The sequence below is a fragment of the Carcharodon carcharias genome, chromosome 23 (genome assembly GCF_017639515.1).
Source record: "Carcharodon carcharias isolate sCarCar2 chromosome 23, sCarCar2.pri, whole genome shotgun sequence".
Classification (NCBI taxonomy): domain Eukaryota; kingdom Metazoa; phylum Chordata; class Chondrichthyes; order Lamniformes; family Lamnidae; genus Carcharodon; species Carcharodon carcharias.
Genome location: NC_054489.1, coordinates 52,981,320 through 53,053,408, shown reverse-complemented (window position 1 = coordinate 53,053,408; position 72,089 = coordinate 52,981,320). Strand labels below are relative to the sequence as shown.

The 72,089-nt window shown below is 45.4% G+C and overlaps 1 protein-coding gene across 1 annotated transcript; it reads right to left on the bottom strand.

Moving 5' to 3' along the window:
- Window positions 1-24,467: 24,467 nt before the first annotated feature.
- On the bottom strand, window positions 24,468-48,445 carry LOC121268978 (aquaporin-2-like). Its single transcript, XM_041173280.1, has 4 exons — window positions 48,074-48,445; window positions 43,985-44,146; window positions 26,235-26,315; window positions 24,468-24,605 (listed from the first exon to the last, which is right to left on the bottom strand). Exons 1-4 carry the CDS (start codon window positions 48,443-48,445, stop codon window positions 24,468-24,470), a joined length of 753 nt encoding a protein of 250 aa, XP_041029214.1.
- Window positions 48,446-72,089: the final 23,644 nt, after the last annotated feature.

Sequence of the window (72,089 nt, the reverse complement as noted above, 5' to 3'; positions counted from 1 at the left end):
ACGATGGAGGGTATCCTCAATGTGAAGGCGGGATTTCGTCTCCACAATGACTGTGCGGTGGTTGCTCCTACCCATACTGTCATGGACAGATGCATCTGCAGAAGGCAGGTTGGTGAGAATGAGGTCAACTATGTTTTTTCTTCTTGTTGGTTCCCTCACCACTAGCCTAGCAGCTATGTCAGTGAGGACTTGGCCAGCTCGGTCAGTAGTGGCGCTACCGAGCCATCCTTGATAATGGACATTGAAGTCCCCCACCCAGAGTACATTCAGCACCCTTGCCACCCTCAGTGCTTCCTCCAAGTGGTGTTCAACATGGAGCAGTACTGATTCATCAGCTGAGGGAAGGTGATACGTGGTAATCAGCAGGAGGTTTCCTTGCCCATGTTTGACCTGATGCCATGAGACTTCATGGGGTCTGGAGCTGATGTTGAGGACTCCCAGGGCAACTCCCTCCCAACTGTATGCCGCTGTGCCTCCACCTCTGCTGGGCCTGTCCTGCCGGTGGGACAGGACATACCCAGGGATGGTGATGGTGGTGTCTGGTACGTTATCCGTAAGGTATGGTTCCCTGAGGATGACTATGTCAGGCTATTGCTTGACTAGTCTGTGAGACAGCTCTCCCAATTTTGGCAATAGCCACCAGATTTTAGTAAGGAGAACTCTGAGGAACTCCTGCAGTGATGTCCTGGAGCTGAGATGACTGACCTCCAGCAACCACAATCATCTTCATTTGTGCCCGGTATGACTCCACCCAGTGGAGTTTTCCCCGATTCCCATTCAAGTCATACGGACTTGAAACGTTAACTCTGTTTCTCTCTCCACAGATGTTGCCAGACCTGCTGAGTTTTCCCAGCGTTTTCTGTTTTTTTTCCCAGATTTCCAATATCTGTAGTGTTTTGCTTTTACTCTGATGAAACCTTGGTTGAATTATTGACACAACTGGATTCCTAGATTTGATTTTATTACATGGTACAGGGAAATGTCAGAATGTTACCACAATGTCTCTTTCTATTTGTTCAGCACAGTGGCAGAAATGTCAAATACTCAAATACGTTTTAAATGAAATGTATGACATAGAAAGTCAAAGACCTGGTGTTTATTTACAAAGTTGACCAATTTTAACAACATAATTATGTAAAAAAGCATTATATGTGACACTGCCTCATTTCCAGCCACATGATTATTTTACAGTTCAGCAACTGCAGGAACAACATTTAAGTTGAGGGCTGTGATTCCATGTTGAATTCTACTTTGTGATCAGTCTTCAATGTGTTCAGACAGTCTCTGCACCCAATCCTCTTTGGCCTCAACAATAAATTGTACACAATTGCAGCCAAGACTCCTCCGAGCAAGGGCCCCACCCAAAAAATCTGCAACAACACAACAGATGTAATGTAAATTCTAAAGGCACAGCCTGTGCTCTGAGCCAGGGGATGATCAAAGATAAAATTAAACATTTGAGGTTAACAATTCTCTGTATACAGAGCTGTCACTATTGTTCAGTAGGAGGTCTATAATCACCAGTAAGTCTCAAAGGGATAATTTTAAACTAATCCACCCATGAGAAACTGAAGAAATCGAGGGAAATCTTGTCCCCGCTTTTGGCTAATGGAAACTGTGTGGGGGCAGTTACTCCAGCCAATCCCACTCGCTCCCAGTGTGCCCCGATATTAACCTGCACTTTTAGCAGGTGAGCAGGACACTCAGTGTAAGGAGTGGAGTGTGACTTTAAATATGCAGATCGAGTCTGAGGTCATCAGAGATGAGGTCAGCTCTCTGACATGGATGGAGTCAGCTCCCCTACAGAGGCAGAGTTAATGACACATGAATCCAAACCTAGAGTTAGATCTTGGGCAAGAAGAGGCCAAGCAGGTAAGTTTGACATTTTGGGCCAGATTTTCATGTTGGAGACAAGAGTTGAGAGACTGTGATCCTACTTTTGTGTCGAGACTGCCAACAGGCAGGATCTCCTAGGGTGCAGGCCCTAAGTGGTTTGGGGCTTACCAGTGGCAGGCTTGAGGTGGGAGTGGAGGTGGATTGATTTCAGATCAGACAGATCAAAAGGCCCACCTCCATTCCCAAAAAAACCCAGGCATGTCCAAGGCAACCAGTGGCTCATCTATATACAGTTAAACCTTCTGAGAACTTTAAACCCAATTTCATTCTATCCCCTCAAACCCCCTCACCCCACCTCGCAGATGTACAAACAAAGTTGATGGTAAATGAATTATCAGAGACAGAGCAACAGGACAAATGAGAGGGAAAAGAAACCAAAACATCCATATGCTGGGAGATGACGATGAGCTTGAGGAACTGTTCACCTACATGAAATGGATGTGACAGTTCCCAGAGAATAGAAATTCACACAACCGTTCAGATCAAGGAGAGGGTGAGAGATGATAAATCTGAAGCTGAAGGGAGAAACCTGTCACTCTGCAAATCGATGCTTCTACAAAAAGGACTGTATGTGACCCTTGTACAAGAGGGAAAACTGATAGCATTCACTTCCAAAGCCTTAACATCAGCTGAGACCAGATATGCCAACATAGAAAGAGAACTCTTGGCAGTCGTGTACGGATGTGAGAAATTCTACACATAACTCAACAGGAGAAAGTTCATAGTGAAGAGTGATCATCATCCACTGGAGCAGATCTACAAGAAAAATCTGTGTAAAGCACCATCAAGACTACTGAGGTTACTCTTATAGCTTCATAGTTACAATTTCACTCTGAGATACAGGCCAGAAAGAGAAATGGTGCTGGCAGATACTCTATCTCAGTTGTCGTCACAGTAGAAACACAAGAAATAAAAATCCATCACCTAATGAATGTAACACCACCAAACCTGAGTCAACTTAGAGATGAGACCAGCAAAGAGGAAGAGTTACAGATGTTTTCACAACGAGTGGTAAAAACATAGAAAATAGGAGCAGGTATAGGTCATTCGGCCCTTTGAGCCTGTTCCGGCATTTAATATGATCAAGCCTGATCCTCTAGCTTAACGCCACACTCCCGCTTGCTCCCTAAACCCCTTCACACCTTTAGAGTCTAGGATTTATTTCCTTCTTGAATACATTCAATGACTTGGCCTCCACAGCCTTTTGTGGTGGAGAGTTCCACAGGTTCACCACCCTCTGAGTGAAGAAATTTCTCCTCATCTCAGCCATAAATGGTCTACCCCGACTCCTGAGACTGTGAGCCCTCAGTCTAGGCCCCCACAGCCAGAGGAAACATCATCCCTGCATCCAGTCTGTCCAGCCCTAACAGAATTTTATACATTTCAATTAGATCCTTTCCCATTCTTCCAAACCCCAGTAATTACAGGCCTTGTCAATCTCTCCTCATACAGCAATCCCAGGAATCAGTCTGGTGAACCTTTGCTGCACTCCATCTATGGCAAGTATATCCTTTCTTAGGTAAGGAGACCAAAATTACACACAACTCTAGGTGTGGTCTCACCAAGGCCCTGTACTGCTGCAGTAAGACATCCTTGTTCCTGTACTCAAGTCCTCTCACAATGAAGGCCAACATACCATTTGCCTTCTTAACTGCTTGCTGCACCTGCATGCTTGCTTTCAGTGATTGGTGTACAAGGACACCCAGGTCCCTCTGTACATCAACATTTCCCAATCCATCACCATTTAAATAATACTCTGCCATCTTGTTTTTCCAACTGAAGTGGGTAAATTCAAACTTATCCACATAGTACTGCATCTGCCATGTATTTGCCCACTCAACTTGTATAAATCGCCTTGTAACTTCTTAACATCCTCCTCACTACTCACATTCCCACCGAGTTTCATGTCATCAGCAAACTTGGAAATATTACATTTGGTTTCCTCACCCAAATCATTGATATATATTATGAATAACTGGGGCCCAAGCACTGACCCCTGCGGTAGCCCAATAGTCACCATCTGCCACTCCAAAACTGACCCATTGAGTCTTATTCTGTTTCCTGTCTGCTAACCAATTCTCAATCCATGCCAATATATTACCCCCAATCCCATGTGCTTTAATTTTACACACTAACCTCTTATGTGGGACTTTATCAAAACATTTTCTGAAAGACCCAGTACACCACATCCACTGACTCTCCCTAATCTATGCTGTTTTTATGTCCTCAAAAAACTCCAGTAGGTTTGTCAAACATGATTTCCCCTTTCATAAATCCATGTTCACTTTGTCTGATCCCATTGATATTTTCTAAATGTCCTGTTACCACACCCTTTATAATAGACTCTAGCATTTTCCTTACTACTGATGTTAAGGCTAACAGGTTTATAATTCCCTGTTTTCTTCCTCTTACCTTTTTTAAATAGTGGGGTTACATTTGTCACCCTCCAATTTACCAGCATTGTTCCAAAATCTACATAATTTTGGAAGATGACAACCAACACATCCACTATTTCCATGGCTGCCCCCTTTGGAACCCTGGGATGTAGATTATCAGACTCTGGGGATTTATTGGCTTTCAGTCCCATTAATTTCTCTAGCATTATTTCTTTAGTAATACTAATTTCTTTCAATTCCTCCTTCTCACTAAACTTTTGGTTCCCTAGTATTTCTGGGAGGTTATTTGTGTCTTCCTCCTTGAAGACAGAACTAAAGTAGTTGTTTAATTGCTCTGCCATTTCCTTGTTCTCTATTATAAATTCTCCCATTTTGGACTGTATGGGACCTACATTTGTCTTCACTAATCTTTTCTTATATTACATTTATTTGTTACATTTATTTATTACATTTATTTGTTACATTTACAGATTTTACAGTCCACTTTTATGTTCCTTGCAAGTTTACTCTCGTACTCTATTTTCCCCACTTAAATCAATCTCTTGGTCCTCCTTTGCCGAATTCTAAACTGCTCTCAATCCCCAGGCTTGCTACTTCTTCTAGCACCTTTATATGACTTCTCTTTGAATCTAATAATCTCCTTAATTTCTTTTGTTAGCCATGGCTGAATCACTTTTCCTGTTGTGTTTCTGCACCAGAAAGGAATGTATAATTGTTGCAATGCATACATTTGTTCCTTAAATATTAGCCATTGCCTATCCACCTCTTAACGAAGTTCCATAATCTATCTTAGCCAACTCACACCTCATAGCCTTATACAGTATAAATTCCATCACGTTTTCACTTCTCTTGAGCTCTGAAGAAGAGTTATATGGACTCAAAGTTCTCCCTGTTTCTCTCTCCGCAGATGCTGTCAGACCGGCTGAGTTTTTCCAGCATTTGCAGTACTTTGCTTTTATCACACCTCATACCTTCATAGTTTCCTTCATTTGGATTTAGGACCATTGTTTCAGATTAGATTACTTAACTTTCCATTCTAATGAAGAATTCTATCATGTTATGGTTACTGTACCCTATAGGACCACACACAATAATTAATTAACCCCTTCTCATTGCACAATACTTAATCTAGGATAGCCTGTTCCCTAGTTGGTTCCTTGATGTACTGGTCTAAAACTGTACACACTCCAGGAATTCATCCACCACAGTATTATTTCGAACTTGGTGTGTTCGGTCTATATGTAGATTAAATTCACCATGATTACAGTAGCAACCTTGTTACATGCATCTCTAATTTCCTGTTTAATGACATCCCCTTCCTTACCACTACTGTTTGGAGGCCTATAGACAATTCCCATTAATTGTTTTCCACCCCTTGTTGCTTCTTAGCTCCACCCAGACTGATTCTGCATCTAGATTTTCTGAGCCAGTAGCCTCTCTCACTATCGCACTGATTTCATCCTTAACTAACAGCGCCACCCTGCCTCCTTTTCCTTTTTGCCTGCCATCCTAAATATCGAATGCCCTTGGATATTCAGTTCCCAGCCTCGGTTACCATTCAGCTATGTCTTCATAAGCGCAATCCTATCATACCCGTTTACATCTATTCGCATTGTTAATTTGTCTACCTTATTGCGAATGCTCCGTGCATTCAGATGCAGTGCCTTTAGACTTGTCTTTTGAACATTTTTACACTTTTTTTTGTACTATGGCCCTATTTGCTGCTAGCCCTGGTTTCCTCTGCCTTCCACTTTTGCTTTCTACTTTTCCACCTTTCATTCTTATCTTCATTTCCCTTTCTTGTGCCTCCCCGCTCAGGTTCCCATCCCCCTGCCAGTCTAGTTTAAACCCTCTCTCACAGTACTAGTGAATACCCCTGTGAGGATATTGGCCCCGATCCTGCTGGGGTGTGACCCGTCCGGCTTGTGCAGGTCCCATCTTCCCCAGAATCGGTCCCAATGCCTCAGGAATCTAAATCCCTCCCTCCTACACCATCTCTCTAGCCATGCATCCATCTGGTCTATTCTCCTATTCCTGATCTCCCTAGCTTGTGGCACTGGGAGTAACCCTGAGTGAGTAAATCCTGGAAGTAAGTCCTGCTTTTCAATTTATTTCCTAGCTCCCTATATTCTGCTTGCAGGACCTCATCCCTCTTTTTACCAATGTCATTGGTACCGATATGCACCAGGACCTCTGGCTGTTCACCCTCCCCCTTCAGAATGTCCTGCAGCTGCTTGACCCTGGCACTAGGGAGGCAAAATATTCTGGTATCATGTCTACAGCTGCAGAAATATCTATCTGTTCCCCTTACGATGGAATCCCCTATCACTATTGTTCTCCCACTCTTTTTTCTCCTCCCTGTGCAGTTGAGCCACTCGTGGTGCCACGGACTTGCCTGTTGCTGCATTCCTGTGAGAAACCATCTCCCCCAGTAGTGTCCAAAATGGAAAATCTGTTAGAGAGAAAGATGGACCCAGCGGACTCCTGCACTACCTGCCAGCGCTTTTAGTCTGTCTGGCAGTCACCCATTCCCTTTCTGCCTGTGCACTCTTTACCTGCGGCATGACCACCCTACTGTATGTGCTATCCATAAAGATCTCATCCTTGCGGATGCTCCAGAGTGATTCCAGTCACAGCTCCAGCTCCAAAATGCAGATTTCGAGTAGCTGCAACTGGAGACACTTCCTATACACATGGTTGCCATGGACACTGGAAATGTCCCTGTCTTCCCACATCACACAGGAAGAACATTCAATGTGGCTGAGCTGCCCTACCATAACTTGTCCTTCAATTACTCATTTTACTTTTACTCCCTCTAGTTTAGAGAATATTAATGATTGAAATACTCACCAGGTCCTACTTACCAAGGCTGCCACTCCTCTTTTTGGGCAAAGGTAGAAAATTAAAATACCACCTCCTTCCCTCTTCACTGAACTCCCTCACTCACCAAACTCCAAATGTGTTTGCTATAATTTCTCAGGCCATCCAGAAAGGTCTGATAAGGTGTAGCAAATAGAGCCACAGTACTGGTCTATCAGAAATGACACCTCACTGGAATATTGTTTTCTGCTAGCCGGATCCAGAATAATTATACCCAAAATGATGCAGGAAGAACTCTCCAGAAGATATGTGAAGACCATATGGGAATGGAGAAGTATAAGCTCAGAGCCAGATCAGCTGTGTACTGGGTAGGCATATACAAAGACATTGAAAATATGGTGTATACATAGGATGTATGCCAGAAGTACAGAAAGACACAGGAGAAAGAGGAGATGATGGCTCCTAGAGTACCATCCAGACCATGGCGTACTGTGGGAGCCAATTTATTCATGTACAATCAAGAACAGTATCTCATAGTTGCAGACTCATACTCAAAGGGCCTCATCTTACAGCCACTGGTACTTAACCCTGATGGGTAGGTTTGGGGTTGCTCCTCCTTGTTGGGCACTCTGTACCCGATGGTCTCACCTGCCAGCTGGAACAGAGGGACCCGGAGTATGACCCTGGACTCTGCCTTTTCAATCAAAACCCATCCCCTACAGGATACAAACATAGGAACATAGGAGTTTGGAGCAGGAGTAGGCCATTTGGCTTTTCAAGCCTGCTCCGCCCTTCAATAAAATCATGGCTGATCTGTTGTGGTCTCAACTTTCATGTCTGCCCCCCCTTAATCCTTGATACCCTCGCCTATCAAAAATCTGTCTAACTCTGTCTTGAATGAATTTAATGGCCTAGTATCCATTGCTCGCTGAGGAAGAGAAGACTATAGACTAACGACCATCAGAGAAAAAAAAAGACCTCTTATTCTTAAATTGTGTGTCTTAGTTCCCATTTCCCCCATGAGAGGAAACATCCTCCCAGTCTCTACCCTGTCCACTTCCCCCAGGAATGTCTATGTTTCAATAAGATCACCTCTCATTATTCTAAACTCCAATGGGTATAGGCCCAACCTATTTGACCCTTCTTCCTAAGATAAGCCCTTCATCAAGTGAATGAGTCTGAACTGCTTCTAACATAATTATATATTTTTTCAAATAAAGAGACTACTGCTGTACTCAGTATTCCAGATGTGGTCTTGCCAAGGCCCTGTGCAGCTGCAGTAAAGTTTCCCCATTTTTATAATCTATTCCCCTTGCAATAAATGCCAACATTCCATCTGCCTTCCTATCACTTGCTGTAGGTGCATACCAACTTTTTATGATTCATGCACTGGGACACCCAGATCCCTCTGTGCTTCAGAGTTCTGCAGTTCCTCCCCATTTAAATAACATGCTGCTTTTCTATTCTTTCTGCCAAACTGGACAAGCTCATACTTTCCTCCATCTGCCAATTTTTCCCCACTCACTTACCCTGTCTATGTACCTGTCTATATCCCTTTGCGGACTCTCTACCTCCTCTTGACAACATACTTTCCTACCTATCTTGGTATCATTGGCAAATTTAGCTACTGTACATTTGATCCCTTTATCCAAATCATTGATGTAGAATGTAAATAGTTGAGGCCCAGAACTGATCCCTGTGGTACTCCACTGGTTATAGCTTGCATCCATCGGATAACTATGCTGTGAGTGGGTTCCCCTGTTCCCTAGTCCCCTGCCATGCACCAATTATCTCTCCTTGCTTTCGCAGGCACATCTGGGAAGCAGCCAAGGTGGTCCACAAACCAGGTCCTTGAATCAAGCCCTGAAGACACCTTGGAAGAAGAATCTGATGACACCCTAATTGAAGACTGGTCACAGCGCTCACCCTCACCCCCCACCAGCTCAGAGACACACACCTCGTTGGAACCTAGTTCTAGAGTAGCCTCAGGATAAAAGTCTGGTGAGCACGTCGAACTGTCTGATCCACAGTAGACGGCAGTAGTGACTTTCCAGGTCCCCAGCACTCGGAGGGCTTCTGGAGACCAGAAAGTTGCTGAATCTGAGTCAGATGATGAGCCTCTAGACTCTGTCATGTCACAGTTGCTGGAGCTGCAAAGTCAAGCTCAGGAACATCAGGAAGGGATGTCCGCTGCACTCCTCAGATTGCAAGGCACAATGGAGGAGTCTGAGGTGATAGCGCCGGCATGCCAATGTACCGAGGTCAACACTGGTAGGATGGTGGCTGCAATGGAGACTTGGTCCAGGACATCGGTCCTGCGCTGCTGCATGGGCTCAATTCCATTGCTAACACCATAGTTGGCCTCCAGCAGTTTCTATGTGAGAGGGGTGTAGGGCAACTCAATTTCACTCCAACTTCCTCTTCTCCTCACGGAGTCAGCTAGGGGCCCTCAGGCACCCATAGGGAGGAGGATAAGCAGGTGCACACTCAGGGGCCACCACTCTGGTAGTGTCTGGCCCACCCGAATCCCCCTCTTCCTGTGACACCAGCAGCTCCAGCTCCACAGGCCAAGGAAGGTGCCACTGCCACACAGCAGAACCTTGGAAGCAGGCCCGTGCCCTCCAGAGGACGCCCGCCAAGGTCATCACAGACAGTATGTCACAGTCAGCCGGCTGCCTCCATCTCTGCTGTGGATGTCCGGGGAGCACTAAGACGCAGCAGCAGGGTTAGGAAGGTTAAGAAGATGTAACTCTTTCAGAATCAAACAAAGAACAAGAGCAAAGAAAAGTACAGCACAGGAACAGGCCCTTCGGCCCTCCAAGCCTGAGCCGATCATATTGCCCGTCAACTAAAACATTTTGCACTTCCGGGGTCCCTATCCCTCTATTCCCATCCTATTCATGTATTTGTCAAGCTGCCTCTTAAACACCATTATCGTACCTGCTTCCACCACCTCCTCTGGCAGCGAATTCCAGACACTCACTACCCTCTGTGTAAAAAACTTGCCCTGCACATCTCCTCTAAAGTTTTCTCCTCTCACTTTAAATCTATGTCCCCTGGTAATTGACTCTTCCACCCTGGGAAAAAGCCTCTGACTCAGTCTATGCCACTCATAATTTTGTAAACTTCTATCAAGTCGCCCCTCAATCTCCGTCGCTCTAGTGAGACCAATCTGAGTTTCTCCAACCTCTCCTCATAGCTAATAACCTCCAGACCAGGCAGCATCCTGGTAAACCTCCTCTGCACCCTCTCCAACGCCTCCATATCCTTCTGGTAATGTGGCGACCACAATTGCACGCAATATTCCAAGTGTGGCCTAACCAAGGTTCTATACAGCTGCAGCATGACTTCCCAGATTTACTCAATACCCCTGCCAATGAAGGCAAGCATGCCATGTGCCTTCCTGACTACCTTATCCACCTGCGTTGCCACTTTCAGTGACCTATGGACCTGTCCACCCAGATCCCTCTGCCCGTCAATGCTCCCTCTCCGGGGACACCTGGCCATGAACGTAGCCGTAGCAGAGGGCTAAACAGTCAGGTGGGACCACCCCCTCGATCGCCTGCTGCCTGGACCTGTTAATGGCCAACATGGCCAGGCTCAGGAGCAGGTTCACAAGGAGGTCCTCCTCCCTCCCAGCCCCCCCTCAACGCCGGCTGGTTAAGAAGATGTAACTCTTTCGAGTTAAAACCAATTAAAATAAATTAACAAAATTGGGATAAATCAGGCACAGCCCCTAATTCAGGTCAGCTGTAAAACCAAGAACAAAGTTCAAAGGAAACTTACAAACTTTAAATCAAAATGTGATTAAAGGGGTCAACAAAACACCCCAGTCCCCGCGGTGCCCACCGAGCACGGAAGGCCTCGAGTGTGCCAGCAGACACTGCGTGCTCCCTCTCCAGGGACATCCGGCCGCGAACGTAGCCACGGAAGAGGGACAGACAATCGGGCGGGACTCCCTCGTCGATCACCCGGTGCCTGGACCTGTTAATGGCCAACTTGGCCAGGCTCAGGAGCAGGTTCACAAGGAGGTCCTCCTCCCTCCCAGCCCCCCCTCAGCGTCGGCTGGTTAAGAAGATGTTACTCTTTCGAGTACAAACACATTTCCATCTGTTCCTATTCAGATGAAGTTACATTGTTTCATAGTTTGCCGTTGTGAGATTTGAACTCTTGATCTTGGGGTTACAAGCCCAGTACCATAACCACTTGGCTATTTAGGCCAAGCATTAAGAAGATGTAACTCTTTCAAGTACAAACCTGTTTCCATCTGTTTCAGATGAAGGTACATTGTTTCATAGTTTGCCATTGTGAGATTTGAACTCTTGATAATCTTTTAAATGAAAACCAAATCAACAAAATTGGGATAAATCAGGCACAGCCCCTAATTCAGGTCAGCTGTAAAATCAAGGACAAAAATTTAAAGGAACCTTACAAACTTTAAATCAAAGTGTGATTAAAGGGGTCAACAAAACACCCCAGTCCCTGCGGTGCCCACCGAGCACGGAAGGCCTCGAGAGTGCCAGCAGACACCACGTGCTCCCTCTCCAGGGAAATCCGGCAGCGAACGTAGCCGTGGAAGAGGGACAAACAATCGGGCGGGACTCCCCCGTCGATCGCCCGCTGCCTGGACCTGTTAATGGCCAACTTGGCCAGGCCCAGGAGCAGGTTCACGAGGAGGTCCTCCTCCTTCCCGACCCCCTTCCGCACCGGGTGCCCATAGATCAGGAGCGTGGGGCTGAAGTGCAAACAAAACATCAATAAAAGGTTTTTCAAATAACTAAAAAGGGAGTGCAGCCTACAACACCCTATGTATACATCGTCCACGGACTCCACAAGACCGCAAAAAGGGCACGTGTCCTGAGAGTCCGTGAACCTATGCATCCTTTTATTATAGGGGACTGCTGCATGCAACACCCCCCAACCCAGGTCCCCGATAGAAAGGGGGAGGATACCTCCATAGAGGGCCTCCCATCGGGGGCCTCTGCCGCCGGACAGCAACAAAGCACGCCAGGGTGTGTCCGGTCGACGGACAAGGGCGAGAAAATGGAAGGTGTGCAGCAGCAGTCCATACAAAAAGCCCTTCTTTGCTGTGCCAAAAGGCACGGAGGGCATGTCCCCGAGGTGGCTCATATTGCGGGGCACCAGCACCCGAGGGAGTGTTCGGGGCTTGGGGCCAATGTGGAATTCTGTCCGAACAGGGGAACGCTCAGACGGAAGACCACCGCGCACCTGGGCCACCTCAAGACCCAAAATAACGTCGGGTCCGAGCACGACCGTTCTCAGGTCTTGGATGGCATCGGCTGCGACCTGGACACTCACAGACGCGCGTCGCGCCAACTCCTGCGGGAGCATCCAGCCCAGTCCTCCGCCTCCCAGCACGTCCCCGATCCTGGTCACCCCTGCGGCCACAGCCCTCCTCTCCGCCAACCACTGAAAAGGACAGAGGGGCGGATTCCTGAGCAGTGGCTCTCTGACGATAGCCGCTACTCCTGACGGGGGAGAGCTGCGTCGCGAGGCGACCACTTTCCAGACTTTGATCAGGTCCTGGTAAAAGACGGGCAACGCCTGCAAGGAGCCACCAAGGCCCCTCTGTTCTATAAACAGGAGCTGCACGTCATAATTCAGGCCGTGCACCTGACGGAAGAAAAGAAGATGTAACTCTTTCGAGTACAAACCCGTTTCCATCTGTTTCAGATGAAGTTATATTGTTTCATAGTTTGCCATTGTGAGATTTGAACTCTTGATACTCTTTTGAGTAAACCTGTTTCCATCTGTTTCAGATGAAGTTACATTGTTTCATAGTTTTGCCATTGTGAGATTTGAACTCTTGATCTGGGGGTTACAAACCCAGTACCATAACCACTTGGCTATTTAGGCCAAGCCTGGTTAAGAAGATGTAATTGCACAGCGTGGGCACGGGTGTTAATCACTTGTACATACTGTTCATTATTATCAATAAACTCCCAAGAATGTCTCCCTGCCTATGACTCCTTGTTCTGATGAGCAGTGTTCGTGTCACTCGGATGTGAAACCTTTCTGCACAAGATAAAGGCAGATGTCTCAGTCCAGGGCCTCTTCCCTGTGCTCTGTGCAGCCTTCAGACCACAGTGATAGTCCAGCCTCACACTCCCTGGAGACATTACAGATGCCTGCACCTCAGTGATGCTGGTCATTGATGCCAGAATGTAGTGGGCAGGTGTCACAGAGTTCCATCATTCTCTCTGTGTGCTCTCAGCACCTTTGACGTGAGGCTGACACTTCAGCATCTGTGAACAGTGACGCTGTGCACCAGCTCCTGAAGGGCTCAGGTGCTGAAGGCTGACAAAGGATCAGGTGTATTCAAAGTTTCATGGCTGCGTCTCCACGATATGACCCTGATCACAGAGCGCAAGCGAGCTGTCCTCAGCCAGACAGGAGTTAGACTTTCACACGGGTTATGTGAGGATCTTTGGAGTGTCCTCACTGAATGTTGTCATCATCCTCCTGGAATCTAGCGACTATTAAGGCCTCCACTGCATCCCCATGACAGGAGCCTTATCACGAAGAGTATATGCGCTGCCATAAGCCAACTGGTGACAAACATTCACAGATGCAATGTGAGGATCTATGGGATCTCCTCATGCATGTCATCAACATCCTCAATGAATCTGGTAACTGCGAGGGCCTCCCGAACGCGCCCGCCTTATCTGGCCAGTGCGATGGCCTCCTTGCTTTCGAGGACCTCCTCACCCTCATCCCTGTCGACGTCCTCCTCGGAGGAGACCTCCAGCTTCTCAATCTATCTCCTCCTCAGCCAGCTCCTCTCCCCGTTTCAGTGCCAGGTTGTAAACAGCGCAGCAGACGACGATGACGATGTGTGACACCCTCTGTGGACTATATTGCAGGGCTCCAACAGACCAGTCCAGACACTGGAACCTGATTTTCAACATCCTGATGCTTTGCTCCACCAAGTTGCAGCAAGAGCTTTGTTGTACCTTCTCTCTGCTGCAGCCCGAGGCTGCCGCACGGGTGTCATCAGCCACGCCTCTGTGGGTAACCCTTGACCCCGAGGAGCCAACCCTGCAGCCTCTATGGACCCCGGAAGATGTCAGCGATCTGAGACGTACTGAGAATGTGGTTGTGGTGGTCGTAAACCAGCTGAACATTCAGCGAGTGGAAGGCCTTGCAGTTGACCGCTTGGTGCCACGGAGATCAAAGTGCCACATGAGTGTAGTCGATTGCATCCTGCACCTGTGGGAAACCTGAGATCTGGGCAAATCCAATCGTTTTCGCATCCTGGCTGTCCTGGTCCCGGGCAAAATGCACAAAGTTGTGTGGCCCTCATGAAGATGGCATCCGTGACCACCTGGATACACTTGTACATGGAGGCTTGTGAGATCCCATAGAGGTCACCTGTGAAGCCCTGAAAGGAGCAACTGATGTAAAAATTGAGCGCCGCAGTTACTTTCACGGCCACTGGCAGTGGATGCCCTCCATGTGCCCGTGGCACCAAATCCTGCAACAGGTGGCAGATGTGATCGACCAGTTCCCTGGACATGCGCAGTCTTTGGCGACACTGTTTCTTGATCATATGCAGAAATGAAAGGCAGCGTCTATAGACCCTGGGTCTAGCCAGGCGCTAGGTGCCAACCAGTAACGGCTCACTGTGGCTCTTCAATGGCATGTGCAGGAGCCCCAGCTGCCCCTTCTTCCTTAGGGCGCTGCTCCTCCCTCACATATCCAGGTGCCCCATCATTCTCTTCATTGTCTCCCTCTCTGTAAGCAATGAGGCATACAGCTATGCCACCAGGCTCCTAGACTCCAATGTATTCCTCCTGCAGGATGAAAGAGAGAGATGCATGGGTTAGTTTGCATGTTCTAAGAATCTATATTGGTTATGTCCGAAGGCCCCTTTACCCATGCCAGAGAGTGCTGGCAACCACTTGGATGGCCAGAGTTTACTGTGCTGCATGGCTGCCTGAAACCCCACCCACCTCTGCCCCACTCCACCTGACCGATTGGCAGCAGCTTTGCCCACTGGACTGCAGGCTGTGCTCTCAGCTCAGGCACAGGCATTCTCCTAACCCACACTGCAAGGCTGCACTGTTAGCTTGAACCACCAGGATGATGACATTGCAAGGGGCTGTGATGTGCTCCACCAGTAACTGCTCCTTGGCCGGCTTTAGCAAGGAGTCTATACAATGTGCGCAGGTGTCCAACTGTTCTGCAGTCCACCGAAACACTCATTAATTTGCAGTCTGTGCCCGAGGGGTGAAAAGCTCTGGAGCACCTGGTGGCACGTTCATGCCTCTGCGTTGCTTGAGTGGACAGATAAGCCAGAGGCCCAACTCCAAGCTTGTCAATGTGGCTACATCTGAACTGCCTCAGCTGCGGAGGAAAGGTCACTTTATACAAGGTTTCCTGAATGTGTGGCTGCTTCCCTCCACCACCCACACCCCCTGCACATGCTTGTGCACTACCTTCAACTGAGGGGAAGTCCTTGCCCCGGCACTGCACTCTCAGCCAGACAGGAAAAAGTGACCTGCCTGTACCCTCGCCTGAATGCATGGCATCTCAACCTTGGGGTCCAACAGGCGACCCTCGTGAGCTCTGTGCGATATTACTGTGCACTCACCTCCAAGTTCCCCTCGAAGTGCAGCCTTATATATGCTGTTGTGAAACACGTCGCTGGGCAATCGCACCGATGTGCTTGGATGACCCAGCGTTGGGGGTTGATTCCAGTCAGCTGGGCTTATGATGATATGCAGCTGTGTTACAATGAAGTTCCTGATGTCCGACAGTGGGAAATGTGGCCCGCTATTGACTTGCAGAGTGGGCGATTGCAAACTGGTTTCACGACATCTTGAAACCAATTTTTGGCCTTCTCGTCATATTGTCGCCTCACACCACCAAACAAGCCCGATGCCAGTGGATGTGGAAAATTCCGCCCGATGTTTCTTTCAATTTGGCACAACCCTTAACTTCTTTATATAGCCATCGATGGTGCATCTTTCTCAAAGAGTCTTTCTTTCTCATTGAAATAAATCTTTGCTGAGAGTTATTAAATATCTCCTTAAAAGTCTGCCACTGTATATCTATTGTCCTACCTTTCAACTCACTTCCCAGCTCTCTTAAGCTAGCTCTGCTTTCATACTCTTATAATTAGCTTTTTTCAGGTTTAAAACAATAGTGTTAGAACCACACTTCACTCCTTCAAACTGAACATGGGATCCTAACATGTTATGATCGATGTCACCTAAATGCTCCTTTACAATGAGGTTATTGATCAATCCTGTCTGATTGATCATTACCAGATCTAGAATAACCAGCTCTCTGGTTGGCTCTCGAACATGCTGCTCTAAGAAATTACAGCGAATACACAATGAACTCATTTTCCAGGCTACCTTTGCCTATCTGATTCTTCCAATCCATAAGTAGATTAAAGTCACCCATGATTATTGCAATACCGTTCTTACACGGCCCATTTATTTCTTACTGTATACCCTGTCCTACAGTGTAACTACTGTTAGGGGGCCTATAAGCTACTCTGACAAGTGACCTCTTACCTTTCCTAATTCTTATCTCTACCAAAACTGATTCCGCAGTTAAGAGCTAAGGTCATCTCTCACTACTGTACTAATGACATCTTTATTTAACAGAAATACTCCACCAACTTTTCCTTGCTTCCTACTTTTTTGAAATGTCAAATACCCTTCAATATTCAGGTCCCACCCTTGGTTACCTTGCAACTATGTCTCTGTGATGGCTATCAGGTCATACATACATATTTATTTTTATTTGTGCTAACAATTCCCCCATTTTCTTACGAATGCTGTTCGCATTCAGAAACAGAGCCTTTAACTTTGCCTTTTTACATTTTTGCAATGTCTGGCCTTATATGCTGATCTTAAGTTTGTATCCTCTGTGCCTTCCTGCCACACTCTGGTTATCTTTACCCAAATTGCTACCCTGCTCTATTACCTCATTGTTTCCCTTTGATTTACCACATACCTTCTCACATGATCCCTCCCCTCCACTGTTTAGTTTAAAGCTCTCTCTACCACCCTAGTTTTATGACTTCCAAAACATTGATCCTAGCATGGTTCGGATGAAGACTGTCCCAGTGATACTGCTCTGACTTTCCCCAGTACTGGTGCCAGTGCCCTTTGAATCAAAACTCCATTTCTCCCATACCAATCTTTGAGCCATGCATTCGTCTCTCTAATTATTTACTCTACGCCAATTTGCTCATAGCTCAGGTAATAGAGAAAGATAGGTTCTTGATTGGTAAGGGGATCAAAGGTTACGAGGAGAAGGTGGAAGAATGGGGTTGAGAAACTTATCAGCCATGATTGAATGGCGGAGCAGACATGATGGGCCGAATGGCCTAATTTCTGCTCCTATGTTTTATGGTGTTATGGTAATAATCCAGAGATTATTACCTTTGAGGTTCTGCTTTTTAATTTAGCTCCTTGCTGCTCATAGGCAGAATCTCTTTCCTAGTTCTATCTATGTCATTGGTACCAAACCATAGAGACTCATTGCAGATGTGTTTGCCCTGGATCACACTGGTTTCCAGGAGATTCTACATTCTGCAGCCTCAACACAGCATCTACCCTGCCAACTTTGTTATGTGGTTAATTAATTTATTATTTTCTTAATTAATTTATAATTAATAGACCCTAATACACTCAATAAGCTTTACTACTGCTTGTAAACCTTACTAAATACTAATAGGGAAACCCAAGCGAACACACCCTACTCACTTTTTTTCCTGGGGTCTCCACTATGATTCCAGGTTTAGGCTGCACTGCAAAACCAGCAGTGGCCCAGTGCTGCCAATACTGGAGAGCTACTGGCCTTTGATTGGCTAGCAGACTCTTGGAGGTGGGACATCCGCCCTCTAACAAATTTCCAGGGGAAATTCCCCTCACAGGAGCCAGGAACCCTGATGCTGAACAGTAGGTCCTCAATTGGGATTAAGTGCGATCAGGCTGCCTGGTTTTCCAGCTGTTGGATGGGTGTCCCGCCTGGACCATTATTCTGCACATTGAGTGATTATGTCGCAGGAAGCAGCCATTCTGCCCAATGACTCCATGTTGGCTCTCTGTAAAGCAATTGAATCAATCCCATTTCCCTATTCTATTGCCATAACCCTACAAGTTAACTTCATCAAGTGCCCATCCAATTTATGTGGTACCTTGTCGAATGCTTTTATGGACAGGTTGGTGGAATGGAGAAAAAAGCTCATTGATATATTTTGGGAGCAAGAACAAGGAGAGATAATATAAAATAAAGAATTCTAATGTGTGTGCAGAATCACAGATTCACAGAGTGCAGAAAGAGGCCCTTCGGCCCATCGAGCCTGCACCGACATGTGAGAAACACCTGACCTAATCCCATTTACCAGCACTTGGCCCATAGCCTTGAATGTTATGACGTGCCAAGTGCTCATCCAGGTACTTTTTAAAGGATGTGAGGCAACCCGTCTCCACCACCATCCCAGGCAGCACATTCCAGACCATCACCACCCTCTGGGTAAAAAAGTTTTTCCTCACATCCCCCCTAAACCTCCTGCCCCTCACCTTGAAGCAGAGAGGGACTTGGTGGTATATTCGCAAAAAATCATTAAAAGTGTCAGGGCAGGTTGAGAATGTGGTTAAGAAGAAGCATATGCCTTTATAGAGGCATAGAGTACAAAATCCAGTAAATTAGGAAGAACCTGTACAAAACACTGGTATTGTGTCCAATTTTGGGCACCACACACCAGCAAGGATGTGAAGGTATTAAAGAGGGTGCCAAAAAGGTTCATGAGAATGATTCCAGGTATGAGCAATTTCAGTTCCGTGGCTAGATTGGAGAAAGTGGGGCTGTTCTTGGAAAAGAGAAGGCTGAGAGGAGATTTAATAGAGGCATTCAAAATCGAAAGGAGTGCAGACAGATTAGATAGGGGGAAACTGTTCAGATTGGTGGAAGGGTTGAGAACCGGAGGGCACGGATTTAAAGTGAATGAACCAAAGATGACATGAGGAAAAACTTTACACAGTGAATGGTTACCATCTGGAGCATGTTGCCTGAGAGAGTGGGGGAGACAGATTCAATTGTGGCTTTCATAAAATTTACAGGCCTATTTAAAAAAGAATGGGTGTGGTACTAACTGAGTTTCTCTTACAGAGAGCTAGCATGAATTAGATGGGTTGAATGGCCTCCTGTGGGTACGTAGGAGGAAAATTAATGGAATCTTTACTAAAAGAGAGAATAGAAGATGACCTAGAAATGAGGAATATAATAATGAATAGTCTGCATGGATTTCAAAAGGGAAAATCTTGCTTGACCAACCTTTTTGAATTTTTTGAGGAAGTAACAGAGAGAATAGACTAAGGTAGATGTAATTTATCTAGATATACACAAGGTCTTCGATAAGGTGTCTCATAATGGACTAATGAATATGGTTAGAGAACGTGGAGTCAGACAAGGAGCAGAATGGATTGCTAGTTGGTTTCAAGACAGAAAGCAGAGAGTAGGAGTAAAGGGTGCAGAGATTCAGAGTGGCAGAATGCAGGAAATAGTATTCTGCAAGGATCAATGCTGGAACTACTCCTGTTCACAATTTACATTAACAATTTGGATTTTGGAATCAAAAACACAATTACTAAATTTGCAGTGACACCAGATTTGGAGGAGAGATAGCCAACACTATGGAGGAATGCAATAAATTACAGGAGGACATAAATAAACTTACAGAAAGGGCAAATAATTGGCAAATGAAGTTTAACTCAGATAAATGTGAGGTGGTACATTTTGGTAGGAAGAATAAGGAGGTCAGTTATTACTTGGAAGATGAAAGTCTAAGTCGGGTAGAAGAACAAAGGGATCTCAGAGTACAAATACACCAATCATTAAAAGTCACACCACAGGTTAGCAAGGCCATAAAACAGGCATAATCAAGCACTAGGCTTTTTTTCTAGAGGGGTAGAATTGAAAAGTAGAGAAGCATCGAATCTTGGTTAGACCCCACTTACAGTACTGTATGCAGTTCTGGTCACCAACTTATAAAAATGATAGAGGTACCGGAGAAGATTTACCAGGATGATAGCAGAATGTGTGGGTATAAATATATGAAACCCCAAAGAAATTACTCCCTCCAGTTTTAAAATTTCTTTACATATTGTTTTGTTTATCTACCATTTTCTGTTTAACATGTAATTGGGGCAAATATACCTTCTGCTAGCTTTCTGCCTTAAAAGTCAATTCACAACCAAACACCCCATAGAGACATTGGAGCAGGAAATAGCATGCCTGGAATTGACCACCTTCCACTCCCTTATCCTACTTCAACCCATACACATGGCAGGATCTTGTACCTTCCCCCACGATGAGTTTGGCGGCAGGAGGCATTTAATTGGACGGAAGCGTGGTGTGTGAGGACCCTTCAACTTCCCATCTCCACCCCAATTAAGTCATGGCAGGAGGTTCATGGTAGACCTTCCTGCCCCACCATCAATCAATGCCTTTAAGTAGGCAATTAATGCCCATCTAAGGGCCTCATCCTGCTGCTTCTGCTATTAACCCAATGGTAGGCAGGAGGGTTGCCATGTGGGGAGCATGACAAGTAAACCCTGGTGTATTTGCCTGCTGGTTTCTATGCAGTTTCCTCATTCAAATGCACTCAGTGCCTGAGGGATCTGGCGTTGGGAAGGGGTTGGGGTAGGTGACACTGAGGGCCACTGCCTTGTCCTTGCTGCCAACTCCCCTACATCCCCTCCCCCACCACCCCCACCATCACTTACCTGTGGCCTAGGTCTCAGGGCACATGGGGTTGTCGTCCTGCAACAGCCACTGCCTCCCTCATGATGGGGCCACTCTGAAGAACTACTGGCCTCTGATTGGCTGCTAGCTTTTGGTAGGCGGGACTTCTGTCTCCTGGGTCCTGATCCTCGGGAAAGGCCTGCTGCTGGCCTGTCAACTGCCTGATTGGGACATTCTACCAGTGGACATTCCCAGAAAGAGATGATGGCGGTGGAGTGGGGGGGAGTCCTTGATGGGCCACCAGCCAATGGCCAAGACCCCTATTGCCGGCACAAGATTTTGCTCACGTTGTTTTAGGTAAGGTGATATGTTTCTATTTATAAATTGTTGTGTAGTATAACCAAGCAATGAAGTATGCTTACTCAAGATATAAAGTTTGACTATGTTTAAGATTTAAGATGCTCTGGACATTTAACTTATGATTCACATTGACTTTACTGAGAAAATCCAGATTAATCCATGCATTGAACCAAGTTATAGTTTTTTCCAACCACTCAGATAACCATAACACCAGTAGTAGAGTTCAATAATCATATACTTTTTTTAGTGCTGTGTTCATAACACAGTTAGAGTTAAAAAAGCCATGAGTATAATTATTTTGCTATCAACAGAAGTTTATAATCATTAGATTATCTGAAGCTAGGCTTACTATTGAAGCTTAGGTTATTTAACTCATTAGGGAGATGTTTAAAATCATAACACTGAAATGGGTTATTATTATATCTGATTAGCTGTTCAATGTGTTTGTTTTTACATGAATGATTACCCAATTGTGTATTAAATCAAGGTCCATTCCCTTATGCTACTTCAATCCACACACTGTCTCCTACTTTTTCTTTTCTTTCAGCCAAATATGGGAGACATATTATCAGGGACCTCACCCCACCTCAAGGTGGGTGCAACACACATCAGGAAAGGACTGAAAGGCTGGGTCTCTTCTCTCTTGGAAAAAGAAGGCTGAGGGATGACCTAATGGAGGTCTTTAAAGTTATGAAAGGTTTGATAGAGAGGATACAGACAGAATGTTCCCTCTTGTGGAGAAGAACAGAACTGTGATAAAAACAAAAAAACTGCGGATGCTGGAAATCCAAAACAAAAACAGAATTACCTGGAAAAACTCAGCAGGTCTGGCAGCATCGGCGGGGAAGAAAAGAGTTGACGTGGACTCGAAATGTCAACTCTTTTCTTCTCTGCCGATGCTGCCAGACCTGCTGAGTTTTTCCAGGTAATTCTGTTTTTGTTAAGAACAGAACAGTGTTTGGTGGTGCAGATAACTCAGGGAGGCTGGGTTGCTATGGCAACACGCACTCTCCTCCTCCAGCTGCATTGACTTTGTGTTGCTCTGAGTGCCCTTGTGAAACTTGAGGCTGCTAATTCCATGATGTTTGGACTGCACCTGGCCTTCTGCCTACCTACACTGTGCTTTCCCTCTATCATTCCTTCCAGCTTCATCTTTTCTGCACCATTGCTTTGTGTCACATGGTCAAAATATTTCAACTGCTGTCTGTCCACTGATAATATGTCACCTGTTGTAATACTCACCCATCTGTATGTCTGTCAGTTCATTTTACCTAGGGCAAAAAAACTGATCTTTTTCCTCTCTACCTTCTTTGTGGTCTAAAATTCTGTGCCATTTGTGTAAAAGGAAACACCAATGCTTTAAGAAGCTTAAGCTTAACCATTTTCCTGATAGATTAGTTAGTGCAGTCACTGCTTGTTTGGTCATTCCAAGAATAACTAAGGGTTGTCAATATAAGAAAGTCACCCAAAAATCCAATAGGGAATTCAGAAGAAACCCGAAGAGTGAGGAGAATGTGGAGCTCACTCCCACGAGAGTAGCTGAAGTGAATAATAAAGATACATTTAAAGGGAACTAGACAAGTATACGAGGGAGAAGGGAATACAGGATTATGATTATAAATTTAGATGAGAAAAGATAGGAGGAGGCTCGAGTGAAGCATAAACACCAGTATGAACTGATTGGGCTGATTGGCCTGTTTCTGTGCTGTATATCCTAAGTAATCGTTTGTAACCATTCTATAGGCAGGATCTTCCAGTCAGCGAGCGGGGCCGTGGTCCACTCGCCAACACATAAAATGGCGTGGGATGATATTGGGTGGAACTCCTGACGTCACCCCGTGTTGTTTCCATTTTCAGGTCAGCGGGGACGCAGCTGCGTGTCCACCGACCTGTCAACGGCCTATTGGGGCCATTGTAAAGCTAACTAAAGTCATTAATCGACCTGGTGGACTTTGGTAAAAGCATGAATCCTCATCCACGGGCGAGATGAGGTTTCATGAGGTCATTTAAATTTTTATTAAAGGTTCCAATAACAGTTATGGATATGTCCCAACTCATGTGACAGTGTCACATGAGGGGACATGTCAGGGAACTCTTTTTATCATTTGTATTACAAATTTTGGTTCTAAGCCGATCTCCCTGAGGCAGCACTTAGCCTCAGGGAGATCTGTGCACTCTTTTGGGCACATGTATGAAAGAGCGCACTCCTGGCTGAGAGAATCCTACCCCACCCGCATAGGGAGCGCATACCGCTTCCTGGCGGATGTCACGCTGGGCGGGCCTTAATTGGCCCGCCCATGTAAATTAGCAGGGTGCCACTGATCGGGGGTGCAGATCGGAGGTGCACCCGCCTGCGCCACTCCCACACTTTCCCCCCACCCCCCCACCAAACAGGGGGAAAATTTTTCCCTATAATCCTATATTGAATGTTGATCTGTGTCACCCTTTATGTTTCTCTCTGACCAGAGATATTAATTGATGTCCCTGATGTTGGTCTCTAACTCTAAAAGTGAATCTCTTTATTTTGTTCTTTGCCCCTGTATGTAGTTCTCTCCCACATTGTGTAGCTTCCCAGCCCCATTGTGTTGACCTTTGGTGTTTATATTGGTTTCTATCCCCGTGTGGTCACTGACTATTGATGTTTCGTAATGTCCCTAGATGTTTTGCCTGATCGTTGATAGTAGTTTCTATCCCTTGATGTTGATCTGTCACTGGTTATGTTGATCTCTGTCCCTTGATGTCAGTTTCTGACCCTAGACTTTGGTCTCTGCCTCTTAAAGTTGGCCTTGGACATTTTATTCTCATCTCTGAATCTTCATGTTGGTCCCTGGTCCTTATTGTTGTATTCTGTCACTTCTGTTCATCTTTGACCTTTTATCTTACTTTATGATCCTCTGCTTTGATATCTGACCTTATATGTAGGTCTTTGATCTTTTATATTGGTCTTTGCCCATACATGTTGGATTCTATAATAAATGTTGGTCCTTGGCCCCTGATATTTGTCTGTGATCTGGGATATCACTCTTTGTCACTGATATTGGTCTCCACCCACTATTGTTGGTTTCTGACATTAGAAATTTCTCTCTGTCCCTTGATGTTCCTCTCAGCCTCTAGACTGACATTTTATGTCCCTCACTCTTGATCTTTCTCTCAGGTGTTTTGAATTTGGATTCAGTCTGGAGATGTTAGTCTCTGTCCCTTGTTGTTAATCTCATATGTGTTATGTTAGTCTTTGGCCCAGATTTTCACCACACTACAGGCTATCCATTATGATGAAAATAGTGGAAATGCCTGAAAATCGTAAGTCCCGCCCCTGAACACGCCACTTCCCATTTTTGCGGAGACAAGTTTATTGGAACTGTCAACAGATTTGTTAACATCAATTGTCAAAGCTGTCCGAAGCTCCTGTCAAAGGGAGCTGTCAAGGCATTTAAAGATCTAGCTCTTCCAATCTTTGTGGAAAATGTCTGGAGTGTTTTAAAAAAAAAGATTTCTTACTATTTTACTCTGTTGACATAGACCTGAGGGTTTCCATTACTGGATTAGTGTTGAATGACTTATTTCACAACCATCCATTATCACAGCAGGATGCCTGCCATTTCACAGTATGAATGACAGCTACAAAAAGTTATAGACTCTTTGATGTGGGACTATGAATTCCAATGCTTGTTGTTACAAGAATTGTGCATTCCTCGAGGGCAATTAGGGATGGGCAATAAATGCTGGCCCAGCCAGTGACACCCACATCCTGTGAAAGAATCAAAAAAACACTTGAATGAAATGTTTATTGTTATAAGGCTTTATTTAGTTGAAAGAAGGCAAATGCAGTAAATGAGATTTTATATGAGAGAGCTATTTCCCCAAAAAGTGAAGTCTGCAATAGACACTTTGAACTTTATTTTTTCTCATCTTTGCATGGATCCTGAGGTCTGCCCATGGTGGATACTAGGTGAGTTTGTATGGTAGGTGTAAGTTCAAAGAGAGGTGGGTGGGGCATGGGTTGGCATGGGGTTATAAAGGACCATGGGGGTGGGTCGAAGGCCATAGGTTGGCATGGAGCATATGAGGGGCCATGGGGTAGGTAAAAGGCATGAGGTGGCATGGAGAGTATGAAAGGCCATGAAGGTGGGCAAAGAGCATGAGGTGGCATGCAGTGGCATGGATGGGGTATGGGGAGAGTGTGGCCGAAGGGATGTTTTATATTTTAATCTTTATTTTTTACTTTTGATCACAGTGCTGGAACCATGAGGCAGGCATTCCACCTAGTCTGCCTCCGCCTCTGGCAACCTCCTCACTTCTTCCCAGGTCACCCACCCCAACTGCTATTCTAACCCTCCACAAGACCACCACCCCACCCCCACTGGACTGAAAATCTAATGCCAAGCAGCCATTTTTAAATGTCGGGTGCGCAGAGCTGGGAATTCTCCCATCTCTGCACCCCTGACCCGGGAGTGAAAATCTTGGTCTTTATGTCTATTACTGATGTTTGCCTCTGACCTGTACAATGGTTTCAGCATTGAGATTTTCTCTTTAACCATTCATATTATTCTGTGACCTTTTATGTTGGTCTCTGCTCTTTGATACTGATCTCCACCTTCATGTTGGTCCATGTTCCTTAATGTTCAACTCTAGGAGCAGTTGAGGAGTAGGTTTGAATTATAACTCTTATTAGTAACTCAAAATAACTACCTGCTATTTTTATTGCCCCCACATGGAGGTAACAACTACACTCCCTCTCCATTATTAATGTTTGAAAACAACTGAATAAAGGAATGACAATGTCATGAACAAAGTTAAAAACCCCAAGCAGCGAGAACCCAAACCCCAAGTGATCAGAACTCAAACCCTGAGTGACAAGAATTCAAACCCCCAGAGATCCACCTCTGACACATTCCAGCAATGGGCAGGATGGTTTTTCTCAGCTAATGTGTGACATCATGCAAATATAGGCTCAGTGACAATGCTAGTGTCACATGCTTAAAAAGAAAGGAGATAAGTATAGCCCCTGGGTTGGGGTGAGGACAATTCACTTACCCAATGATGGTTGAAATTTGTTGTAATGACAGCTGGCCCCAAGGATCGAGCAGGATTCATGCTGCATCCAGTAAATCCAATCTGCAAATAGTGTACAACAGCAGCGTGAGAGGATACCAGATCTTTGATGCAAGAAGAGAAACATAATGGTCTGAAGACAAACCTGTAACACTCAGTGCAGTTGCACTTGCGTTATTATTTAAAAGAGTTGAAGTCCTGTGTTTTAAACAGGGTAATGCAACTTTTGGAACAGAAACAGGAACATTTGATGAGTTAATAGCACAAGCATTTCCAACTTTGGGTTTTTCAACTTCTTAGCGCTATACATACCAAACTTCACCAAAAGGGCATTGTCACTTAGAGAGCTGTTAGGAAGGAGTTCCATATCAAATGGCAGGAGGACCATCAACATGAGTTTGAGTCAGTTAAACAGGCATTGTCAGAAGAGATATGTGTTCGACAATACTAGGACCCAAGAAAGGAGATGGTCTTAGAGGTTGACGCATCTCAGAAAGGGTTAGCAACATGAATCGTGCAGGACAGAAAACTGATTGCATTTGACCCCAAAAGTCTATCCCAAGCACAATCCAATTGTTTAAGCATAGAACATAAGACACGTGCTCTGGTATTTGGTATCACAAATTGCCACATGTACCTATTTGGCAAATGATTCGTTGAGGAAATTTTAAAAATTCATTTATAGGACATGGGCATCGCTGGCTAGGCCAGCATTTATTGCATATCCCAAATTGCCCTTGAAAATGTAGTGGTGAGTCACCTTCTTGAACCGCTGCAGTTCATGTGGTGTTGGTGCACCCACTGTGCTGTTAGGGAGGGAGTTCTAGGATTTTGACCCAGTCAGGATGGTGTGGGGCTTGGAGGGGAACTTCCAGGTAGTGGTTTTCCCATGTTCCTGTTGCCCTTGTCCTTCTGGATGGTAATGGCCATGGGTTTGAAAGGTGCTGTTTAAGGATCCTTGGTGAGTTCCTGCAGTGCATCTTGTAGATGCTGCCACTGTGCATCAGTGGTGGAGGGAGTGAATGTTTGTGGATGTGGTGCCAATCAAGTGGGCTGCTTTACCTTGGTTGGTGTCAAGCTTCTTCAGTGTTGTTGAAACTGCATTCATCCAGGCAAGTGAGGAGTATTCCATCACACTCCTGACTTGTACCTTGTAGACGGTTGACAGGCTTTGGGGAGTCAGGAGGTGAGTTAGTCGCCGCAGGATTCCTAGCCTCTGCCCTTGTAGCCACAGTATTTATTTGGCTAGTCCAGTTCAGTTTCTGGTCAATGGTAACCCCCAGGATGTTGATAATGGAAGATTCAGTGATGGTAATGCCATTGAAAGTCATGTGGCGATGGTTAGATTCTCTTGTTGGAGATGGTCATTGCCTGGCAGTTGTGTGGCGTGAATGTTACTTGCCCCTTGTCAGCCCAAGCCTGGGTATTGTCCAGGTCTTGCTGTGTTTGTGTTGGTAATGCCATTGAATATCAAGGGGCAATGGTAGATTCTTTCTTGTTGGAGAGGGCCATACCACAAACCATTTGAAATTATTTGGCACAAGCCACTGACGAGTGCACCATCCAGACTACAGTGACATCTTATAAAAGCACATTTTCCTTCAGAGAGAGAGGTAGAGAGAAGTCCAGGAGCACACTGAGTTTGAAAAATACATGAACAGTGACGTCACAGGAAACTCGTAAGGCTGTGAGTATTGCTGCTAAGGACTAAGTCTAAACAACAGGGTGTTTAAAAAAACATTAAAAATATTAACTATTAATAGTATGTAAAATGAGTAACTCAGGAGTCTTATTTTTTATTCTTAAGTAAGGTTGATCACCACTAGTAAGGTGTACTAAGTACTGGTAGGGTTTATTGCCAGTAGTAAAGTTTATTAGCAGTGACAAGGTTAATAAATAGAGAAATGGCAAGGGTGCTGCAACCTTTCAAGTGCACATCCTGTAAAATATGGGAACTCCAGGATGGGAGTGTTGTCAGTTACAGCAGCTTGAGCTTGAGGTTTCGGAGCTTGAGCAGCAGCTGGTGTCATTGGGCACATCTGTGGGGTTGAGAGCTTCATAGATAGCATGTTTATCGATGTGGTCACCCTGCAGTTTAATAGCACGCATGAAGGGAAGAAAAGGGTGACCACCAGACAGTCAAAAAGGAACAGGCAGGCAGTGCAGAGTGCCCTGAGTGCATCCCAGTCTACAACCAGTATTCCATTCTGCACACTGATGAGAGTGATGTTCATTTGGGCAGTGCAACTAGAGCCAAGCCCATGGCACCACGGGTGGCTCAGCTGCAAGGAGGGCATGAAGAAGACTGGAAGAGCTTGTGATTCGATAAGTAGATCTCTGGATTACTCCCGGTACCACATGCAAGTGAAATAGGAGGATAAAGCAGATGAATGCAAGGCTGGAAAGATGGTGTGGAGCTTTAGATATCTGGGACATTGGGACCAGCTCTGGGGGAGAGGGACCTGTACAGGCCAGATGGATTGCACCTAAATAGAGCTGGGACTGAGTTCCTTGCAGGGCGATTTGTTTGTGCTGTTGGAGAAGGTTTAATTTAACCTGGCAGGGGTGTGGGAACCAGGAAATAATATCAAAGAGGAATGCCAGGGGGAACAGATACTCGGAGGTAGCACTAGAATAGAGTTAATAAGTGGGGTCAGAGTGAGTGAGAAAGTAATAAAGTCTAAACCAGGGTTACTGTGCAGGTATGTAAATGCATAGAATGTGGTTAATAAGATTGGTGAGTTACAGGTATATGTTTGACATATACAAACACATATGATGATGTGGCTATATCAAAGACCTGGCTCAAGGAAGAGCAGTACTGGATGTGAAATATTCCTGGATACAAGGAGTTCAGGAAGGATAGGAAAGGAAGAAAAGCAGGATGGGTGGTAGTATTGATTAAGGAAAGCATTGCAGTGCTGGAGACAGAGGATGTCCCAGAGAGGTCAAGGGCAGAATCTATTTGGTTAGAGCTAAGGAACAAAAAAGATACAATTACATTGCTCAGTCTAGCCTATAGGCTACCAACTGGTGGGAAGGATGTCGCGGAACAAACTTTCAAGGAATTACAGAGAGGTGCAAGAATTATAGAGTAGTTATAATGGGGGCTTTAATTATCCAAATGTAGAATGGGATAGTATGAGTGTAAAGGGCAGAGAGTGTCAAGTGTTCCTCAAGTGTGTTGAGGAAATTTTCTGTAGCAGTATGTTTCCAGTCTAACAAAAAAGAAGACACTGCTAGACTGGGTCCTTGGGAATAAGGTGGGATCAAGTAACAGAAGGAGAATGAGTAAAGGCATTGTGGAAAGTCATCCTGGTAGGATGGCCTGATACAATACAAGAAGTGCCAGACATCCTGAGCTGATGTTGGCCATACGGAGGTGAACTGGGTATTTGAATAGGTGTGATTTTCAAAGGGATGCAGCGGCTTGTACCTGAAACTGTTCGCCAGGATATGTTGTCACAGTTACACCTGCGGCATATGGTCAAAGAGTGAACAATATGCCTGGCAAGGGAAACTACGTATTGGCCAGAGATCAACAACACAATCGAAAAGGTAGTGAGGAAGTGTGAAGCATGTCAGAGTCACCAATGACACCAACACTAAGGAGATCTTTATGTTTTTGAGATCCCATCGGACCCTTGGTTGAAAATTGCAACAGATTTATTCACTAACTGTGGTAATGATAATCTCTGAGTCACTGATCATTTTTCCAAGTTTCCAATCATCAAACAATTGAAGGACACCTCGAGCGTGTCCATGACGGACACAATGAACACTATTCAGTTGTACACCTGAGGAGATTATATTGGACAAAGGGTCACAATATACTGGCAGAACTTATATGGCCACACCTGCCAAATGGAGCATAAACCATGTGGCAGCCTCGCCACACTATCACTGACCCAGTGGTCTTGCTGAGTGAATGGTCTGCACCGTCATAGCAATAATGGTGACGTGTAGAGAAACAAAACAAGACTTCAATATTGCCATGTTACACTTGTGAGGGACACCTTTAGACATGGGCTTACCTTCACCAGCGCAAATCATGTTTGGGGGGCAGGTTAGGGAAGCCTTGCTGAGCCATCACCTGTCCAAACACTCAGGAACGCAGGAGGATGAAGATAGCACACGACTGATAAGCAGGTGTGGAACTGCCTACTCTGCATGTAAGGAAAAAGGTTCCGGACATTCTGCGGAATCTGGTTACCTGCAGAAGTATCTAAAATGCGCAGTGGAAGACCACAAGAAATTAGTCAGCGCTCAGTAATACATAGGATGCCAATGCACCTACAAGTCAAGAACACCAAAGTAATGAATCTAGATTATATGCAATTGTTTAGCAATTCTGCAAGGAACACAGTGGTGACTAGGCAGGGCTGTATCTGTACGGAGCTGGGGTGGGGTCTGGTTGGGGCTGTGATTGGCGGCTTTGTGACTGGACGGAGCAGGGTCTGGGCAGTAGGGATCTGGCTGAGGTTGTGTCTGGGTGGGTCTTTGGGTGGGGATGTGACTGGGCTGAACTTTGGGTGCGGCTGTGACTGCATGCAGCAGGGCCTGGGCAGGACGAGGTCTGGGCAGGGCAGTGTCTAGGTGGGGACTGGGCAGGGCAGGGTGTGGGCAAGACAGTGTTGTGTCGGCGAATGGATGTGAGTGGCCTCTGGATGAGGTGGGCTGGGTTAACCCAGTGGATGGTCTTGATGGATCTTGTCATTCACTTTCAAGTTGTGGGATTGAAATATACTCATCTGGCTGTATAGACACAAAGGGTGGAATCATCTCAGATTTGCACTAAGTATGGTAGCGGGTGGGTAAAAGAATGTTTTACCAGCCGGCTGCAATGGCGGCTTTTCATACCTCATTAATCATGCATTTCTAGGAAACACAGCGTTTGATGGCGGGCGGGCTCTCGTTCACCCGCTGTGCCATCACCTCACTGCTTCCTCCCACCTGGCGCCACATTTAAGCTGCAGCCACGCACACACCCTCAGTGCTTCCAGCCTACAACTACTGCACAGAAGACATGGCCTCGAGAGGCAAGAAGACTGCAGCCCTGATTCAGTAGCATCCCTTGAGCACTTTTTGGACGCTGTGATGTCCCCTACCCCCATAGCCTACATGGCCCACCATTGACGGGCAGAGTGGGCGATTGCAAACTGGTTTCACGGCATTGTGAAACCGATTTTTGGCCTTCTCACCATATTGTCCACTCACGCCGCCAAACATGCCCAAAGCCAGCGGATATGGAAAAGTCCGCCAAAGGGACACGTGATTCGAAGAATCTCGGGGACAAGACACCTACCTCATTCTCATTCTCTTCCACCCAATCTCTCTAATACTGAACATTGATCTAGTTTCAACCGCTAAACCTAGAAACTTTCTCAATGCCAGACACAGGTTCTTACTGTTCCTGGATACCAATTAATCAGGAATGATAGAGAAGGATAAAGAGGAGCGGGGATGTCGGTATTGATTAAGGATGATGTTTACACAAGAACACAATTATTTGGCTGAGGTAAGGAACAAAAACAAGTTGCTACGTTGTTGGGAGTTTTTTATTGTGCCCCAAACAACAAGGAGATAGAAGAGAAAATTTGCTGAAAATTATTAAAGGCATGAAACAGAAGTAGATTAGTAAATTAGGAGACTTTAAATATCCTAATGCAGTCTGGAAAAACCACAATGCTAAGGTTAGGGAAGGGGAGGAATTTGTGAGAGAGTTCACTGATAATCAACGTCTTCAGTCCAACAAGGGATGAAGCAGTGTTGGACCTGACTCAAGGAAATGAATTAGGGCAAGTAGATTTCTAAAAGAATTGATACAGTATTAGCTCTTCCCCAGTTGAGCACTCTTACCTTAATGTTTCCTGGTCTGTTTCCAATTATTCCAAATTAGATTATGTTATGGTCAATATTAGCTAGTTGATCCCTATTGTGATGTAAATGTTACAGGAAGAGATCATCTAGCAAATACTGACGACAACATAATTTGCCTTAAAGCAATATGGAAAGTAGCTAAGATATTCAAAAAGCCAGAAGAGACATGATGCCATGAACAGCCTTCTTCAGTGTAATAAGTCTGTGTAACTATGCTCTTCACAACACCCTGTGATAAAGTTTCTCATGGCATCTGCTCTAAAGTTTTTACATTTAATCTTGTACTTGGAGCTCTACGCTCTTAACATACAGCTACTGAAAACAATTATTATGATCAGACTAGGAGGGGCAAACTGACTCGTCTCTCGTCCCACTCCTAGTAACATAGGAACATCAAAGCGTGAGTAGGTCAATTGGCCCATTGAACCTGCTCTTCCATTTAATTAGGTAATGGCTGATCTTCCACCTCAATGGCACTTTCCCACGCTATCTCCATACTGCTTGATGTCCTTAGTCTCCAGAAATCTATCAGTTTGTCTTGAAAGAACTCAATGACTGAACTTCCACAGACCTCTGGGGTAGAGAATTCCAAAGATTCACCACCCCCTGAATGGAGACATTCCTCCTCATCTCAGTCTTAAATGGCCAACCCCTTATCCTGCGACTGTGTCCCCTGGTTCTAGACACTCCAGCTGGGGGAAACATCCTACCAGCATCTACCCTGTTGAGCCTTGTAAGAATTTTATATGTTTCAATGAGATCGCCTCTTATTCTTCGAAACTTTGGAGAATACAGGCCCAGTCTCCTTAATCTCTCCTCCAAAGTACAATCCCACCACCTCAGGAGTCAGTCTGGTGAACCTTCATTGCACTCCCTCTTTTGACTATATTCTTCCTTAGGTAGGGAGACCAAAGCTGTACTGCCTCATGAATAAGGACACCCAGGTCCCTTTGGACATCAAGAATTCCCAATCTTTTACCATTTAAGAAATACTCTGCATTTCTGTTTTTCCTACCAAAGGGGATAACCACACTTATTCATATTATATTCCATCTGTCACGTTCTTGCCCATTCACTTAACCTGTCTCAATCCCCTTGAAGCCTCCTTGCATCCTCCTCACAACTTTCATTCCCAACTAGTTTTATCTTATCAGTAAATTTGGAAATATTACATTTGGTCCCCACATCCAAATCATTGATATAGATTATGAACAGCTGTGATCCCAACACTGAGCCTTGCAGTACCCCACTAATCACAGCCTGCCACCCTGAGACTGACCTGCTTATCCCTACTCTCTGTTTTCTGCCTGTAATCAATTCTCAATCCATACCAGTATATTACCCCCAATCCCATGTGCTCTAATTTTATTTACTCACCTCCTGTGTGGGACCTTATCAAAAGCCTACTGAAAATTCAAATACACCACATCCAGTGGTTCTCCCTTATCTATGCTACAGCTATGTCAAACATGATTTCCCTTTCATAAATCCATGTTGAATCTGCCCAATCATATTATTTTCCAAGTGCCTAGTTATCACATCCTTTATATTAGATTTTAACCTTTTCTCTGCTACTGATGTTAAACCAACAGGCCTGTACTCTGTTTTATCTCTACCTTCCTCCTTAAATATGCTACTTTCCAGTCTGCAGGAACCTTTTCAGAATCTATAGAATTTAAAAAGATAACCATCAATGCATCCACTATCTCTACAGTCACCTCCTTCAGCACTCTGGGATGTAGATCATCAGGTCCAGGCGATTTATCAACATTCAATCCAAATCACATTTCAGTACTTTAATCGGTTGGTTATAGCAGAGTTTGAATTTAAAAAGGAAGTGAAATTGCCCATTTAATATATATACTTAATCGTGTAAATCTCAGGTTAAGAAATAAGCTAGCCAGGTCCCTTAAATTAACAAGTAAAGAGTTAGTTTTATTGCTAAAACTCACTCAGGCAAAAATGCAGAAATTATTAACAAAAGGTTTAAAATGTACAGATATATCCAACTTTCCACTAATGTAAAATCACATAAACACAACCCCATACCTCCCCCTTAACCTCGCACCAAGAATGCACAAAAAGAGATAAAACTTTACAGAGTATCAGATCTTAAAACATGGCCAAGTTTAAAAAAAAAGTAAAGTCAGAAAAAAATTATTCACGCATTGTCAGGATGTTTGTTTACAGCTGTAGGGTCACTTTTTACAGTAGCTGCTGATACTTGGATTTCTCACTAGAGCAGTCATTCTGCAGTCATGGCTAGTTGATTCTCTTTTCTTTTGGAGACAGTTGCATTGATTTGGAATCCGCTCTTAAAAACTCTCAGTTTGCAGCAATGAGGCCTCCTGGTGGGTTTTTAAATCACAAACAGCTCAGCTTTGATGAGAGAGGTTTTAGAGAAAAAGAGAGAGGGGTAAGTCTGTTGTCCCTTCTGTCCCTATGGCAGATTCTCTGTTAGTTCAAATCTTGTATATTTTACACCCCAGAGCTGGGTCACATGAGCCCTCTCTGGTTTTCAACCTGGGTTTATCTTAGCTACTGTCTCTGAGAGCTCCGTACACTCAATGGGTGGAATTTTCCATTTATGAGACTAAAGGTGGAATTTTCCATGCTTGCTAGCATCTGGCATCATGATGGGTATGAGTGGATAATATGGCAGGAAAATGGGTTCCCGATATTATGAAACCAGTTTGCAATTGTCCGCTGCGCCTGTCAATGATGGGCCATGTTTCCTGCCTCCGTGTGTTAGGAACTTCATTGTAATACATCTGCATATCATTACAAGCCCAACTCGCTGGAATCATCCCCCCTCCATGCTGGATTGTCTGAGCATGTCGGTGTGATTGCATGCCAATGTGTTTGACAACTGAACATAAGCAACGTGCACTTGGCAAGCTGCACTTCACCTGGGACTTTGCTGTTTCTTTGCTTACCCTGCTTCAGGCAGCATTCACCGTCATCAGCACCAGGCTTCACAGGCAGTGCTACATCCCTTTTAAGGGAACTCCTAGGCAGGTCTCTACTTGTGAGACCAGCTGTGGGGCGGGGGTGGCTTTTAAAAGGCTGTAGGGTATGGCTTGCCTGGGGAAGAGGGAATAGTGGCCTCAGGCAAGGGAAGAAGCTGCAGGACGAGGGCTGTACTGGGGAAGGGGGGTATCCCAAGGGGCACATGTTGATTTATGGAAGTGGTTTCAAGATGGTGAGGGCTGAGGTGGCAATCTCTAGAGGAGATGAGGCCAGATGGAGATGTGAGAGAGTGAGTGGTCCCTCGAGCTGGCAGTGAGTGAGATGAATGTGTGATGGCCTTGTGAATGTGTGAGTTTAGAGTGATGAGATAGCTGCCTTACCCTAGCAGCATGGATGAGGTCATTCATCCTCTTGTGTGCAGCGTTGGTTCTGACCACCTTTGCCATTGTCTCCTACGCCAGAGTGGTGACTCTGCTGGGCTTCCTGCGGCCAGAGTGGGGGTAGAGGATTTTGCACCTGGCTCCAACAGTGTCCAGAAGGGCGCCCCAGGGATGTGTCACTGAATCGAGGGACTGCAGCCGCCTCGCCTTTTAGGGCCATGTCTTCTGTGCAGCAGTCCTGGGCTGGAAGCACTGAGGGGTGTGCGCACGGCTGTACTTCAAATATGATGCCGGTGTAAGGAACGGTGAGATGACAGCATGGCAGGTGAATGAGAGCCCACCCACCATCGAAACAGTGTGTTTCCTGGGAATGTAAGATTAACAAGTCGGGATTGGGACGATGCAGCATGAAAAGCTGTCATTGCGGCCGACGGGTAAAATGATATTTTTCCCGCCCACTACCGTGCTTAGTGCCAATCTGGGACGATTCTGCCCTAAGTGCGATGGTGGGCTGCGCCCTTTCTGCTGCTTGGAACAGTGGGAACTCACACCTGATTCCACGCTTGGAAGCTGCTTAGTTATGCACAGGTGAGTGTCGGGCCCTGGCGGGTCAGGAGCTGATTCGTCCACTCCACCATCAGCTGGCTGAATCGAAGGTCCAGGCGTCATATTTAAACGCCAGTCAAACACATGAATCTCATTCTCTCCAGGAGACTCTTGCAGGTGTCTTCCAAGCACAACAAGAAGGCTATAACCTATCTCAGACATGACAGCCTCCAGGCCTTGATCAGAGGAGTGTGGGCTCATAGTGATGTGCTCTATCCCAGGGACAGTTCCAGGAAGCACACAGCCTCACCTCTTGGGCCTGGAAGGCCATCACCAAGGAGGGCAGCAGGGCTGGCATTGCGCCTGGAATGAGATCCATTGCAGGAAGAGGGTGAATAATTTCATCTGCTCCACCAGAGTAGATCATCCTTCAATTCCCTGCAATATTAAACTTTATTCATGGCATCATGTACTCAAATGACTACTCTCTTCAGGGATCTCATGGGACCATTAGCAAGGACACATATCATCATTGATAGATTAAAGGGATCTTTTATATCATAACCACCCCATCTATCATGCTGTGCACTCTCCAGCGTCAGACCTGCTGGGGGAGGACTCACCACACACAGGGGGCATGAATCTTTGCCGACCTATGCACCACCCCTTCTCATCACTTGCCTTTCTTGAGTCTTCATCCAAGCCAAGCTTGCCCACAACAGGCGGGAAATTTCCCAGACAGGGGGTGGCACGGCCAAAACCATTAACCTCTCTGAGTTCAAGGAGGCTGCAGCCCAGATCACTGGGGTGGACAGGAATTGCTCCTGTGGGGAAGAGGAGACCGGGTTGTCTCAGCAACCCAGTGTAGATCACGCCTGTCACATCCTGTCAATCATAGTGAGTGACATGCAGTCTTATATTCCTCATGCTCATCTACTAAAACTCCTTTCTCTATCTTATAGGTACCTGCAGATCGAGGCCCACAAGGAACATCACCAGAACCCACAGTCCCCACACCACAGCCGAGGAGTAAGATGATGAACCACCACAGCGCTCACCTGCACCCTCCAGCAGCACATAGACACACACCTCATGGGGGACTCATCTCTTGATCAGGCTTGGGCTCACTTTCTGGCAAACACTCACTGACCTGTCCCTGCAGCAGTTGGAGGCAGGGACAGGCCAGGTCTCTGGCACTATGAGAGCTGCTGGAGAACAGCCACCTGCTCAGTCCAATTCGGTTGATGAGTGTCTGGAAGCGGCCTTTCAACTTATGGTAGATAGTCAGCAAGAGGCGGAGGAACAGCAGCAGTGTTTTGAAGTTCTCAAAGTTGGCAACCACTGAAATCATCAAAGGCAAGAGGGCAAACTCCACTGCTGTGGATGTCAGGGCAGCACATAGGAGTGGAAGGCCTAGAAAAATCAAACATTTTTGATCACAGCTTGTTGCATAGGTGAAGACAATAATTATTGCTAATTGAATGTCTGCAAATATATTCACTTTCACTGCACATTGTTTACTGTTTTCTTTCAGCGTCCTTCTGGATGCTTTGCGAGACCACCTCCTCCAAGCACTTTTCCTGCACATAGCTAGCCCCACGACTAAATCTGCAGGGTGAAGGTTCTATGGCAGTACCTTTCAGAGCCTCGTGCAAGCACTTTCCCGAGCATGCGGAGCGCCCATCGATCAAACTCATCTCATTGGTCCCTACCATATTCAATACTGCCTGCTGTGGCTCCCTTTCTGTTGTCCAGCTGAGATGACCTGCATCTCCGCCCATGCACTGACCCAATTCCCATGCAGTACCTGTGCCTGTCTAACACAAGGCTCTGCTCATTTTCGATTTGATCAGCATGGTTATTGTCACTTACTTCATGAGACCCCCATCGTTTCTCCTCCACCGGTCACCCATGTCCTTTCACCCATCAACATTGACCCCCCCCCTTCACCTCCCCACCGTCACCATCCAGCCTGAACCCCTCTCCTTCTTCCAGGATGTCCATGTGAATGTACACGTTCACTTCCTTCCAGGGTATCCTACCCCCATTCACAATGACCTCCCCAACCTCTTCCTTCTCACCACCCTGCCACCGTGTCCATGTCTATCTCTGTGTCCCAACCAGCTACCCTTGCCACCCCTTCACTTGATACTGTCAAACCCTCACTCTCCCACCCTGCGGCTCCCTCTGCCCCTGGTTACCTTAACTACCCACCCCTATCACACCCACCCTGAGTTCACACCCTAGGAGTCAGAAGTGGACTCCACAGACCCCTCCCTGTGAGCATGTTCATCTGGACATCCAGCCCACCCTCCTATTCAGACCTTTGCTGCCCATCAGTACCTGCTGCTGCCTTCCATCCTGCAGCTTGAAGCTCCCATCCCCTGGAAGAACTCTGGAGGTCATGCCGAAGTCCCTGGAAGATGGTCCAAAGCCTCAGTGCAGTCCCTGAAAGTCTGAAGCCTCGGCGAAGTTGAAGCTGCAGCATGGAGATGCCCACCTTCAGAAAGCTGCTTCGAGGAGCTGCCGTGTGGATGAGGATCCACTCACCATATGATGCACGTGTTTCTCCAGGGTCTGGTAGCTGTAGGCCTCTATCACCCTCCTCTTGTTGGATGTCTGCGAGCTGAGCAAGGCCCTAAAGGTAAGCCCGACTTGTGTATGCCACTCATTTTTTGATTGGGTTTGAGGCCGATGTAATTTCCCGCTGGCGTGATGCAAGATCTTCCAATCTTCCATTATGAGGAGAGCAGCTGTTTTAGTGAGCATTCATGAGATGTTAATGAATGCTAATGGTGTTCAAGCCACTAGTAACCTAGATAGCCTACCCATGAACCCACCATTGAGAAAATTGCAAATTATTTTTACACCAGTAGGCTTCCGACTTTTTGACTCCCGTTGGATTCTCCGCTCCTGCCCGCTTCAAAATCCACCATGGGAGGGATGGGACAATTATGTTTTGTGTCTCCATAGAGCAGCTCTGTCCTTCAGAAATGCAACATAGTAGCTGCTGTGGGCCTGTGTCCTTTGTTTAACAAGTGTTCTCTTTTTAGAAAAAAGTTGAAATATATGTGTGTGTATGTATATATATATATATATATATATATAAATACCCAGCCGATTACATTATAAATGAATATTCTTTATAAGTTAATATTCTCTATTATAGTATGTTTCTATCAACCCTAGCCCATCTTTTCACAACTCTAAACCCATATCGCTCCATAATGTGTTATTTTAATAGAAAAATCCACAATTTTTCAAGCCTTTCTTTGTATCTATATTTCTTCATACCAGGCAGCATCCTAGTTAATGTGTGGTGTACTTTCTCCAAAAGCCTCAATATCCTTTCTGTCGTGTGAATTTCAATGCTGTACATAATCCTCCATGTATATTTATATTTATCAATAGACTGGCCAGATGGGCAGAAAAATGGCAAATGGAATTCAATCCAGAGAGGCATGAGGTAATGTGTTTGGGGAGGACAAAAAAGGCAAGGGAATGTACAAAAAATAGTAAAATTCAGGGAAGCCAAGGAACAGAGGTACCTTGAAGTGCATGTCCACAGATCCCTGAAGGTGGCAGGGTAAGATGGTTAAGAAGGCACATGGAATACTTTCCTTTATTAACCAAGGCACAGAATACAAGAGCAGGGAGGTTATGCTTAAACTGTATAAAACACTAGTTAGACCGGAGTTTGAGTACTGCTTAGAGTTCTGGTCGCCACATTACAAGAAGGATGTGATCTCACAAGAAAGGGTACAGAGGAAATTTATAGAATGTCACAAGGAATGGAGATTTTTGGCAATGAGAAAAGATTGGATAGGCTGGGGTTATTTTGTTGAACCAGACAAGGCTGAGGGGAGATTTATTTGAGGCGTGTAAAATTATGAGGGGCCAGAGTAAAGTGGATAAGAAGCATCTATTTCGGTTAGCACAGAAATAAATAATAACGGGACTCAGACTTAAAGTCATTGTTAGAAGGATTAGAGGGGAATTAAGGAGAAATTCTTTTACACCCAGAGGGTGTGGTGTTCTGAAACTTACTGCCTGAAAGGGTGATAGAGGCAGAAACTCTCACCATATTTTAAAAAATACTTGGATATGCACTTTTTCAGCCAGCATGAGCACAAAGGAATCTTTCCATGTTTCTAACTGAGGTCTTGTTAATTGCTTTTTGACTTATCATTACCAAAAAGCATCCTGCTACATTTTTGTGCTGGCTGCTCAATGCCTTTAATGCTTTATGAACTTTGTCCCACCAAATCCTTCTGATCTTGCGCAGCCCCAAACCTACTTCCATTCACAGTATCATTAATGTTGTTATTTATACAAACATACATACAAACATATGAATTAGGAGTAGGAGTAGGCCATTCAGACCTCCGAGCCTGTTCTGCCATCCAATAATCATGGCTGATCTGAATGTAACCTCATTCACCGCCCCACATTCCCGCCTAGCATTGATAACCTTTCACCCCATATTTACCAAAAGCCTTTACCCTTTCTGACATTTTATAACTTCAATAGGAACTGCCTGTCACCAAAGAGCAACCAACATGGCCTTTTATATTGAATACAATCATAGAATAGGTACAGCAGTAAAGGAGGCCATTCAGCTCATCGTATCTGTGCTAGCTCTCTGCAAGAACAATTTGCCTAGTCCCACTCTCTTGCCTTTCCCCCATAGCCTTGCAAGTTTTTTCCTTTCAGGTAATTATGCAATCGCCTTTAAAAAGTCTTGATTAAATCTGTCTCCACCATAGTGTCAGACAATACATTCCAGATCCTAACTGCTCACTGTGTAAGAAAAGTTAATCCCCGTGTTGCCAATTGCTTTATATCTATGTCCTTTGGTTTATGACAGTGCCACCTGTTGGAACAGTTTCTATCTACTCTGTCCAGGTATCTCATGATTTTGAATACCTCTCTCAAATCTCCTCTCAACCTTTTCTTTAAAGGGAACAGCCCCAGTTTCTCCAATCTATCTTCATAACTGAAGTTTCTCATCCCTGGAACCATTATCATAAAAGACTTCAGCATCCTTACTAAAGCCTGCACATCCTTCCCAGAATTGGACACATTACTTCAACTGAGACCGAACCAGTGTTATAGAAAGGTTCATTAAGTCCAGTATCATCGTTCCTACATCCATTACTTCTCCAATGCCTGACATCTCTTCAACAGTTACCAGTTTCCTGGTCCTAACTATTTCCTCTTCACAATGGATGTCCAATCAATCTACATCTCCCACCAGGATGGTCTCTGCAGGAGTTCCTCAGGGCAGTGCCCTCGGCCCAAACATCTTCAGCTTCTTCATCGGTGACCTTCCCTCCATCATAAGGACAGAAGTGGGGATGTTCACTGATGATTGCACAATGTTCAGCATCATTCACAACTCCTCAGATACTGAAGCAGGCCATGTCCAAATGCAGCAAGACCTGGACAATATCCAGGCTTGGGCTGACAAGTGGCAAGTAACATTTGCGCCACACAGTGCCAGGCAATGACCATCTCCAACAAGAGAGAATCTAACCATTGCCCCTTGACATTCAATGGCATTACCATCACTGAATCCCGCACTATCAGCATCCTGGGGGTTACCATTGACCAGAAACTGAACTGGACTAGCCATATAAATATTGTGGCTACAAGAGCAGATCAGAGTCTAGGAATTCTGCAGTGAGTAACTCACCTCCTGACTCTTAAATTCTTTCCACAATCTACAAGGCACAGGTCAGGAGGGCAATGGAATACTCTTTATTTTCCTGGATGAGTGCAGTTCCAACAACACTCAAGCTCAACACCATCCTGGACAAAACAGCCCACTTGATTGGCACCCCATCCACAACCTTCAACTTTCACTCCATCCACTACTGAGGCACAGTGGCAGCAGTGTGTACCACCTATAAGATGCATTGTAACAACTCACCACGGTTCCTTTGTCAGCACCTTCTAAACCGGTGACCTCTACCACCTAGAAGGACAAGGGCAGCAGATACATGGGAACACCACCACCTGCACATTCCCCTCCAAGCCACTCACCATCCTGACTTGGGACTATATCACTGTTCCTTCACTGTCACTGGATCAAAATCCTGGAACTCCCTAACAGCAGTGTGGGTGTATCTACAACACTGAACAGTAGTGGTTCAAGAAGGCAGCTCACCACCACCTTTTCAAGGGCACTTAGGGATGAACAATAAATGTTGGCCTCACCAGCGATGTTCACATCCCATGAAAGAATAAAAAAGAGGAAAAGGGACTGTTCCTTGGGTGACATCTTGGTCCGAATCTCAGTCACCCCCAACTTTCCCTCCCGTTCCTATGGCACTTGAAAGCATAGGAGATCCAATATTTGGCCTTCTTCCTCTCCCCTGCTCACCATGTAAAGCCCCAGCTTTTTCCAAGTGGAGCGGTGATTTACTTGTACTTTCAATTTAGTCTTACTGTGTTTGCTGCTCACAATGTGGTCAGCTCTACACTGGGGAGACCAAACAGAGAATGAGTAATTCCTTTGTGGAATATCAAGACCGTACTCTGCCCAGGGCCGTACTCTGCCCAGGGCCGTACTCTGCCCAGGGCCGTACTCTGCCCAGGGCCGTACCTTACCCAGGGCCGTACTCTGCCCAGGGCCGTACTCTGCCCAGGGCCGTACTCTGCCCAGGGCCGTACCTTACCCAGGGCCGTACTCTGCCCAGGGCCGTACTCTGCCCAGGGCCGTACTCTACCCAGGGCCGTACTTTACCCAGGGCCGTACTCTGCCCAGGGCCGTACTCTGCCCAGGGCCGTACTGTACCCAGGGCTGTACTCTGCCCAGGGCCGTACTCTACCCAGGGCTGTACCCTACCCAGGGCTGTACCCTACCCAGGGCCGTACCCTACCCAGGGCCGTACCCTACCCAGGGCCGTACCCTGCCCAGGGCCGTACTGTACCCAGGGCCGTACTCTGCCCAGGGCCGTACTCTACCCAGGGCCGTACTCTGCCCAGGGCCGTACTCTGCCCAGGGCCGTACTCTGCCCAGGGCCGTACCTTACCCAGGGCCGTACTCTGCCCAGGGCCGTACTCTGCCCAGGGCCGTACTCTGCCCAGGGCCGTACCTTACCCAGGGCCGTACTCTGCCCAGGGCCGTACTCTGCCCAGGGCCGTACTCTGCCCAGGGCCGTACCTTACCCAGGGCCGTACTCTGCCCAGGGCCGTACTCTGCCCAGGGCCGTACTCTGCCCAGGGCCGTACTTTACCCAGGGCCGTACTCTGCCCAGGGCCGTACTCTACCCAGGGCCGTACTTTACCCAGGGCCGTACTCTGCCCAGGGCCGTACTCTGCCCAGGGCCGTACTGTACCCAGGGCTGTACTCTGCCCAGGGCCGTACTCTACCCAGGGCTGTACCCTACCCAGGGCTGTACCCTACCCAGGGCCGTACCCTACCCAGGGCCGTACCCTGCCCAGGGCCGTACCCTGCCCAGGGCCGTACCCTGCCCAGGGCCGTACTCTACCCAGGGCCGTACTCTGCCCAGGGCCGTACTCTGCCCAGGGCCGTACTCTGCCCAGGGCCGTACTCTGCCCAGGGCCGTACCCTGCCCAGGGCCGTACCCTGCCCAGGGCCGTACCCTGCCCAGGGCCGTACTCTACCCAGGGCTGTACCCTACCCAGGGCCGTACCCTACCCAGGGCCGTACCCTACCCAGGGCCGTACCCTACCTAGGGCCGTACCCTACCTAGGGCCGTACTCTACCCAGGGTCGTACTCTACCCAGGGTCGTACTCTACCCAGGGTCGTACTCTACCCAGGGCTGTACTCTACCCAGGGCTGTACTCTACCCAGGGCCGTACTCTACCTAAGGTTTGCTGCACCATGATTGTGGAAAAGTAAAACTACACGATTAACTTACAAAAATCAATTGTGACAGTGAATAATTAGTGTCAAGAATAGAAGGAAAAAAATGTATCATTCTTACTGCCACCAAATGTCCAAGGGTTACGGATGCTCCAAGAGCCATGTGTGCAGACCCTTCGAAGTTGCTTTCCTTGTGTGAGATGGTGAATACACACATGACAAGCTGGAAGGTGACAATGATTTCAACTCCCAGGGCCTGGCTCTGTGTAACTCCTGGAGAAGGCTGTGGAGTAATTTGGACAGATTAGACAACTGTATGGATTAAACAACAGTTCTATAGCTTCAGACCCATTCAAACTATTTTATGTACATAAATATAGCAGATTTTATGCTGCATGATGCTCCACTGAACAATCTCAAACCTCTAGCATCATGACAGCAATGTGTACCATACACAAAGATGCACTGCAGCAATTCACCAAGGTTCCTTCAGCACCTTCCATACCTGTGACCTCCAACACTTAGGAGGACAAAGGCAGTGTTGTAGGGTATTGGATACTATTTGGTAGATCTTAATGAAGTCTTTGTAGTCTTAAGTAGGTTAACTGTATGTATTTATTAACTACAAGAACCAAGTACATAGATACCGTAATTGGTTCAAGCTGGGAGCTGTCTCCGTGCTGGCTTGTGCACACCTCTCTGTCCAACACTAGACTGACCCCTGGGTGTGGGTCAGGTGTTCTCCATCACATTACTTCAAAGGGAATGGAATATAAAAATAGCGAAGTCTTGCTATAACTATACAGGGCACTAGTTAGACCACACCTAGAATACTATGAACGTTTTAGTCCCCTTATCTAGGGAAAGATGTACTGGTGTTGGAGGCAGTCCAGAGAAGGTTCACAAGGTTGATCCTGGGTATGGAGGGATTTTCTTATGAGGAGAGGTTGACTAGGTTGGGCCTGTACTCATTGGAGTTTAGAAGAATGAGAGGCGACCTTATAGAAACATATAAGATTCTTAGGGGACTTGACAGGGTAGATGCTGAGAGGTTGTTTCCCCTTGCAGGAGTGTCTAGGATCAGAGGGCATAATCTCAGAGTAAGGGGGTGTCCATTTAAGACAGATGAGGAAGAATTTCTTCTCTCAGAGAGTAATGAATCTATGGAATTTTTTTACCGCAGAGGGCTGTAGAGGCTGTGTTGTTAACTATATCCAAGGCTGAGAGACAGATTTTTTAAACAATAAGAGAATCAAGGGTTATGGGGAAAAAGCAGGAAAGTGTGGTTGAAGATTATCAGATCAGCCATGATTTCATTGAATGCCGGAGCAGACTCGATGTGCCGAATGGTCTACTACTGCTCCTACGTCTTACGTTCCTCAGGGGTCAATATTAGGACACTTACTGTTCCTGATATATATTAATGATCTAGATCTTGGTGTGCGGGACTTGCAGATGATATAAAGCTTGGGAGTATTGTGAACTGTGAGGAAGATGGTGTGAAACTTCAAGAAGACATAGACTAGTTGGTGGAGTGGGCAGATAGGTGGCAGATGAAAGTCAATGCGGAGAAGTGTGAGGTAATGCATTGTGGTTGGAAGAACATGGACAGACAATATAAAATTAGGGGTGAGATTTTGAAAGGGGTGCAGGAGCAGAAAGACTTGGGTGTATATGTGCATAGATGATTGAAATGGCAGGACAGATGGACAGAGCAGTTAATAAAGCATATAGTATCCTGGGCTTTATTAATAGGGACATAGAGTACAAGAGCAAGGAGGTTATGCTGAATTTGTGTGACACTCATTGGACCTCAGCTGGAATATTGTGTACACTTCTGGCACCATATTATAGGAAGGATGTGTATACATTGGAGAGAGTGCAGAAGCGTTTACAAGAATGTTTCCAGGGATGAGAAACTTCAGCTATGAGCATTGATTGGAGAGTTGGGACTGTTCTCCTTAGAGAAAAGACAGCTAAGAGGAGATTTGATAGAGATGTTCAAAATCATGAGGAGGCTGGACAGAGTAGATAGTTCTCCCTATCTACTGTTCCTGCTTGGAAAAGGATCAAGAATGAGAGGGCACAGATTTAAAGTGATTTGCAAAAGAAGCAAATGTGATGTGAGAAAAAAACTTTTCTCACAATGAGTGTTTTGGGTCTGGAATGCACGGCCTGGAAGTGTGGTGGAGGCAGGTTCAATTGAGGCATTCAAGAGGGCATTGGATGATAATTGAATAGAAACAATGTTCAGGGGTATGGGGAAAAGATAGGGCAATGGCAGGGTCATAATGCTCATTTGGAGAGCCAGTACAGACACGATGGGCCAAATGGCCTCCTTCTGTGCCGTTAAGATTCTGTAATTCTGTGATCCAAAATTGCCGTCAAGAACTGTCAAGCAGAGAGTGGTGCTGACTGGGTACTGGGGCGGGGTATTGGGATTATTATCTGTTATTGTGAATGCAAATACTTATTTAATCTTCCACAATTTTCCCTATTGTGAACTTTTCCCCACCATTTAAACTTTTCACATATCCCATGTCAAGTGCATATCATTGACCTTTCCTTCTAGAGCCTATTGTGTTAACTTTAATGAGGATCAGATAATCAGACAGGATGTGTGACTGCTTCCAGTTTACCCAGCTTCCCTGCAATGACAACAGCCATTTGCAGGGTTGGAATTCACTACATTTGATTGGTGGGCAGTCAATCGGTTGTGACCTGTAATCAGAAAGCTCCTAAAAAAAGGAGCCAAGCATAGTTGGGGCTGGCAATCCTGGGGAGTGGGAGGAGCTTGGGGGGGGGTGGTGGTGGGAGGTGGTCGGTGGGGTAGCATTTGCTGGGAGAGGGAGAATTTCAGGCAGAGGAGATGTGGAAAACAATCCTGTGGGGGAAATAGTTTTGGGGGAGGGATGAATGATCCTGGGAGGGAGAGAGGAACAATACTGGGGGAGAACAATCCTCATGGGGGTACATTTCTGGGGTAGGGAAGGTTAGGGATACGGGCATTAGATTTTGGGTTTCTCTATCTGGATATTTGGCCTGTGTTTCACTCTAGCTGGACTTGATCGGCACAAAGGCCTTCACTGCTGTAACAACTCTCTGACTGACTCTCACAACATTCCTGGAGAAGACTCCCCATTTCCAGGATATTATTATTTGTAAGAGGAAATGTGGGGTGTATATCTTTGAAGCTGGCATGACAAGGCTGTTTAATCAGTAGATGGGGTGTTTGGCTTTATAAACAAAGGAATAAAATACAAAAGCAAAGATATTACACAAAATCTTTATAAATCATTGGTTAACCCTCAGCTGGAATATTGGGCTCAATTCTGGGCACCATACTTTAGGATAGACATCCAGGGGAGACTCGATAGGCCAATTGGCCTAATTTCTGCTCCTATGTCTTATTTACTAGACTGGTGACCAGGGAAGAGGGATTCCCATAATGCAACTGGGAACATTCTCCTTAGATAAGATTAAGAGGAGATTTGATAGAGACATGGAAAGTCATGAAGAGCATTTTTAGAGTAACTAAGCAGAATTTGTTCCCCAGTGACACCAGAGTCGATAACCAGAAGAAACAGATTTAAAGTGATTGGCAAAAGTATTTGGAAGTGACTTCAGGAAATATTTCTTACACAGGGAGTTATTAAGAATACAATGCCTGAAATGGTGGTGAAAGCAGATTCAAAAAAGAATTGGTTAAATACTTGGAATGAATAAAGTTACAAGGATATGGAGAAAGAGCTGGGGTGTGGGATTAATTGGCTAGCTCTACCACAGAGCCCACACATAACCAAATGACCTCATTTGATACTCTAACATTCTATGATTTGATGATGCTTTTTAGCAGAAACACATCACACACTGCAAACTTGATAATTAAACTGGTCCCTCTTCTTCGCACACCATCCCATTCTCCTCTTCCCTTTGTCTCCTCTACCACCCTCCTACCTTCCTTCCCTCCCTCTGGCTCTCTCCCCCTCTTTGTGATTCCTGAATCCTAATCAACGGCATCTTGTCCAGCTTTAATATCATCTCCTAGCTTCTGAACAAAATGAGGTTGTCATCACAATTAGCACCAGTCGCAGCCTGGTCTTTTCCAGGGGTTGTCACTGGTTGGGGCCAAGTGCTGTCACTAGTTAGGAATGAGATCTGTCAGTATTTGGGCACACATATTCCTCTCCCTCTCCTGCTGCTCACTTACCTTATTGAGTCCCAGCTCCCCGTGGATGTCCTGAGGTGTGAGCACATACAGCACGGCGCAGGCTGCGATCGCCCCCAGTGCTTGCATAGTCATGTAGAGCAGAGCTCGGAGCGGACTGATGCGCAGACTGAGGAGCAGGGCTAGGCTCACGGCAGGATTGAGATGACCCCCACTCACGCCTTGTGTGAAAACAGAGACAGCTGTTACTCCCAGACCAAAGCCCAGAGCTACCTGCAGAGTGCCAGGGCTGCCTACTGCCCAGCTCAAAGCACAGGCCAAACTGGAGAAGACGAAGACTGCAGTACCCAGGAATTCAGCAGTCAGAGCTCTCCAGAATGACTCACTCTGCAGTTCCTCCATCAGCTGCTTCATCTTGGAGCTGTGAGTGAGTGGAGATTGGGAAGGAGCTACAGATTTGGCTATTTGTAGCTGGCAGCCCAGGTAGGACCCACCTCCTGCAGGACAATCTAAAGGTCAGTGTTTGAAGGACTCCAACAAACACTCTGGTATTTTTCCACTTCAGGTTTCTGATTCCCAGTTCTGCAAGGTGTTTCTAAACTATCTGCAGGACTGCAATGAGACTGACTTTACTGATTTCATTGATTTTCTATTTTATTCTGTGCCATTTGTAATCACACATTCAGCAGGATACCTCGCAGATATGGGATTTCTCACATTTCATTCAAATGTTGTCTGCCTTCTCTCTCAGGGTCTGAGACTAACTCGGGTCCAGATAGAAAGGTGAGCATTTCATTAGGCTTTTAAATTATTTTCTTCGTTACTGTTATGTTTACATTAAATTTTTTGAGTCCCTGTTCCAGTTTCAATAATAGTTTCTTGGGAGTTCTTGCATGCTGATCTCTTCCTCTATACTGATTCAAAGTAATTATTCCACCATTTCCTTATTTTCATTGAGAACATTACAGTGCTCAGTTTGAGCAGTTTGCATAGGACTCACATTGCTCCTGGCCTCTTTTTCTGAATGTAATTGCAACATTTTTGTGTTGATTTTGATATCCTATCCTTTTCAAGTTTCTTTTCTTATTCTTTTTTTCCAGCTCTTACAATCTGGTTTGTAACTCTTTGCTGTTCTTTGTATTTCTGCCATTCACCAGGATTTGTGCTTTCTTTGCATATTTGTAAGTGTTTTTAAGTTTTAGCTTATATGTGAGCTCTCAGTCATACCCAGAACCTTAGAATCTTTTGCATTTCTCCCTTTCAAACAGGACGTTGAACTCAATCATATGATGATTGCTATTAGATAAATGTTCACGCCCCATTAGGCTGTTAATTATCTGTTAACTCGATCTAGCTCATTACTCATTATTAAATCTGATATGACATGCCCCTATTGGCTCCAAATCTTATTGCTGCAGAAAACGATCTGCGTCATGTTTGAGAAATGCACTACCTTTGTGACATCTACTAGTCTGTTTATCCTAATCAATATGGAAATTAAAAGCCCACTTTGTGCTTTTGACACATGTTTATCTAATCTCTGCATTTATACAATCTAACACTTCACAGCTGCTAACAGAGAGTCTTTCACAACTGCCACCAATGTTTTAAATCCTTTTTCTATTTCTTAATTCTACTCATAAAGTCTCCACAGCCTGTTTAACCTGCCTTTATGACTGAAACAGTTTCACCACTATTCATGAAGGCTAATCCTCTCCTTGACCATTTTCCCTATCTTTTCTTGTAGACCTTATAACCTGGTATATTTAGTTTCCAGTTCTGACCATCTTGCAGCCATGCCTCACTAATGGTTACCATGTCAAACCCTCCAAGTTGAATTTTCACCTGCAATCCATTCAATTTGTTGCATGCATTTGTATAAAGAATGTTCATTTGGACCACAAATGCTAAACTATTCTTCAGCTTTGCTCACATGTTTCCTATTTCTTTCTCCTGGTTTAATCAATTTACATCTTTCAGTTTTCCCTTTACCTGAACTGTCTAAAGCACAATTTCTAACTGCTACTTGGCTCTCTTCGCTGTTGTTTGTTTTCAAACCATTATTTATGCTACCTTTTTCACCTGAGCCCACAACCTCCCCCATTTACTAGTTTAAAGTCTTTGAAACCACCAAGCCTCTGGTCCCAGCATGGTTCAAGTGGAACTCGTCCCAACAGTACAGATCATTCCTGTCCTGTGCCAGTGCCCCTGAACTGGAATCCCTCTTTCCCACACCATTCCTTCAACCACATATTCACCTCCCTAATCTTATCCCTCTGCTAATCTGTGCTTGGCTCGGGTAATAATCCAGAGATTATAGCCCTTGAGGCCCTGGTCTTTAATTTCGCTCCTAGTGTCGCAGAGCGGCTGCAGGATGTTCTGGGGTAGGGTGAACAGCCAGAAGTAGTGGTCAACATTGATACCAATGACATTGGTAGGAAGAGGAATGAGGCCCTGAAAGCAGATTTTAGGGACTTAGGAGAGAAATTAAAAAGCAGGACCTCAAAAGCAGTAATCTCAGGATTACTCCCAGTGTCACATGCTGGTGAGCATAGGAATAGGAACATTGACTGATTGAACACATGGCTGGAGAAGTGGTGTAGGAGCGAGGGCATCAGATTTATGAAGCTGTGGGACCGGTCCTGGGCAGGTGGGACTTGTACAAGCTAGACAGGCTGCATCTCAGCAGAATGGGGACTAACATTCTCGCAGGGATATTTGCTAGTGCTGTCTGGGAGGGTTCAAACCAGATTGCCAGGACGATGGCAATCTGAAAGAGAGCTCAGATTGGAGGGAAGCAAAACTGGTAACAGCAAGCAGAAAAGTAGTAAGCAAAATCAGAAGTCAGATGAAGCGAAGGCAAGCAAGAAATAGGATTAGAATGTGGAATAATGTTAAAAAGACAAAGTTAAGGGCACTCTGTCTGAATGCACACAGCACTCGCAACAAGGCAGATGAGTTGAAGGCACAAATAGAGGTAAATGGATATGATTTAATTTCCATTACGGACACATGATTACAGGGTGACTAAGACTAGGAACTGAAAATTCGAGGATATTCATCATTATAGTCGTAACATTGTAATATTCACAACACAGAACTGCTGGGCAATGACTATTTTCAACCAGAGAGAATCTAAGCAAATTTCCTTGACAATCAGTGGCATTACCATTGATGAATCCCCAACTATCAACATACTGGGGGTTATCATTGACCAGAAACTGAACTGATCAAATAAATATTGTGGTTGCAAGAGCAGGTTAGGGGCTTGGAATTTTTTTTATTCATTCATGGGATGTGGACGTCACTGGCTGGGCCGGTATTTATTGCCCTTCCCTGCTTGCCCTTAAGAAGGTAGTGGTGAGCTGCCTTCTTCAACTGTTGTAGTCCATGTGGTGTAGGTAACTCACCTCCTTACTCCCCATCTTCAAGGCTCAAGTCAGGAGTGCGATGGAATACGCTCCACTTGTCTGGATGGCTCCAACAACACACAAGAGCAGGATAAAACAACCTGCTTGATTGGCATCCCATCCATAACCTTGAATATTCGTTACCTTCATTACTGATGCACAGTGGTAGCACTCTTAATAAGAGATTCTGGGGAGGTGGTGGTGTAGTGATATTGTCACTGGTCTGGGGACCTGGGTTCGAATTCTGCTATGGCAGATGGTGGAATTTGAATTCAATAAAAATCTGGAATTAAAATTAAAACCATTGTTGATTGTCATAAAAACCCATCTGGTTCATGAATGCCCTTTAGGGAAGTATATCTGCTGTCCTTACCTCATCTAGCCTCTTACCTCATGTGTGATTCCAGACCCATAACAACATGCATTTAGGGATGGGCAATAATGGTAGCCTAGCCAGTGATGCCCCTGTCCCATGGATTAATAATAATAAAAAAGATCTGTACATTAGTGAATGAGGATCTTTGATCAAAGGACCAAAATATAGAAACAGCTTGGGTGGAGCTAAAAAAAAACAGGAAGGGGAGTCATTTATATGCCACCAAACTGTAGTGGTAATATTGGGCACGGAATAAATCAGGAAATTAGAGCTGTATGTAACATAGGTAATACAGTAAAAATGTGTGATTTCAATTTACATATAGACTGGGTAAACCTAATTAGCACGAATGCAATGGAGGATGAATTCCTGGAATGTGTATGAGATGGGTTTCTGTGACAGTATGTTAAAGAACCAACTAAGGATCAGGTTATTTTAGATTTAATGTTACGTAATGAGAAAAGGCTAATTACCTTCCTGAAAAGGAGCCTTTTGGAAATAGTGATCATAATGTGATAGAATTTCACACAAAGTTTGAATGTGATGTAATTCAGTCTGAAACTAGGGATTTAAAACTGAACAAAGGAAACTATGAAGTTATAAGGGCCAAATAGGCTTTTGATTTGGAAGATACATTAAAAGATTTGATCGTAGACAGTCAATGGCTAGTATTTAAAGAAGTATTACATGATCTACAGCAAATATACCTTCCTCTAAGACATAAAAACCCAACAGGAAAGGTAAATTAACTGTGGCTAATAAAAGAAGGATGGAAAAATTAGAGTATGAGAGAAAGTTAGCTAAAAATATAAAAAGCTTCTGTAGATACTTAAATGAGAAAAGAGTTAACAAAGTGAGCTTATAAAAAGTGCGTTGGCGAGTTAATAATGGAAAGTAAGGAGATGGTAGATGAATTGAATATATTTTGCATCGGTCTTGACCATCGAGGATACAAATAATACCTTAGAATAGCTGTAAATCAGGAAGTGGAAGGGAGGGAGAAACTCCGGAAAGTTACAATCACTAAGGAAGTGGTATTAAGCAAATAGTTGGAGCTGCGGGCTGATAAATCCCTTGAAGGTCTTGAAAGAAGTGACTAATGAAATAGTTGATCAGTTGGTTTTAATTTTTCAAAATTTGCTAGATTTGTGGAATGTTCCATCAAATTAGAAAATAGCAAGTGTAACTCCTTTAATCAAAAAGGGAGGGAGACAGAAAGCAGGAAACTACAGGCCAGTTAGCTTAACATCTGTCACAGGGAAAATGTTAGAAGCTTTTCTTTATTCATTCATGGGATGTGGGCTTCGCTGGCTGGGCCAGCAGTTATTACCCATCCCTAGTTACCCTTGAGAAGGTGGTGCTGAGCTGCCTTCTTGAACCGCTGCAGTCCATGTGGTGTAGGTACACCCACAGTGCTGTTAGGAAGGGAGTTCCAGGATTTTGACCCAGCGACAATGAAGGAACAGCGATATATTTCCAAGTCAGGATGGTGAGGGACTTGGAGGGGAACTTCCATGTGGTGGTGTTCCCATGCATCTGCTGCCCTTGTCCTTCCACATGGTAGTGGTCGTGGGTTTGGAAGGTGCTGTCTAAGGAGCCTTGGTGAATTCCTGCAGTGCATCTTGTACATGGTACACACTGCTGCTACTGCCCTTCGGTGGTGGAGGGAATGAATGTGGATGTGGTGCTAACCAAGCAGGCTGTTTTGTCCTGGATGGTGTCAAGCTTCTTGTGTTATGGGAGCTGCACTCATCCAAGTAAGTGGGGAGTATTCCATCACACTCCTGACTTGTGCCTTGTAGATGGTGGACAGGCCTTCAGGAGTCAGGAGGTGAGTTACTTATTGTGGGATTCCTAGCCTCTGACCTGATCTTGTAGCCGCAGTGTTTATATGGCTAGTCCAGTTCAGTTTCTGGTCAATAGTAACCCCCAGGCTGTTGATTCTGGGGGATTCAGTGATGGTAATGCCATTGAACATCAAGGGACGATGGTTAGATTCTCTCTTGTTGGAGATGTCATTGCCTGGCACTTGTGTGGCGTGAATGTTATTTGCCACTTGTCAGCTCAAGTCTGGATGTTGTCCAGGTCTTGCTGCATTTGGACATGGACTGCTTCAGTATATGAGGAGTCACGAATGGTGAACATTGTGCAATCATCAGCAAAGATCCTCACTTCTGACCTTATGGTGGAAGGAGGGTCATTGATGAAGCAGCTGAAGATGGTTGGGCCGAGGACACTACCCTGAGGAACTCCTGCAGTGATGTCCTGGAGCTGAGATGACTGACCTCCAACAACTACAACCATCTTCTTCTGTGCTAGGTATGACTCCAAACAGTGGAGAGTCTTCCCCCTGGTTCCCATTGACTCCAGTTTTACAAGGGTTCCTTGATGAAATACTTGATCAAATATGGCTTGATGTCAAGGGCAGTCACTCTAATCTCACCTCAGGAGTTCAGCTCTTTTGTCCATGTTTGATTCAAGGTTGCAATGAGGTCAGGAGCTGAGTGGCCCTGGCCGAACCCAAACTAGGCGTCAGTGAGCAGGTTATTGCTAAGCAAGTGTCACTTGATTGCACTGTTGATAACCCATTTCATTACTTTACTGATGATTGTAAGGTTGTAAAGAAGGCATGTGGAATGCTCTCCTTCATTGGCAGAGGTATAGAATATAAAAGTAAGGATATAATGTTGGAATTGTATAAAACACTGGTGAGGCCATAACTGGAGTATTGTGTGCGGTTCTGGTCACCACATTACAGGAAGGATGTAATAGCTCTGGAGAGAGTGCAGAGGAGGTTTACAAGAATGTTGCCACGGTCAGAAAAGTGTAGCTACGAGGAGAGATTGGATAGGTTGGGGTTATTTTCCTTAGAACAAAGAAGGCTGAGAGGTGACTTGATTGAGGTGTACAAAATTATGAGGGGAATAGATATAGTGGACAGAATAAAATTGTTTCCCTTGGTGGAGAATTCTAGAACCAGGGGACATAGATTCAAGATAAGTGGCAGAAGGTGTAGGGGGGACATGAGGAAGAACATTTTTATGCAGAGGGTAGTGGGTGTCTGGAATTCACTGCCCAAGTTGGTGGTAGAGGCAAAAACTTTAAACTCTTTTAAAAAGTACCTGGATGTGCACCTAAAGTGCTGTAAGCTGCAGGGCTATGGGCTGGGTGCAGGAAGGTGGGACTAAAAAGGGCACCTGGGTGTCCTCGGGCTGGCATGGACAAGATGGACTGAATGGCCTCCTTCTGTGCTGTAACTTTTCTATGGTTCTATGATCGAGAGTAGACTGATGGGGGTGGTAATTGGCTGGGTTGGATTTGTCCTGCTTTTTGTGTACAGGACATAACTGGCAATTTTCCACTTAACTGGGTAGATGCCAGTGTTGTAGGTTTACTGGAACAGCTTGGTTAGGGGCACGGTAATCATTGGAGCACAAGTCTTCAGTACCATTGCCGGAATATTGTCAGGTCCCATAGCCTTTGCAGTATCCAGTGCCTTCAGCCGTTTCTTGATATCACGTGGAGTGAATCGAATTGGCTGAAGACTGGCATCTGTGATGCTGGGGACCTCCGGAGGAGACCGTGATGGATCATCCGCTCGGCATTTCTGGCTGAGGATTGTAGCAAATGCTTCAGCCTTATCTTTTACACTGGCTTGTTGGACTCATTCACCATTGAGGATGGGGATATTTGTGGAGCCTCCTCCTCCAGTGAGTTGTTTAATTACCCACCACCATTCATAACTGGATGTGGCAGGACTGCAGAGCTTAGATCTGATCCTTTGTTTGTGGGATCGCTTAGCTCTGTCTATCACTTGCTGCTTATTCTGTTTGGCACGCAGGTAATCCTGTGTTATACCTTCACCAGGTTGATACCTCATTTTTAGGTATTCCTAGTGGTGCTGCTCTTGTCATTGAACCAGGGTTGATCCCCTGGCTTGGTGGTAATGGTAGAGTGGGGGATATGCTGGGCCATGAGGTTACAGGTTGTGTTCGAGTACAATTCTGCTGCTGCTGATGGTCCACAGTGCCTCATGGATGCCCAATCTTGAGTTGCTAGATCTGTTTGAAATCTATCCCATTTAGCACGGTGGGTATTGCCACACAACACGATGGAGGGTATCCTCAATTTGAAGACGGGATTTCGTCTCCACAATGACTGTGCGGTGGTCACTCCTACCGATACTGTCATGGACAGATGCATCTGCAGCAGGCAGGTTGGTGAGGATGAGGTCAAGTATGTTTTTCTCTCTTGTTGGTTCCCTCACCGCCTGCCACAGACCCAGTCTAGGAGCTACATCCTTTAGGACTTGGCCAGCCCGGTCAGTAGTGGTGCCACTGAGCCACTCTCTGGTGATGGACATTGGAGTCCCCACCCAGAATACATTCTGCACCCTTGCCACCCTCAGTGCTTCCCTCAAGTGATGTTCAACATGGAGGAACACTGATTCATCTGCTGAGGGAGGGTAGTACATGGTAATCACCAGGAGGTTTCCTTGCCCATGTTTGACCTGATGTCATGGGTCCAGATTTGATGTTGAGGACTCCCAGGGCAACTCCCTGCCAGCCAGGACATACCTAGGGATGGTGATGGTGATGGTGGTGTCTGGGAAATTATCTATAAGACCATAAATGTAGGAGTAGAAGTAAGCCATTCGGCCCATCAAGTCTGCTCCGCCATTCAATGTGATCATGGCTGATCTGATAATCCTCAACTCCACTTTCCTGCCTTTTCCCCATACCTCTTGATTTCCTTACTGATTAAAAATCTGTCCATCTCCACCTTGAATATACTTAACGACCCAACCTCTATAGCCCTTTGCGGTAAAGAATTCCACAGATTGACTCCCCTCTGAGAGAAGAAATTCCTCCTCATCTCTGTTTTAAATGGGTGACCCCTTACTCTGAGATTATGCTCCCTGGTCCTAGACTCTCCCACAAGGGGAAACAATCTCTCAGCATCTACCCTGTCAAGCCCCCTAAGAATCTTATATGTTTCAATAAGGTCACCTCTCATTCTTTTAAACTCCAATGAGTACAGGCCCAACCTACTCAACCTCTCCTCGTAAGAATATCGCTCCATACCCGGAATCAACCTAATGAACCTGCCTCCAATGCCATTATATCCTTCCTTAGATCATGGGACCAAAATTGTTCATTGTATTCTAGGTGTGGTCTAACTAGTGCCTTGTATAGTTTTAGCAAGACTTCCCTGCTTTTATACTTCATTCCCTTTGAAATAAAGGCCAACATTCCATTTGCCTTCCCTATTACCTGCGGAACTTGTATATTAGCTTTTTGGGATTCATATACAAGGACTTCCAAATCCCTCTGTGCTGCCGCCTTCTGCAGTCTTTCTCCATTTAAATAATATTCAGCTCCTCTATTCTTCCTGCCAAAGTGAATAACCTCACATTTCCCCACATTATATTCCATCTGCCAAGTTTTTGCTCACTCACTTAACTTGTCCATATTCCTCTGTAGGCTTCTGTGTTATCTTCATCACTTGCCTTCCCCCCTATTTTTGTGTCATCCAGAAACCTGGCGATAGTACATTCAATTCCCTCATCTAAGTCATTAATATATATTGTAAATAATTGTGGGCCCGGCACTGATCCCTGTGGGACTCCTCTTGTTACAGGTTGCCATCCTGAAAACGTTCCCCTTATTTCAAATCTGTGTCTTCTATTAGTTAACCAATCCTCTAACCATGCTAATACACTACCCCCAACATCATGGGCTCTTATTAAGTAGCCTTTTATGCGGTACTTTATCGAACATCTTTTGGAAATCCAAATATATTATGTCTACTGGTTCCTCTTTATCTATCCTGCTTGTTATCTCCTCAAAGAATTCTAATAAATTTGTTAGGCATGATTTCCCCTTCATGAGGCCATGCTGACTCTGCTTGATTAGATTATGTATTTCTAAATGCTCTACTATTACATCCTTTATAATAGACTTCAACATTTTCCCAATGACAGATGTTAAGCTAACTGGCCTATAGTTACTTGTTTTTTGTCTCCCTCCCTTTTTGAATAAGGGTGTTGGCTGTCCTCCAATCCTCTGGGACTTTTCCAGAATCTAAGAATTCTTGTAAGTTTATTACCAGTGCATCCACTATCTCTGTAGCTACTTCCTTTAATATCCTAGGGTGCAACCCATCAGGTCCAGGGAATTTATTGGCCTTTAGCCCCATTAGATTCCCTAGTACTTTTTCTCTAAAGATAGTTATTTTATTTCCTCCCTCCTTTTGCCCCTTGATTAGTTAGTATTTTTGAACTGCTATTAGTATCTTCTACCATGAAGACTGAAGCAAAGTATTTATTCAACTCCTCTGCCATTTATTGGTTCCCCATTATTATTTCCCCAGCCTCATTCTCTACTGTCCGTTCTTATATTACTTAACAGTTTGCCCTCAATGTTTATTTTCTCCTTCTTTATTATTGTTTTAGTCATCTTTTGTTGGTTTTTAAAACTTTCCCAATCCCCTGGCTTACCACTAATCTTTGCCACATTGAATGTTTTTTTAATTTCAATTTGATACTATCCTTAACTTTCTTGGTTATCCATGATTGGTTTATCCCCTTCCTTGAATCAACTTCCTCACTGGGATATATCTTTGTTGAGCATCATGAACTATTTTCTTAAATGTCTGCCATTGTTCATCAACTGTTTTTTCTGCTAAACTGCTTTCCCAGTCCACTCCAGCCAACTCTACCCCCATTCCATTGTAATTACCCTTATTTAAGTTTAGCACAGTTATGTCCAACCCAAGTTTCTCACTCTCAAACTGAATGCTAAATTCTACCATATTATGGTCCCTGTTTCCTAGGGGAAATTTTACTCTGAGATCATTTATTAAATCTGCCTCATTATACATTGCCAGATCCAAAATAGCCTGGTCCCTGCTTGGATTCACAACATATTGTTCTAGGAAACTGTCCTGAATACATACCATGAAGTCTTGCTCATCTCTACCTCTGCTAGTTTGATTTTCCCAATCTACATGAAGATTAAAGTCACCCATGATTAACATACTACCTTTTTTATATGCCCTCATTATCTCCTGGTTTATTCTCTGCCCTACAGTATAGCTACTGTTAGGGGGCCTATAGACTACTCCCACCTGTGTCTTCTTCCCCTTGTTATTTCTTATCTCCACCCAATATGGATTCTACATTTTCTAATCCAAGATCATTTCTTGCTATTGTACTTATTCCATCTCATACTAACAAAGCTACCCCACCACCCTCTCCTTCCTGTGTGTCCTTTCAAAACATCACATACCCCTGAATATTTAGTTCCCAGCTTTGATCTCCTTGTAACCACCTCTCTGTAATGGCTATAAGATCATACCCATTAACCTCTATTTGTGCTATTAATTCATTTATTTTGTTCTGAATACTATGTGCTTTTAAGTAAAGAGCCATTAATTTTGCCTTTTTACCATTTTTCCCCCTTTGATCCTATTTGCTGCTGTTTATTTATGTTTATAAACTCTGTCCCTTCCTATCATTACCTAAATAGCTGCCCTGCAAGGCTGCCATATCCTTTTGCTTTGTAAGCTTATGTATCCCTTTTCCAGAACCCTCCCCCCCATTTAGTTTAAATCCCTCTCTACAGCCCTAGTTATTTGATTTGCCAGGACCACTGGTCCCAGCATGGTTCGAATGAAGCCCATCCCAGCAGAACAGCTCCCTTCTACCCCAGTATTGGTGCCAGTGCCCCATGAACTGAAAGCCATTCCTCCCACACCAACATCTGAGCCACACATTTAACTCCTTGACTTTATTTACCCTATGCCAGTTTGCTGTGGCTCAGGTAGTAATCCCAACATTATTACCTTGCGGGTTCTGCTTTTTAATTTAGCTGCTAACTGTTCAAATTCTTTCAGCAGAAACTCCTTTCTAGTCCTATCAATGTTGTTGGTACTAACGTGGACGACGACAACTGGATCTCACCCCTCCCACTCCAAGTTCCTCTCCAGCCCTGAGGAGATGTCCTTAACCCTGGCACCGGGCAGACAGCACAGCCTTCGGGGCTCATCTCACGGCTGCAGAGAACAGTATCTACCCCCCTAATTATACTGTCCCCTGCCACTACTATGCTCCCATTTCCCCCCCCGACTTGAATGGCTCCCTGTACCATGGTGCTGTGGTCAGTTCACTCATTCTCCCTGCAGTCCCCACTCTCATGCAACAGCTTGCAAGAACCTTGTAACTGTTGGACAATTTCAGGGGCTGGGGCTCCTCGAATGCTACCCCCTGGGTCCCCATACCTGCTTCACCTGCAGTCATGCCCTCTTGTCCCTGATCACAGACCAAATTCGGACCATCTAATCTGAGGGGTGTGACTGCCAACTGGAGTAAAGTGTCCAGGGAACTTTCCCCCTCCCTGATGTGGCACAATACCTGCAGCTCGGACTCCAGCTCCTCAACTCAAGATTCGAAGTTCCTGGAGCTGCAAAGACTTGGTGCAGATGTGTTTGCTCTGGATCACTTTGGTGTCCAGCAGCTCTCACATGCTGCAGCAGCACCATATCACCCATCCTGCCATCGCTGTTGTATCTTCTTCAACTTATTAATTACTTATTCTAGTATTCTCACTCGTAAATACACGAGCATAAGTACTGCGTTGACCCTCATGGCCAAGCATGGCGACTCTCATCGAGAGGCTCCTCCAGGAGCTGAATCAGGGGTTCCTGGGGATGCGCTCGGAGCTGCAACCCTCACACCGGCAATGACCTCAGCTGGTCAGTGTCAATGTGGGAGATGGATGAGGCACCCAGTATCGCAGCTAGGTACCCGTCCATCAGTGGTGAGCAGGGAGGTCCAAAGCAACTTCACATTGGTGCAAGAGCTGCCTGTTGTCTCTGCCGGCTCCTCTCAGGGCCCTCTGGATGAGGGCAGCAGTTCCTCCCCACCTCTGTCAGTAACTGTGGCATCTGATGAGGCTGTGGTGATTGGGTAGATGCCAGACGTGGCACTGGCTGCTCCCTCCCAGGACGGGCCAGCACAGGCTCCACTGGCCAGAGGACGACCGCCAAGTTCATCAAGGCCAACAGGACAGTAAAGTGAGCAGACTGTCTCCAATGCCAGCGAGGGGGAAGCATCTAGATGTAGTACTCCACAAACAAAAGCTTAAAGCACCTTAAGCACAGCAATGGCTTATTACGAGTGATATTTAGTTTCCTAATTTTTCTTCTCTTTTTTTAATGATATGATGGAAAACACTGGTTTATGTTAATTTCTGCTATGTAAATGCACACAGTACTCCAGCTGTGGCCTCACCAAGGTTCTATACAACTCCAACATGACCTCCCTACTTTTGTAATCTATGCCTTGATTGATAAAGGCAAGTGTCCCATACGCCTTTTTCGCCACCCCTCTAACATGCCCCTCCACCTTCAGAGGTCTATGGACACACATGCCAAGGCCCTTTGTTCCTCAGAACTTCCTAGTGTCATGCCGTTCATTGAATACTTCCTTGTCAAATTACTCCTTCCAAAGTGTATCACCTCACACTTTTCAGGGCTAAATTCCATCTGCCACTTATCTGCCCATTTGACCATCCTGTACATGTCTTCCTGTAGCCCAAGACACCCAGCCTCACTGTTAACCACCCGGCCAATCTTTGTTATGGGGAAAAGGCAGGAAATTGGAGTTGAGGATTATCAGATCAGCCATGATCTCATTGAATGGTGGAGCAGACTCGATGGGCCAAATGGACTACTTCTGCTCCTATGTCTTATGCAAGTGCCCAGCGATGCTGTGGTAGGGGCAGGAGGAGGGCGAGTGTGGAAGTCTGTGCATGCCTGGGGGAGGTACTCTCCCATATGCTGAAAGCACAGAGCTGCTTCAGGGAGGTGAAGAATTCTACAAAGGAAAATAAGGATTTTAGATATGAAATAAACATGCCCCCACATGTGACTTGGTCACATGAAGAGGGACATGTTGAAAAAGAAGTTGAAAATTTTTTTCTGGCTTTTTTATTGACCATTTGAAACCTCATCCCGCCCATGGATGAAGTTTCGTACAAAATGAAAAGACTGCCTGGCCTATTCACCCGCCCGCCAACCATACAGCTGAACGGGCAGCGAAAAATACAAACTAATTACTTGCTTAAGGGCCTTAATAAGCCTCTTAATTTTTGGCGGGTTTGCTGCTGACTCTCGCACATGCCTGCTGAACGATAGGTCACGAGAGTGTGAGAAGATGTCAGGAAGCTCGGCCGACGTCATCGCATGTGATTTTATGCCTCATCGGGTCGGGTGCCCGACCAACTACGGGAGGAAAGATCCTGCTCATAATGCTGATCAACTCTATCTGTATTATCAACTCAGCACACACTAACAGCAAGTGTGCGACATGGATCTACAAGACCCAACAAACTGGCGATGAGGACAAAACAAGGATAAAGCAAGGATAAAGCGAAGATAAAACAAGTTAAGGGAAGAAATCAAGAGAAATTAAATCTAGCTGTACCTCGTACAACAATTGTAAGTAGAAGTTCTGTTCAAATTGATGAAATAACTCCCTCTCAGAATGTCGCAATTCAGAAGAATTGACCCTTTTGATCCCGCCAAGGATGACTGGCATCATTACATTGAAAATTTTTCCAAGTGAACAAGATTATGGGGGAAGAGAAGAGGCAGGAGATCCTCTTAAGTACATCCTCGGGCTGGCATGGACAAGGTGGACCGAATGGCCTCCTTCTGTGCTGTAACTTTCTATGGTTCTATGTGGGCATAAAGCTTACGGCTTGATTTGAGGTTTGACAGCACCCAGTGTCCCAGATTCGAAAACATTTGGTGAATTTGATGACCTAGTGAAGGGTCATTATGAGCCAAAGCCCTCAGTATCGATGCAACAGTTCGAGTTTAACTCAAGAAACAGAGCCCTGGTTGCTTGTTATGTGGCAAGTTTGAAGCATCTAACTGAACATTGTGAGTTTGGTGCATCTCTAAACGACATGCTCGGAGATCGTCTAGTGTGTGGTGTGAATGAAGACACGATTCAGAAGAGATTAATGTCCGAAACATAGTTGGATTTTAAGGCGGTGCTAGAGGTAGCACTGGCTATGGGAAGTGCAGTAAGGTATTCAGGGAGAGCAAACTGGTGCTAGCCTCCACGTTGGCTGGGAAGCCCCAACCAAAAAGGGCGCAAGACTCTGCCGAAAAGTGGGAAACAGCCCCGACTAGTCGGAAAATGAGAAAAAATTACTTAGCAGCGAAAATAAAGAATAATTTCAATAGAGGTGCAAACAAGAAGTATTTTAACAATTGGCAGTTCAAAGAAATCAAAGTTGTTTGTTGTCATAGAAATGGACACATAATGAGACACAGCAAGGAAAGAGTCAGGCAGACTATCAAACAAAAGATAAAACCCAGTGAGATATACAATGTAGAAGAGACCGAAGCAACAAATTCAGATATTTATTCATTGTTCATTTTGAAGGTTAGAAAGACAGAATCAATATTTGTAACAGTGAAAGTAAATGGCAGACCTGTTAGAATGAAAGTGGACAATTCTGGAAAAGTATGAAGAGAAACTGAAAGGATTCAGCACTTCTCTGAACAAACTGAAGGATGAGTTGGCAGAGAAGACACAAGAATGCTTAATTTTCCAGGAGGCAGCAAAGAAATAGAAATAAGAGTTGGAAGAGCTGAAGAATCAGCTAAATGAAGCCAAAGAGGTTTTGGAAGCAAAAGTTGCAGAATTTTCTAAGAAGCAGACAGATGCTAAAATTTTGGGAGACTCAACCATTGAGCTCAGACAAGTTGAGCTTACATCTGAGAGTAGTCTGGCTGATATTGAAGTCAAAAAGAAGGCCAAGATTAAAGTCAGTGCTAGAAAGAAGAAGGCACATAAAAAAAAGACACAGAAACACAAATGAGGCTTTAATCCTGGCAGCATACGAGTACACTTTTGTACAAAGGCCTGGAAATCAAATTGGGAACGCCAATCCACTTAGTCATTTGCCTTTACAAGAAAATTATGAGAATGTCTCAGTTCCACAGGAACTTGTTTTATTGTTAAATTTCTTAGATTCCTCGCTGGAATCATGCTCGACAGATCACAGACTGGACAAGTCGGGACCCAGCCCTATCTCAAGTACGAGAACAAGTGCTTCATATTTGGTCACGAGCCTTTATCTGATGAAATGAAACTGTACTTCAACAGAAGACATGAAATAACCAGCCAGGATGGTATCTTATTGTGTGGAGCACGAGTGATAGTTCCTCCAAAGGGAAGGGAACCAATTTTAATTGAACCACATAGTGCCCATCCAGGAATTTCCTGAATGAAGACCATAGCACACAGCTATATATGATGGCCTGGGATGGATGGTAAAATAGAGAGTTTAGTGAAGAATTGCGTGCAATGTCAGCAACTGCAAAAGTTACCAGTGACAGCTCCGTTACACCTTTGGGAGTGGCTCGGAAGACCATGGGTGTGGTTACACATTGACGATGTGGGGCCTTTCCTGGGAACAATGTTTCTGCTCATTGTTGATGAGCTTATCTCAAAATGGATGGACGCATATGAGGTGAAGTCACCAACGTCTTCTGCTACAATTGAGAAGCTACGTCAAAGTTCTGCCATTAATGGACTACCAGAAGTGGTTGTTTCTGATAACGGCACGGCACTTATGAGTGCTGAGTTTCAACGGTTTATAAGCCTCAACAGCATCACTCGAGAAAACTGCAATGTACCGCCCTTCCTCAAATGGATTGGCTGAAAGGTCGGTTCAAATGTTCAAGGCAGGCATGGAGACGTTAACTGGAGATTCCTTCGCAACCAAGCTAGCACGCTTTCTTTTTCATTATAGGACCACCCCTCACACAACAACAGGTGTCACACCTGCGGATTTATTGATGAAACGTCATCGCAGGAGGAAATTGAGTTTAATAATGTTGGCTATACATGACTGGCAGAGTCGTGAGAGGAAATTTACTATGGGAGAGACGGTATTCGTGCAGAACTTTGGAGAAGGACAAAAATGGTTAACGGGTGAAATAAGTGCGGTGACTGGACCTCTATGTTACTACGTAAAGGTGGAAGACTGAGTCATATGGAGACATGTGGATTATCTAAGGAATAGAGAAACAAATCACCAAGAAATGATTCCACCATCGTTCATGAGTGGGTCAATGTTTTCTGTTGCGAGACCTCAACCCAGTACAGAAATGTCTGATGTACCTGCAAGAGTTGAGGACACAGACCTGCAGGTGCCCACCAAAGGACCCGATGTTCAGAAAAGGATGTACTTAACAAAGCATCCGAAGCTATAGAGCTGAGACCTTCTACACGCCTAAGGAAACCCCCAGAAAGATTGAATTTGTAAATTACTTACCAGTGAAAATATTTGGCTATTTTGAGAAATTTGTAATTGTAAATTTAAAATGTATTTCTGAGTAAAAGGGGAGGGAATTTGGTAATTATGGTTTTATTGAAAGTGTAATATACCTTTAAGAAGAATGCTGTTAAAGAACATGATCTTAGTAACCAATAGAAGAGTAGCGCAGGCTACCTCTGTAGTTAGTAGTCAGTATTATGGAGATAGGGTTTGAAGTGAAAGCGTACATGTAGTTGCTGCTGAATACCTTCGTAAATAAACATAATGGCCAGGATTTTGCAGTTGGCAGGCGAGGTCAGGCCCGACACACAGGGGTCAGGCGGGGTCATGTGGGGTCAGGCCCGACACACATGCCCGTAAATTGACGACACTGCGCGCCATCTCGCTATTTCGGAAGGCGGCCGTGCTATGAGTATGGAGGTGCCCCCACCATTAATTAACGGGCCAATTAAGGCCCTTGAGGCAGCAATTGATTTCCATTTTGCGCAGCCAGTGTGATTTTCAGTGCATCGCACAAGCGCAACAGGTAGGCAGGTAGGCCACATTTTCAAAAACCGCATCCACAAGCGGGATAAGAGGGGTAAGTGGGCTCGCTAATGCGAGTTGTTAGAACTTTAGATTATTACTTGCTGCTGGTTGCTTGTGCGAACAGGACAACTTCATTTCGCTTCAGAGCTGCTTTGACAGAATTAACCGGCTTCAGTTCAGGACTCGGGAGGATTCACACCTCTTGGGGCCTTCCAGGTATCAGACAGCCTTCTCTTACCCAGGGAATGGGGATTGTGGTCTCTGCTGGAGGCACCTTCTCTGAGGAGAAAGAGAGGGCCAGAAGGGGGAGGAGGCCAGGTGTCCCTATGCAGCCTCCAGGGGAGGGACCTGTGGGAGGAGAGACGCAGGCACAAGGGGCGCAGGGCCAACAGGAAGTCCAAGGTGAAAGGGGCTGCAGAAGATGCCTCTATCCTGCTGCCAGGGTTTACAGGTGGTGAAGCAGCTGCCTCAATATGTCTGAGGTGCAATGCCAAAGGAGGCTCCATCTTTCAAGGGAGACAGTGATCTCTATCTGTCAGAGGATCAGTCCTGAGATCAGCTCCGACTGTGTGGGTGGACACCCCATGCCAGTGGCTCTGAAGGTCACAGTGGCCCTCAACTTCTATGCCTCTAGCTCTTTCCAGGGGTCGGTGGGTGATCTGTGTGGAGTTTCCCAATCAGCTCTTCACAGTTGTGTTAAGCTGGTGACAGACGCTCTGCTCAGGCAGGCATTGACTTTCATTCATTACCGTGCAGATGAGGCCAGCCAGGCTGAGCGAGCCAGAGGCTTTACAGTGATTGCTGGCTTCCCCCATGTCCAGGGTGCTATAGACTGTACACATGTGGCCATCAAGGCACCAGCAGGTGAGCCCAGTGCCTTCATCAACAGGAAGGGCTTCCGCTCCATGAACTTGCAGATTCTGCAAGTCTGTACATGGTACATTGCCAGCTCTCATGACACGTACACCCTGAGACACTCCCAGGTGCCGGGGCTCTTCAGTGCTCCAGCCCGGCTGGATGGATGGCTGCTGGGTGACAAGGGCTATCCCCTCAAAATGCTCATGATGCCTCTCCACCAGCCAAGAACAGAAGCTGAGCAGCGGTACAATAGGAGCCACGGCACCACAAGGGCTGTGGTGAAGAGAGCCATCGGTCTTCTCAAGATGAGCTTCCAATGCCTGGACCACTCAGGCGGCGCACTCCAGTACTCCCCAGATCGTGTGTCTGATAGTGGTTGCATGCTGTGCTCTCCACAATCTGGCACTGGAAAGGGGGGATGCAGTGGAGGAAGAAGATGTTGACACAACTGCTCTGGCAGCAGACGATGAATCCAGTAGTGAGTCTGTGGATGAGCACAGTGAGGAGAACCCTGAGGGGACAGACACTGACCTGGGCAGCCTGCAGGGAGGCAGGGACACCCAGGACGCTTTGATCCAACACTCCTTCAGCTAGACTACCAAATATGAACAAACACCATCACATGGCAGGGCTGCAGGCTCCATTCTTGATACCTGACAGGAAGATTTGCCTGGTGAACAACATAAATTATGTGCCATTTCAATAAAGAGAAACAAATCACTCATGGGTTACCCTGCACCTGCAGAACGAAGGAAGCACCCAGAGGCTTGTTGAACACAAACACATGTACTGGTGTGGAGCCTGGCATATATAAATCAAATTAAATGAAAAGATGTTCAACATCACACCAACTTAAGAAAGAACTTAAAAGTGAGGCAAAAAAACCCACCAGTGATAAGCCCCTGATGTACCTAAGGTGATTCACATTTGCGTTTGTGGGTGTTACATCTAGGCACTCCCCCCTCGCTGGCACCGGCATTGGAGACAGCTGCTCACTCTGCTGTCCTGTTGGCCTTGGTGACCTTGGCGGACGTCCTCTGGGCAGTGGAGCCTGTGCTGGCCCCGCCTGGGAGGGAGTGGCCAGTGCCATGGGAGGCATCTCCCCAATCATCGCAGCTTCATCAGATGCCTTGGTCACTGGCAGAGGAGCTGCTGCCCTCATCCAGAGCACCCTGAGAGAAGCCGGCAGAGAAAACAAGCAGCTTGTGTGCCAAATGTCAGGTCACTTTGGACCTCCCTGCTCACCATTGATGGATGGTGCCCAATCCATCTCCCACACTGACACTGACCAGCTGAGGTCATTGCCGGTGTGAGGGCTGCAGGTCCAAGCAGATCCCCAGGAACCCCTGATTCAGCTCCTGGAGGAGCCTCTCCATGCGAGTCACCACTCTCTCCATGGAGGAGGCAGTGCGCTCGGCCATGAGGGTCATTGCATTGCTCATGCTCTGCATGGACTCCTCCATCACAGACACTATGGCACACATTCCCTCGTGTATCTCTCCCAGATCCTCCTGCACTCCCTGCTGGACTTCCAGCATCTGCTGCCTCAGGGACAACTCCAGAGGCTCATCATCAGCCACCGACTGAGCATGTTCCTGGTCCCCAGCTGTCCTCCAGCTGCCGGCGCCCTGGGCACTCTCTGCCTCCGCCTGCACCTCAAGCCAGTGTGAAGTGCCCTCACCGCTGTGCCCCGAGATTCTAGCCGACAATCTTATTCCCACTGAGGCGCTGGTATCTGCGCTGGTGCCTGCCTGGCTGAGAGGGTGTGCCACTGATGCGTTCATCCGTGTCCTTGGGTGAGTGGTGGGCCTTCAGGCTCCTGAGACCAAGGACGTTCTGGAAGGAAGAACAAGAACATTTGATTAGTTGAAGTAGTTAGACTGATAATGTGCCTGCCTGGCACTCGGATCAGGATGTGCTCCTCCATCCGTTGTCAATGCGCAAATACAGGTTCGAGGCTCACAATATACAGTCAACAGTGGGATGGTTCCACTGACAGACATTTTGACCTCAGTGCACTGCACTCTTACCTCCATGTGGCACCCCAACCTCACTACTGCTGGTTGACCTGGGCGCATGGCCTTACTGCAGCTCTAATGCCTCCTGCTCGTATCTGGTAAGGATTAAAAGGTGGGGCTGCCCTCTGTGAAGGCGGAACAATGATCAGATGAGTATGTTTCATTTGAAAAATACTCTCTGGTTATTCGTATCAGAGTAGAACAGAAGTCTAATAGGGCAGATCCGAACTTTAGACCAACGACTCAAGTGGATGGAGGCGATTGGCTCCTGGGTGCACGAGTGAAGTGGGACAATTGAGTCCTGGGGGACAACTGGATCCCTGTTAGGCGTGTGATTATGAGAAAACTGAACTCGAGTTCATTGCAGAAAGGGGAGGTGAGGGAATCATGTCCCTTCACCTTGCCCAGAAGCATAAAAAGCTGATCAGCAGAATGAAAAAAAAAAACAGGTTGGCAGCTGAGTGATTCACCACAGTGCTCTAAGGAGTGGTGGAAAGCTCAGACAAGTGATAAAACCGACAAAGCTGCAGTACTTATTTTGAGTCTGTATCTGCAACAAACTAAACTAATACAGAAATATCTCAGTTGAGTTGCGCCAGTCACAGCGGCAGATCAATTTCTCCCTGGGGCCTCCAACAGAGAATGGGAATATGTGGAAGGATGATTGGGACCCGAAAGGTCCCCTACTGAATTTTTTGTAACTTTAAAAAAAAAACGAATTGATCTAAGTTACAAGAACTGTTTGTGCTGAAGAGAGAGAGAGAGAGAGAGAGAAAGGGGGTATCCCTAGGGGGTTAATAAGCAGTGACAGGCAGGAGCAGAGGAAATGTGAGCTTCAGTCAGTTTAATTGTCCCTATAGGTGGAGCCTCCAAGATCCCTTTATTCCCCCCACTGCTACTTGAAGTTTCGTTCAGAGAATGAGAGTTTTAAGTCGTTAAGTTCAATGTTATAGGAGTATAAATACATACTTTTATATATGTGTATGTTTGTGTGCAAGGAAGCATTTCTATGTGAGCTTTAATGTGTTTTCTTTCCTAAATTGTCATTTGTGTGTGTGGTTCAGCACTTTAGAGTTGAAGATATGAGATTAAAGGAAAAGTATACTCAAACATTCCAGAGTTTTGAGAATAAAGTTTGAGTTGAGATTTCTGGCAAAAATCACAATTTGAAGGTATTGTAAAGATAAAACAGGGTTTGCCTTTTTTTGAGATGAACCAGCCTTTGTAGCACCCTCTTGCAGACTAGTAGAGAGTAACCCTTATCACTAGCTTCCAAGCTGATCGGGATTGAAACATACAAGTTACATTAGCCTGTAAAAGTTGCTTTTCTAAAATTCTGAGGGGAAAAAAAAATTCCTGAAATTCAAAAGGATTCTAGGAAAACCAAAAGCCATAAGCACACGGTCTAGGTGGTTCCAATGGATAAAAAGAGGTTTCTTTTGAAGAGATTAATTAAACATGAGAGGAAATCTGCATCCCAACAGCACTGTTATTTGAATTTGGGACAATCTTGAGATGTAAAGTACAGTGTAATTTTAGAAGGTTACTTTTGAATAACTAGAATGCTATCCAAGATAAAGAATGTGTCAATAAACATACATTACTTCTAACCTGGATACAAATCATTCCACGTGAGAAAGAGGTAGTTTTAATTTTGATAGTGTACATTACAGTTCTTACAAAGTTTTTAAAAAAATTGTGGTTTGGTTTCTGATAAAGTTCTAACAAAGGGAATTTTTATTTGAAAAGGTTTGACAATAATTGACGTTAATTCAAATACCACAAGCTTTTGTATTTGTAAGTCTGTTCCCAAAGGATAAAGTTAAGCTCAAGACCTTGACAAAGTTTGGCAGAAATCCAATTTTTAGCCAAGTTAATGAATCTGGGATAATTTTTAAAAAAAGAGTCAGACAAAATTTAGTGGGTTACTTTTGAGACAATAAAATGTTATTTGAGAAGAAGATAAGGAAGCAAAACATGTCAATGCCTGATTTCTGTTTTAAAACTGTTATGAGAACACTTTATTGGACTATAAAGACTTTCCAGACAACCTGAACAAGATGGTAGCTATTGCATGTGTAAAATGGTATGAGGAAAGGATTATGGGTGGGAGAAAGAGTTAGGGGAAGAGGACACGATATACAAACTGTTTTAAGGGAAGTGAATTTGATAATCTGGCCATCAACTGAGATATTGGAACCACACAGGGGGAGATAAGCAAAGATCTAGAGACAGAGATCCTCACTGACATGGAATAGTTAATATGGCCTAAAGAGTAAGGAAACATTTTAAATGATCAAGACAATAGAGAAACTGACCTCAAGAGAATCTTAGGATGATCATGGTCAGGGAAAACGAAATCTTAAGAGGTAAAACTATGTGGAATTTGTAGTAGAGGCAATTGAAAGGTAAGGAGAAATAATACTTAACAGTTTACCACAAGATGGATACAGGTAAAGTGGAAGCTGGAAAAAGGCTAAATAGATGTATTACTGATTATATTAATATGCCTGTGAGCTACAAAAAGTAGGATCACAGGATTAACACCATGATGACAGGCAGAGTTAAGTGGCTCCCAGAGAGAACCGCCACTGGAAGTGAAGTTACTGAGCCATTGGAAGATTGGATAAGAAGGTGCATTGTAGACTTGTATAGAGACAGGGAACAGCTGGGCAACAGTGTTGGCCAATATTCTGATGCACCTTAGGGCTATCCCAGGCAGGACCGCCGGGTTCACCCCATTTGAACTAATGACAAGGAGAGCAATGCAGTTGATCAAGGGAATCATAGTAGGAGGCGGAGATGTTGGACCATTAGAAGGAAGGGTGCAAGACTATGTGAGGGAAATGAGTAAACAATTGCATGAGTTAAGGAAGGAAGTCAGGGACCAACAGGTGATTAAGGATATGGAAACAGGTAAACCCAAAGAGCAACATCGGACCCCCCAAGTGTGGAATAAGGTGATGGTCAAGGTGAGCCTAGAGCGAACAGGGTTTGGTCATATGGACCATATGGGTAATTATGACAGGTGATACGTGGGCACTTGTAGATATGAAAACGGGAAGTAAATGGAGGCATTACACACAGTTAAAGATATATGATGAATCACCAAGTGGGAAACATAGAAACTAAGAGCATTTGGCCCTTCGAGCCTGCTCCGCCATTCATCATGATCATGGCTGATCATCAAACTCAATAGCCTGCTCCCACTTTCTTCCCATCCCTTTGATCCCTTTCGCCCCAAGAGCTATATCTAATTCCTTCTTGAAAACATACAATGTTTTGGCCTCAACTACTTTCTGTGGTAGCGAATTCCACAGGCTCACCACTCTCTGGGTAAAGAAATTTCTCCTCATCTCAGTCCTAAATGGTCTACCCCATATCCTCAGACTGTGACCCCTGGTTCTGGACTCCCCCACCATCGGGAACATCCTTCCTGCATCTACCCTGTCTAGTCCTGTTAGGACTTTATAGATTTCTAAGAGATCACCCCTCATTCTTCTGAAC

Coding starts and splice junctions, on each gene's coding strand:
- LOC121268978 (XM_041173280.1), bottom strand. CDS start 48,445: ATGAAGCAGCTGATGGAGGAACTGCAGAGTGAGTCATTCTGGAGAGCT. Junction 26,316..43,984: donor CCCTTGGACATTTGGTGGCA/GTAAGAATGATA, acceptor CACTATTTGCAG/ATTGGATTTACTGGATGCAG. Junction 24,606..26,234: donor CAAATTTCAACCATCATTGG/GTAAGTGAATTG, acceptor TCCCTTTGACAG/GAGCTTCGGACAGCTTTGAC.